General features: G+C 47.7%; 2 protein-coding genes across 2 annotated transcripts; both read left to right on the plus strand.

Moving 5' to 3' along the window:
- The first annotated feature begins 32789 nt into the window (after positions 1-32789).
- Positions 32790-38623, plus strand: LOC109773177 (cryptochrome-1). The gene is made up of 5 exons (XM_020331876.4): positions 32790-33920; positions 34692-34913; positions 35501-36216; positions 36703-37344; positions 38338-38623. Exons 1-5 carry the CDS (start codon positions 33608-33610, stop codon positions 38404-38406), a joined length of 1962 nt encoding a protein of 653 aa, XP_020187465.1. The 5' UTR covers positions 32790-33607; the 3' UTR covers positions 38407-38623.
- A 376-nt stretch (positions 38624-38999) lies between these two features.
- LOC109773183 (pentatricopeptide repeat-containing protein At5g15300) lies at positions 39000-40986 on the plus strand. The gene has a single exon (XM_020331880.4). It carries the CDS (start codon positions 39047-39049, stop codon positions 40520-40522), a length of 1476 nt encoding a protein of 491 aa, XP_020187469.1. The 5' UTR covers positions 39000-39046; the 3' UTR covers positions 40523-40986.
- Positions 40987-72089: the final 31103 nt, after the last annotated feature.

The following is a 72089-nucleotide window of genomic DNA, read 5'->3' on the forward strand; positions in this document are numbered from 1 at the left end:
GTGCTTCCCCCCGAGGCTCTACGGACGGTGCTCGAGCTCTTGACGGGCGACCCGGCGCCAGCCAACCTGCCGGGGGAGGGTTGCCTCTTATACTGCTGCTCGAACAAGGTGGAGTTCGCGAGGCAGATGCCCCTTTTCGATGAATGGGGACTGCGCGTGGTCGGCCTTGAAGGGCCCCGCGAGAACCCCGTCCTCGTGGTTCATCTACCTGCCGTCACCTCGGCGCTCACCCTGGAAACGAGCGCGGGGGGGGCAAGCACCGTCGAACACCAGCGAGGTGGCTGCTGAAGAAGCGACGTTAGTTGTGGCTCCCGAGGTGAGAACTCCCGGGGCTCGGGCGAGCTGTCCTGAGGCGGCGGCCGGAGGGCCGACGTGGTCTGAGGCTCCTAGGGTGGAAGCCCCTGAGGCTCGGGCGAGCTGTCCTGAGGCGGAGGCTGAGGGGCCGACGCTCCCAAGGTCGTCCCCTCAGGGGCCCCGCCAACTACCCCAGGCGATGGCGGTCACGCCCAAGGCTTCGGCCAGCTTCGCCTGAACTTTGGAGCACTTCGCAAGAGGAAGGGGTCTCCAAGCTGAAGTGGTGACGCCTACCGGCCGTTGAAGCAGAGGAAGTACATAGTCATAGACGGATAAGTACCTCATCTTCGTGATTTCCTGAGTGCTGCATCCCCTCCTAACCACAACTCTTTAGGATCCCTTCGGCTGGAGCGGTGAAATCTCCTCAGAAGCGGCCTCCGCCCGTTCCGAGCTCACCACTGACCTTGAGCACTCCTTGCCGAACTGCTGCGCGCGGCACGAGGCCTATTGAAGCGGCGGACGTGCCGACCGGGGGTCTTGATCCTGCGTTCTTGCCGTCCCTCCTTCACGGTCCTATCTGGGGCGCAGGAGGCGTGCCTAGGGCTCCTCCATTGGTCATCACCCGCAGCTGGGCGACCCCAGCACTGGCATCGTCTTCAAGAGGCGAGGCCTCGCCCTGCAGCGCCTCCGCTGAGGCCCGGAAGGCGGCGGGGAAGGCGCCAGCTTCCAGCCCCCTGCTAGGAGCAGGCAGGCCATCTCAAGCTTCCCCGACGATTCCCGGCGCGAAGGATGGACTCGGCCACGCGCTTGAGCTCGCGCGCGGGTGTGGTGTTTTCCGCCATGAGCTTTTCCGGGAGGCGATGGATGCGCTGAGCCGGCTTGGAGAAGAGCTTGTTGATGTTGACGCTCACCTTGAGTCGGAAGACCTCCGGCTGGCGGACGAGTGGCATCAGCTGAAAGTGGCTATCAACCTCGGGCACCTTCAGCATGAGCGCGCCAAAGAGAAGGCCGAGGTGTCCCTTGCGACCTCACGAGAGGCTTGTGCCCGGGCCTTGGAGGAGGCCAGGGCCGCTGACCTTCGCCGCGAGGCTGCCGACGAGCGCGAGCGGGAAATCCAGGCCTTGAACACTACCCTCAAGCAGGGGATCGAGGCGTGCAGGGCCGTCTTGGCGTCGATGAGGGGAGCGCCTTCCGAAGAGAAGGAGATCCAGAAACGCGAAGAGGTGTTGATGTTGGAGGCCTCGGAGTGGAGCCTGGACCTCAAGCGGCTGGAGGTGAGGGAGCACCAAGTGACCGTGGCTGAGGACGCCGTCTCCGCGCGAGAAGCTAAGGTCTAGGAAGAGATTGGCCGGAGGGTGGCGAAGGCTCGTGCTGACCTCGCCGAAGAGCACCGGTCGGCGTTGTTGCTCCTGGAGGCTGAGGCTGAGGGAAGGACCGCCGCCCTTAGGACAAAATTGGATGAGGCGGAGCAGCGGGAAAGGGCCGCCAAAGCAGCCCACACCTCTGCTCTGGCTGACCTAGCCTCCGTCCGTGCTGACCTGCTCTCACTTCAGCAGCAGATCGACGATGCTACATCCCTTGCGAAGAAGAATGCCGATGAGGCGTGCCGTCGGCAGACGTTGTAGCACCAGCATGCCTCTATGCTCCAGGCCCTCAGGGCGAGGGCCAACTGAGCCTTGAGTTCCATCTGCGAGGAGAGCGCCCCTCATCCGCGCGAGGAAGACTATGCCACCTCCGCTTCTTTACCGAGATCGTGACGCGCCTGGAAGGCTGGGCCGCGAGGGCTCGCGAGCTCGTTGCGGAGAGGAGCCGGGGCCTCCTGGGGCGCGTGTTCTCGCGTGTCTTCAGTTACCTTCAGAGCCTTGACCCCCATTTTGACTTCGATGCCGCCATAGCCCCCGTGCCTTGGGTCGTCCGCAACAATCTGTCGAACTGGGTGAATGACCATGTGGACGCCTTGGTCGAGGAGTTTGCCCCCGAAGACGATGCAGCCGCGGTGGAGGTTGAAGAAGGCGGCATGGACAGCAATGATGAAGACGACGATAGCAACAGCTCAGGTGGCGAAGATGAAGACGATGGGACCAGCGTGGGAGGCAGCGCCTCCGGTTAATCCTGCATTTCCCTTGCTTTTGTAAGAGAGAACGACTCCGGCCGTGGTCTTGCGGAGTGTAAAAGCATTTTGAAAGGGGAGGCCCCTTGGAATGTATGAAATAGAATGTATGAACTGATGACGCGCCTCTTAAAGACGGGGCTTAGGACGCACCCTCGCACGCCCGCTAGGCTCCCGAGCGGGGCAGTTGTTACGCCTTACCTTGAATCCGCAAGTCCCGGCTAGTTCTGATATCCTAGTCATACCTTCCTCCCGAGGTCGGCCCCTAGGGGCTCACGAGGTTTTAAATCTCCCGAGGAGCCTGCTGGTCTACCCAAGAGCTCGCGAGGAGCGAATGCCGGACTACGGGTGTGCGCATGGTGGTCCTGCGGCGATTGTACTCTTGATCCTGGGGGGGTTTGTCGCCACCCGGGCTTGCCCGAGCGCGGTCGACGTGCGCATACCACGCCCAGCCCCCGCTCGCGAGGCGCTCGAAAGGGGAGGGGTAGCAGGCATGAGCCTCGAAATAAAGCACGCAACCAAAACGCAAGAGATCAACACGAACAAGAGAAGACTCCCCCCACGCTTGACAACAAAAAAGACTTCAACTTCAGTCCAAAAAGGCGGCGAATCGAGTTACAGAAAAAGGGATGAAAGCAAATGGCCGCGTCCGGCACCTAGCTAGTCTTCTTGTCTTCCCACTAGCGCGGAGCTAAGTGCTTTCACCGGATGTGAGCATAGTCATTGGGGGATGATATGTCTCCAATGTATCTATAATTTATGAAGTATTCATGCCAATATTTTATCATTCTTGGATGTTTTACAATCATTTTATAGCAGCTTTATATTTTTTTTGGACTAACCTATTGACCCAGTGCCCAGTGCCAGTTGCTGTTTTTTGCTTGTTTTTACATCGCAGGAAATCAATATCAAACGGAGTCCAAACACCGCGAAACTTTTGGAGATTTTTTATGGACCAGAACACCCAAGAAGGGCCCGAGCTACACCTGGGGGGTTCCCCGAGGGGGGCACAACCCACCAGGGCGCGCCAGGGGCCCCTGGCGCGCCCAGGTGGGTTGTGCCCACCTCGGTGGCCTCCCGCACCCCCTCTTTGCACTATAAATTCCTAAATATTCTGAAACCCTTCGGGGTTACCCTAGATCAGAAGTTCCGCCGAGGCAAGGTCTTTGTATCCACGAGAACCAGTCTAGACCCCGTTCCGGCACCCTGCCGGAGGGGGGAATCATCTCCGGTGGCCATCTTCATCATCCCGGCGGCCACCACGATGAGGAGGGAGTAGTCCACCCTCGAGGTTGATGGTTTGTACCAGTAGCTATGTGTTTAATCTCTCTCTCTCGTGATCTATATCATGGGCTTTGTTAATATAGTCGGATCATAGTGTCAACCTCAGTTCTGGTTCTTTATCTTGGAATACTCTCCGTTGTCCTGGAAGCAATGCTTGAAAGAAAGCGTAAGGAAGCGTCAAATCAGTTGTTAGCGTGGGTTTCTCAGCCTTTGCTTCTTTAGGAAAGCAAGGCTGAAACCCACTCAATCTGTGCTGCGTAAATAGCACGGGCACACATACGCGTGCGGGATTAGACCGCACGCACCACTCGCGCTCGGTTTTCTTGAAACTTGGCTTTGGCTGCATTTGGTTCGAGAACCATCTAATGGGACGAAGTTCCTTTATAGGGAGCTCACTTCCTTGCTTGGTTGGTTGGTTGAACTTGCTTTTTAGGTGCGATTCCTATTCAAGGACTGGTCCAATTCTCTTCATTCACCATATTTAAGGGGATGCTTGGGGGCCCATGACATCCTTCCTAAACAGGAGCTATTGATCCAACACCTGAGCTCACTTCGCTACTCAGCAAGGGTGAAAGAATGACAAAGAGACTGACATCACAGAGGATGGGAAGGACCTAATCGCCTGCCTCTTTCTTGGTCCACCCCCCTGGTGGATGTTTCTCCCCTCTATACTCGTGTTGTGATGAATTGAGTCTTTACCCTTTGAAATTTTGTCTTGTCGGATTGAATATTCAGAGATGAGAACACATGATACATGTCTTGCAGTATGAATACTTGAGGTGACAATTGGGGTATCATATTGATTCACTTGATATGTGTTATGGCATTCAACTCGCGGATTCCCGTAGTAATATTGGGGTAATCTATGCATAGGAGTTGATGCACATTTTTATTATCTTTTCTCCGATAGAAATTTTGGGGTCTCCTTGTAGTTCTTTGTGTGGATTGAGTATTATGAATATGAATATGCTTTGGTGTTATTCTAGTACAAACTCTAGGATAGATTGAACGGAAAAAATAGATTTGCGTTATCTTAGTACGAACTCTTGAATAGATCCAGCGGAAAGAATAGCTTTGAGGTGGTCTCGTACCCTACAAACAATTTCTATCTTTTGTTCTCCGCTAATAGGAACTCGGGAGTGATTCTTTTTTGCACTTTGAGGGATAATCATATGATCCAACTATGTTAGCACTGTTGACAGGTTGCATTAGCGAAAGTACAGACCCTAGGCCTCATTTTTTAGCATTGCAATACCGTTTTTGTGCCCGTTTACTATTTGCTACCTTGCTGTTTTTATTTATCCATCCATATTACACTTTTATCACTATCTATTCGCTGAACTAGTGCACCTATACAATTTGCCATTGTATTGGGTGTGTTGGGGACACAAGAGATTTCTTGTATTTGGTTGCAGGGTCGCTTGAGAGAGACCATCATCATCCTACACCTCCCACGGACTGATAAACCTTAGGTCATCCACTTGAGGGAAATTGCTACTGTCCTACAAAACTCTGCGCTTGGAGGCCCAACACGTGTCTACAAGAATAAAGTTTCATAGTAGACATCAAGCTCTTTTCTGGCGCTGTTGTCGGGGAGGTGAGTGCTTAAAGGTATATCTTTAGATCTTGCAATTGAATCTTTTAGTTTCTTGTTTTATCACTAGTTTGGTTTATAAAAGAAAACTACATAAAAATGGAATTTAGGTTGCATCATATTATTGATCATCTTTATAATATCTTTCTTGAAAATGATGGTTCAGAAAATTGTGCTCAATTGTTAGAAGAAGAAGTCAATAAAATGTTTGGCACAAAATATTTGAATGATCAGCATGATTGCAATGTTGTTAGTGTGAATTCTTTGAATATCCAAAATGCTAATGATGATTGCACAAGTCATGACAAAAATGTTTCTTATAAGCATGTCACTTTTTGTGGAGTGAATTGGGAGTGCCTTTGCACACCAGAAAGGGAAGATAGATTTTGTAAGAAGCATAAATATTTAGAAACAAAAAAGTTGCAAGAGAGGCTGGATGATTGTGCTGAAAGATTTAACTTTTTTTGCCATCCTTGTGAACTTTACAATGAACATGGTCATTTAAATCTCCAATGCAAATTGTTTCATGATCAAATCGTGTCCAAAAATTGTGATAACTTGATTACCCTTGAGCATCATAAAGAGCTTAGTCTTCTTTTGGGGTATGAAGAAATGAAACGTATAACTAAGGGTATTCCAAAATTTAATCTCAAGAGATTTCTTGATTTTGATCTAGAGGAAATTTATATGTTTTGTGTGATAAATTGCATTGAGAATCCTTATATTGCCAACTATATAAAGTCAAGAAAACAAATAGAATATGAAGAGAGTACTAATGAAAGGGAAAGTATTTCCCAATACCCTCCTAGTGTTTATTATGATGAATCAGGTAACGAGGAGGAGCTTCCTATCCAACCAATCTCATCAATAAGAAGCTTGAAAAGATTAATTAAACCCACACATGATGTGGTGAAGAAGAAGAAAAGAAGAAAGAAGAGAGGTAAAAAGGTATCTCTCCCAAATAATGTTGCTCTTATTATTGTTGTGCCCCATGAAAATGAATCAAAAATTATTGTGGAAGATGATGAACTTGATGATGATATTGCTTCTATGTCTTATGGCACAATGTCCGAGAGCACTATTGATGATGACTTTGCTATGCCTATTGCTTGTTGTGATGATTATGATTGGGTAGATAATGATACTTCTTATAATCTTGGAAATCTTTTTGGCACCAACATGGGAAATTATGATGATAGCAATTGTTATACCGTTGGTGCTATTCATACTATTAATGATGAGAGTGACTATGCTTATGATATGCAAAGCCACAAGCTTCGGGATGCTATATTTAATGAGAATGACATGTTTGAGAATTTATTTGCTGCAATTAATGTTTGTCCCAAGCTTGGGGAGGCTATGTTTAATGAAGATGATCTTTTTAGCCCCCTTACTTTGAATGATCAAATTTGCTATGATGATTCCATGCCTCCTACTTATGATGATTATTGTGATGATACTTATGTTATAAAAAGTAGTGATAATTATTGTCATGATTTTGATTATCCCTTTTCTGAACATTACTCTTTTAATGTGGGAAAAATTTATAGTATTCGAGCTTCCTATGATACTCCCACTATTATGAATGAGAATAGAATTACTTATATGGAGAGTAATAAATTTTCTATGCTTGTGGATCATGAAAAGAATGTTTTATGTGATGGTTATGTTGATGAATCTATTCATGATGCTACTGAAAATAATTATGAGAGAGGAACTTATGCTTCATGATGCTCTTGTTATGTTTCAATTCTTATCTTTTATGCGAGCATCATTGAAATCATCATGCCTAGCTTAAAAGGCATTAAAGAAAAGCGCTTGTTGGGAGACAACCCAACACTTTTACCTACTGTTTTTGTGTGTTCATATGATTAAGCTACTGTATTAATCATATTTTATTTCTTTTGTTTCAATAAAGTGCCAAGTAAAGCCTTGGGGATCATGTTGGGTGATAGTTGATTTGACCCTGCTGAAAAACAGAAACTTTTGCGCTCACGGAAATAATTCTTATTTTTAATAGAAGAGTGATTTTGAGTTGATTCTTTTTTCAGAAGATTAATATACAAATTTCTCACGTGGTCTATTTTTTCAGAATTTTTGGAGTAGCAGAAGTATGGTTTTAGTGCAGATTACTACATACTGTTCTGTTTTTGACAGATTCTGTTTTCAATGCATAGTTTGCTTGTTTCCTAGTTTCTATGGCTTATATTGCTCAATATAAATTGTGGAAATGATATGCTACAGTAGGAATTGTGTGAGAACAATTATGAATCTTGTCCTTGACAGTACCAAAGTGAAATGGTTTGCTCTTTATCATACTAACCTATCTCACGAAGTTCCGTTAAGTTTTTGTGTGATTGAAGTTTTCAAGTTTTGGGTGAGATGTCGATATGAGGAGAATAAGGAGTGACAAGACCCCAAGCTTGGGGATGTCCAAGGCACCCCAAGTTAATATTCAAGGAAGATCCAAGCAACTAAGCTTGGGGATGCCCCGGAAGGCATCCCCTCTTTCGTCTCCAACATTATCGGTAACCTCACTTGAAGGTATGTTTTCATTCGTCACATGATATGTGTTTTGCTTGGAGAGTCAATTTATTTTGTTAGGATTTGCTTGATGTTATTTAGAATAATGTTTTGCATCTTTCATTTCACTAAAAATACCAAGGATAGCCTTTACCATGCTTATTTTACAAGTACACATATTGCTCTTTGAAAACAGAAAGTTTACCGCTGTTGCAAAAATTCCCTAGAAAAGTCAGAATGTGATAAAATGTTGAAACTTTTTGCAAAATAAGCTTTGATAAATTTTCTACTGTGTGGTAAATTTTCATAATTTTTGGAGTTAGGGAAGTATGATGAATCTTGCATTCTTTACAAACTGTACTGGTTTGGCAGATTGCTGTTATGTTTGCATTGTTTGCATATGTTTGCTTGTTTAATGATTCTATTTGAGGATAGGAGTATTAAATATGTAGAGGCATTTAGTATGCAATGTTTAATAATAATTTTTGTGATTTGCTACAGTAGAGTATGATAAGGTTTTTGCATTGGTTTATACTAACTTATCTCACGAGTTCTTGTTGAGTTTTGTGTGGATGAAGCTTTTAAAATTTAGGGAAACCGTGATATAAAAGGAATTAAGGAGACACAAAAGCTCAAGCTTGGCGATGCCCAAGGCACCCCAAGATAATATTTCAAGAAGTCTCAAGCATCTAAGTTTGGGGATGCCCCGGTAGGCATCCCACCTTTCTTCTTCAACAATTATCGGTTAGTATCGGTTGAGCCTAAGTTTTTGCTTCTTCACATGAGTTGTGCTATCCTTGAAATGTCATTTTGTTTTGTTTTGCTTGCTGTTTTAATAAAAAAACTTAGATGTGAAAGTTTTTAAATAAAATAGAGTCCTCAAATAGTTGCCAGGGAGGCTAGGTAAGCGGCATTCACATCTCGTCAACGAAGCATTTTTCTATGGAATTGCTCTAGTGCTTCACTTATATATTTTTGAGCACGGTGTGCTTTAGTATTTTTGAAGAAATTCTCTCTTGCTTCACTTAAATTAATTTGAGAGAAAGAAATATTATGCTTATGATCTTCACTTATATCTTTTTGGAGTAGCTTGTCATTTACTCTTGTGCTTCACTTATATCCTATGTGTAAATTGTTGAATGAGTTGAATATCATGAAGTTAAAATTATATGTTCATATCATGCCTAGTAGTAGCTTCACATTGAGTTTAGAAAGTGAAATCTTTTGACGCTTGACAATCACAATATTGGTCATACAAGCAGTTCATGAATGATTAGTAGAAGGAAGAGAACTTTCACATGCAAATAGACTATCTTGGAAATATTTTGTGATTGTGAGCCCCCATCAAAATATTATATGCCAAAATTGTTGATGTTGGACAAGGAAGACAACATAATGATTTCTGTTTGTTCATATTCACATAGAAGTTATATTGTCATATATCCTTCAACATGTGGTGCTTGCCCCCCATCTTTGCTAGCCAAAAATTCTGCACCAAGTAGAGATACTACTTGTGCATCCAAAAACCTTAAACCCAAATCTTATTTTCAAGAGTCCACCATACCTACCTATATGCTGTATTTCCGTGCCGTTCTAAGCAAATTTGTATGTGTCATCTCTAATTTTCAAAAATAAATTTCTCTTTTGTGTGCTCGTATCGCTCGCGAGGCGGTGAGGGGTGGCCAATATTTTCCATGCTAGATGTGTTATTCTCACGATGAGTGTTTATTCACTTGTCATTGCAAGAGAGTAAGCAAAGGTTTTAGGGATGCCTAGTCCCGAAATGACAAATGAATTTACTTTATGTTGTCAAATAATAAATTCCTTGGAAAGTGTTGGTATGGAGGGCACCCGTGGATACGGCTAGCCATGGAAAGTGAAAGTATGGTGGAAAAAGGAATAAACTTTATTTTCTATTTGGGAACCGCCTATGATATATCTAGCATGGAAAGTGTTGGGCGCTCTAAGTCGTTTTCGTTGGTGAGAAAAGTATACCTCTCAAAAATTTTTTATCTCTCAATTTTTGCTTTGAGCTCTGGCACCTCTACAAATCCCTACTTCCCTCTGCGAAGGGCCTATCTTTTACTTTTATGTATTTACTTTCATGCAAGAGTCAAAGTTATTCTCTCTATTCCTTTTTATTTTTCTCTTTTGGCAAGCATCATGTGGTGAGGAAAGATCTAGGCACATATGTCCAGTTGAATATGGGCAGCATGAGTTATTATTGTTGACATCACCCTTAAGGTGGATACGTTGGGAGGCAAAACAATAAGCCCCTATCTTTCTATGTGTCCGGTTGAAACATTTTGCTCATGTGTATGCGGTGAGTGTTAACAATCATAGAAGACTATATGATGGTTGAGTATGTGGAGCTCTTACTTAGACTCCGTTGAATAAGTTGAATTGGAATTGCTTGGTGACTAAGAACTTAGGTTGTTGAGTTTCAAGAGAGTTCATTGTTTGAACCTTAACATGTGAATTGGTTGCCACTATAACATAAGAAAGTTTATGAGAAAGAATTGCTGTTATGATGCTAGGAAATGTGCACTTTGCTAGTATTCACACTTCATAAATTATTTCTTTTATCATTTACCGACTCGAGGACGAGTAGCAATTAAGCTTGGGGATGCTGATACGTCTCCAACGTATCTATAATTTATGAAGTATTCATGCCAATATTTTATCATTCTTGGATGTTTTACAATCATTTTATAGCAGCTTTATATCATTTTTTGGGACTAACCTATTGACCCACTGCCCAGTGCCAGTTGTTGTTTTTTGCTTGTTTTTTACATCGCATGAAATCAATATCAAACGGAGTCCAAATACCGCGAAACTTTTTGGAGATTTTTTATGGACCAGAACACCCAAGATGGGCCTGAGCTGCACCTGGGGGGTGCCCTGGCGCTCCCAGGTGGGTTGTGCCCACCTCGGTGGCCTCCCGCACCCCCACTTTGCACTATAAATTCCCAAATATTCCGAAACCCTTCGGGGTTACCCTAGACCAGAAGTTCCGCCGCCGCAAGGTCTCTGTATGCACGAGAACCAATCTAGACCCCGTTCCGGCACCCTGCCGAAGGGGGGAATCATCACCGGTGGCCATCTTCATCGTCCCGGCGGCCACCACGATGAGGAGGGAGTAGTCCACCCTCGAGGTTGAGGGTTTGTACCAGTAGTTATGTGTTTAATCTCTCTCTCTCTCTCATGATCTATATCATGGGCTTTGTTAATATAGTCGGATCATATGATGTTTCTCCCCTCTATACTCTTGTTGTGATGAATTGAGTCTTTACCCTTTGAAGTTTTGTCTTGTCGGATTGGATATTCAGAGATGAGAACACATGATACTGAAGGAAATATGCCCTAGAGGCAATAATAAAGTTATTATTTATTTCCTTATATCATGATAAATGTTTATTATTCATGCTAGAATTGTATTAACCAGAAACATAATACTTGTGTGAATACATAGACAAACAAAGTGTCACTAGTATGCCTCTACTTGACTAGCTCGTTGATCAAAGATGGTTATGTTTCCTAGCCATTGACATGAGTTGTCATTTGATTAACGGGATCACATCATTAGGAGAATGATGTGATTGACTTGACCCATTCCGTAGCTTAGCACTCGATCGTTTAGTATGTTGCTATTGCTTTCTTCATGACTTATACATGTTCCTATGACTATGAGATTATGCAACTCCCGTTTACCGGAGGAACACTTTGTGTGCTACCAAAAGTCACAACGTAACTGGGTGATTATAAAGGTGCTCTACAGGTGTCTCCGAAGGTACTTGTTGGGTTGGCGTATTTCGAGATTAGGATTTGTCACTCCGATTGTCGGAGAGGTATCTCTGGGCCCTCTCGGTAATACACATCACTTAAGCCTTGCAAGCATTGCAACTAATGAGTTTGTTGCGAGATGATGTATTACAGAACGAGTAAAGAGACTTGCCGGTAACTAGATTGAACTAGGTATTGAGATACCGACGATCGAATCTCGGGCAAGTAACATACCGATGACAAAGGGAACAACGTATGTTGTTATGCGGTCTGACCGATAAAGATCTTCGTAGAATATGTGGGAGCCAATATGAGCATCCAGGTTCCGCTATTGGTTATTGACCGGAGACGTGTCTCGGTCATGTCTACATAGTTCTCGAACCCGTAGGGTCCGCACGCTTAACGTTTCGATGACAGTTATATTATGAGTTTATATGTTTTGATGTACCGAAGGTTGTTCAGAGTCCCGGATGTAATCACGGACATGACGAGGAGTCTCGAAATGGTCGAGACATGAAGATTGATATATTGGAAGCCGATGTTTGGATATCGGAAGTGTTCCGGGTGAAATCGGGATTTTACCGGAGTACCGGGAGGTTACCGGAACCCCCCGGCAACATAATGGGCCTTAGTGGGCCTAGGTGGAAGAGAGGAGAGGCGGCTAGGGCTGGGCCGCGCGCCCCTCCCCCCTAGTCCGAATAGTACAAGGAGAAGGGGGGGCGCCCCCCTTCCTTCTTCTCCCTCTCCTCTTTCCCCCCTCCCAAGTCCTAATCCACCTAGGAAAAGGGGGGAGTCCTACTCCCGGTGGGAGTAGGACTCCTCCTGGCGCGCCCCAAGGCTGGCCGCACCTCCCCCCTTTGATCCTTTATATACGGGGGCAGGGGGGCACCCCATAGACACAACAATTGATCATTGATCTCTTAGCCGTGTGCGGTGCCCCCCTCCACCATATTACACCTCGATAATATCGTAGCGGTGCTTAGGCGAAGCCCTGCGTCGGTAGAACATCATCATCGTCACCACACCGTCGTGCTGACGAAACTCTCCCTCAACACTCGGCTGGATCGGAGTTCGAGGGACGTCATCGAGCTGAACGTGTGCTGAACTCGGAGGTGCCGTGCGTTCGGTACTTGATCGGTCGGATCGTGAAGACGTACGACTACATCAACCGCGTTGTGTTAACGCTTCCGCTTTCGGTCTACGAGGGTACGTGGACAACACTCTCCCCTCTCGTTGCTATGCATCACCATGATCTTGCGTGTGCGTAGGATTTTTTTTGAAATTACTACGTTCCCCAACAGTGGTATCAGAGCCTGGTTTTATGCGTTGATGTTATATGCACGAGTAGAACACAAATGAGTTGTGGGCGATATAAGTCATACTGCTTACCAGCATGTCATACTTTGGTTCGGCGGTATTGTTGGATGAAGCGGCCCGGACCGACATTACGCGTACGCTTACGCGAGACTGGTTCTTCCGACGTGCTTTGCACTGAGGTGGCTGGCGGGTGTCAGTTTCTCCAACTTTAGTTGAACCGAGTGTGGCTACGCCCGGTCCTTGCGAAGGTTAAAACAGCACCAACTTGACAAACTATCGTTGTGGTTTTGATGCGTAGGTAAGAACGGTTCTTGCTAAGCCTAGTAGCAGCCACGTAAAACTTGCAACAACAAAGTAGAGGGCGTCTAACTTGTTTTTGCAGGGCATGTTGTGATGTGATATGATCAAGACATGATGCTAAATTTTATTGTATGAGATGATCATGCTTTGTAACCGAGTTATCGGCAACTGGCAGGAGCCATATGGTTGTCGCTTTATTGTATGCAATGCAATCGCCATGTAATTGTTTTATTTTATCACTAAGCGGTAGCGATAGTGGTAGAAGCAATAGTTGGCGAGACGACAACGATGCTACGATGGAGATCAAGGTGTCGCGCCGGTGACGATGGGGATCATGACGGTGCTTCGGAGATGGAGATCACAAGCACAAGATGATGATGGCCATATCATATCACTTATATTGATTGCATGTGATGTTTATCTTTTATGCATCTTATCTTGCTTTGATTGACGGTAGCATTATAAGATGATCTCTCACTAAATTTCAAGATAAAAGTGTTCTCCCTGAGTGTGCACTGTTGCCAAAGTTCGTCGTGCCCAGACACCACGTGATGATCGGGTGTGATAAGCTCTACGTCCATCTACAACGGGTGCAAGCCAGTTTTGCACACGCAGAATACTCAGGTTAAACTTGACGAGCCTAGCATATGCAGATATGGCCTCGGAACACTGAGACCGAAAGGTCGAGCGTGAATCATATAATAGATATGATCAACATAGTGATGTTCACCATTGAAAACTACTCCATTTCACGTGATGATCGGTTATGGTTTAGTTGATTTGGATCACGTGATCACTTAGATGATTAGAGGGATGTCTATCTAAGTGGGAGTTCTTAAGTAATATGATTAATTGAACTTAAATTTATCATGAACTTAGTACCTGATAGTATCTTGCTTGTCTATGTTGATTGTAGATAGATGGCCCGTGCTGTTGTTCCGTTGAATTTTAATGCGTTCCTTGAGAAAGGAAAGTTGAAAGATGATGGTAGCAATTACACGGACTGGGTTCGTAACTTGAGGATTATCCTCATTGCCGCACAGAAGAATTACGTCCTGGAAGCACCGCTGGGTGCCAGGCCTGCTGCAGGAGCAACACCAGATGTTATGAACGTCTGGCAGAGCAAAGTTGATGACTACTCGATAGTTCAGTGTGCCATGCTTTACGGCTTAGAACCGGGTCTTCAACGACGTTTTGAACGTCATGGAGCATATGAGATGTTCCAGGAGTTGAAGTTAATATTTCAAGCAAATGCCCGGATTGAGAGATATGAAGTCTCCAATAAGTTCTACAGCTGCAAGATGGAAGAGAATAGTTCTGTCGGTGAGCATATACTCAAAATGTCTGGGTATAACAATCATTTGATTCAACTGGGAGTTAATCTTCCGGATGATAGCGTCATTGACAGAATTCTTCAATCACTGCCACCAAGCTACAAGAGCTTCATGATGAACTATAACATGCAAGGGATGGATAAGACGATTCCCGAGCTCTTCGCAATGCTAAAAGCTGCGGAGGTAGAAATAAAAAAGGAGCATCAAGTGTTGATGGTCAATAAGACCACTAGTTTCATGAAAAAGTGCAAAGGGAAGAAGAAGGGGAACTTAAAAAAGAACAGCAAGCAAGTTACTGTTCAGGAGAAGAAACCCAAGTCTGGACCTAAGCCTGAGACTGAGTGCTTCTACTGCAAGCACACTGGTCACTAGAAGCGGAACTGCCCCAAGTATTTGGCGGATAAGAAGGATGGCAAGGTGAACAAAGGTATATGTGATATACATGTTATTGATGTGTACCTTACTAGAGCTCGCAGTAGCACCTGGGTATTTGATACTGGTTCTGTTGCTAATATTCGCAACTCGAAATAGGGACTGCGGATTAAGCGAACACTGGCCAAGGACGAGGTGACAATGCGCGTGGGAAACAGTTCCAAAGTCGATGTGATCGCCGTCGGCACGCTACCTCTACATCTACCTTCGGGATTAGTATTAGACCTAAATAATTGTTATATGGTGCCAGCGTTGAGCATGAACATTATATCTGGATCTTGTTTGATGCGAGACGGTTATTCATTTAAATCAGAGAATAATGGTTGTTCTATTTATATGAGTAATATCTTTTATGGTCATGCACCCTTGAAGAGTGGTCTATTTTTAATGAATCTCGGTAGTAGTGATACACATATTCATAATGTCGAAGCCAAAACATGCAGAGTTGATAATGATAGTGCAACTTATTTGTGGCACTGCCGTTTAGGTCATATCGGTGTAAAGCGCATGAAGAAACTCCATACTGATGGACTTTTGGAATCACTTGATTATGAATCACTTGGTACTTGCGAACCGTGCCTCATGGGCAAGATGACTAAAACGCCGTTCTCTGGAACTATGGAGAGAGTAACAGATTTGTTGGAAATCATACATACAGATGTATGTGGTCCGATGAATATTGAGGCTCATGGCGGATATCGTTATTTTCTCACCTTCACAAACGATTTGAGCAGATATGGGTATATCTACTTAATGAAACATAAGTCTGAAACATTTGAAAAGTTCAAAGAATTTCAGAGTGAAGTTGAAAATCATCATAACAAGAAAATAAAGTTTCTACGATCAGATCGTGGAGGAGAATATTTGAGTTACGAGTTTGGTCTACATTTGAAACAATGCGGAATAGTTTCACAACTCACGCCACCCGGAACACCACAACGTAACGGTGTGTCCGAACGTCGTAATCGTACTTTACTAGATATGGTGCGATCTATGATGTCTCTTACTGATTTACCGCTATCGTTTTGGGGTTATGCTTTAGAGACGGCTGCATTCACGTTAAATAGGGCACCATCAAAATCCGTTGAGACGACGCCTTATGAACTGTGGTTTGGCAAGAAACCAAAGTTGTCGTTTCTTAAAGTTTGGGGCTGCGATGCTTATGTGAAGAAGCTTCAACCTGATAAGCTCGAACCTAAATCAGAGAAATGTGTCTTCATAGGATAACCAAAGGAGACTGTTGGGTACACCTTCTATCACAGATCCGAAGGCAAAGACATTCGTTGCTAAGAATGGATCCTTTCTAGAGAAGGAATTTCTCTCGAAAGAAGTGAGTGGGAGGAAAGTAGAACTTGATGAGGTAACAGTACCTGCTCCCTTATTGGAAAATAGTTCATCAAAGAAACAGGTTCCTGTGATGCCTACACCAATTAGTGAGGAAGTTAATGATGATGATCATGGAACTTCAGATCAAGTTGTTACTGAACCTCGTAGGTCAACCAGAGTAAGATCCACACCAGAGTGATACGGTAATCCTGTTCTGGAGGTTATGTTACTAGACCATGACGAACCTACGAACTATGAAGAAGCGATGGTGAGCCCAGATTCCGCAAAATGGCTTGAGGCCATGAAATCCGAGATGGGATCCATGTATGAGAACAAAGTATGGACTTTGGTTGACTAGCCCGATGATTGGCAAGCCATTGAAAATAAATGGATCTTCAAGAAGAAGACTGACGCTGACGGTAATGTTACTGTCTATAAAGCTCGACTTGTTGCGAAAGGTTTTCGACAAGTTCAAGGGATTGACTACGATGAGACCTTCTCACCCGTAGCGATGCTTAAGTCTGTCCGAATCATGTTAGCAATTGCCGCATTTTATGATTATGAAATTTGGCAAATGGATGTCAAAACTGCATTCCTGAATGGATTTCTTGAAGAAGAGTTGTATATGATGCAACCGGAAGGTTTTGTCGATCCAAAGGGAGCTAACAAAGTGTGCAAGCTCCAGCGATCCATTTATGGACTGGTGCAAGCCTCTCGGAGTTGGAATAAACGCTTTGATAGTGTGATCAAAGCATTTGGTTTTGTACAAACTTTTGGAGAAGCCCGTATTTACAAGAAAGTGAGTGGGAGCTCTGTAGCATTTCTGATATTATATGTGGATGACATATTGCTGATTGGAAATGATATAGAATTTCTGCATAGCATAAAGGGATACTTGAATAAGAGTTTTTCAATGAAAGACCTCGGTGAAGCTGCGTATATATTGGGCATCAAGATCTATAGAGATAGATCAAGACGCTTAATTGGACTTTCACAAAGCACATACCTTGACAAAGTTTTTGAAGAAGTTCAAAATGGATCAAGCAAAGAAAGGGTTCTTGCCTGTGTTACAAGGTGTGAAGTTGAGTAAGACTCAATGCCCGACCACTGCAGAAGATAGAGAGAAGATGAAAGATGTTCCCTATGCTTCAGCCATAGGCTCTATCATGTATGCAATGCTGTGTACCAGACCTGATGTATGCCTTGCTATAAGTCTAGCAGGAAGGTACCAAAGTAATCCAGGAGTGGATCACTGGACAGCGGTCAAGAACATCCTGAAATACCTGAAAAGTACTAAGGATATGTTTCTCGTTTATGGAGGTGACAAAGAGCTCATCGTAAATGGTTACGTCGATGCAAGCTTTGACACTGATCCGAACGATTCTAAATCGCAAACCGGATACGTGTTTACATTGAACGGTGGAGCTGTCAGTTGGTGCAGTTCTAAACAAAGCGTCGTGGCGGGATCTACGTGTGAAGCGGAGGACATAGCTGCTTCGGAAGCAGCAAATGAAGGAGTCTGGATGAAGGAGTTCATATCCGATCTAGGTGTCATACCTAGTGCATCGGGTCCAATGAAAATCTTTTGTGACAATACTGGTGCAATTGCCTTAGCAAAGGAATCCAGATTTCACAAGAGAACCAAGCACATCAAAAGACGCTTCAATTCCATCCGGGATTTAGTCCAGGTGAGAGACACAAAAATTTGCAAGATACATATGGATCTGAATGTTGCAGACCCGTTGACTAAGCCTCTTCCACGAGCAAAACATGATCAGCACCAAGGCTCCATGGGTGTAAGAATCATTACTGAGTAATCTAGATTATTGACTCTAGTGCAAGTGGGAGACTGAAGGAAATATGCCCTAGAGGCAATAATAAAGTTATTATTTATTTCCTTATATCATGATAAATGTTTATTATTCATGCTAGAATTGTATTAACCGGAAACATAATACTTGTGTGAATACATAGACAAACAAAGTGTCACTAGTATGCCTCTACTTGACTAGCTCGTTGATCAAAGATGGTTATGTTTCCTAGCCATTGACATGAGTTGTCATTTGATTAACGGGATCACATCATTAGGAGAATGATGTGATTGACTTGACCCATTCCGTTAGCTTAGCACTCGATCATTTAGTATGTTGATATTGCTTTCTTCATGACTTATACATGTTCCTATGACTATGAGATTATGCAACTCCCGTTTACCGGAGGAACACTTTGTGTGCTACCAAACATCACAACGTAACTGGGTGATTATAAAGGTGCTCTACAGGTGTCTCCGAAGGTACTTGTTGGGTTGGCGTATTTCGAGATTAGGATTTGTCACTCCGATTGTCGGAGAGGTATCTCTGGGCCCTCTCGGTAATACACATCACTTAAGCCTTGCAAGCATTGCAACTAATGAGTTTGTTGCGAGATGATGTATTATAGAACGAGTAAAGAGACTTGCCGGTAACGAGATTGAACTAGGTATTGAGATACCGACGATCGAATCTCGGGCAAGTAACATACCGATGACAAAGGGAACAACGTATGTTGTTATGCGGTCTGACCGATAAAGATCTTCGTAGAATATGTGGGAGCCAATATGAGCATCCAGGTTCCGCTATTGGTTATTGACCGGAGACGTGTCTCGGTCATGTCTACATAGTTCTCGAACCAGTAGGGTCCGCACGCTTAACGTTTCGATGACAGTTATATTATGAGTTTATATGTTTTGATGTACCGAAGGTTGTTCGGAGTCCCGGATGTGATCACGGACATGACAAGGAGTCTCGAAATGGTCGAGACATGAAGATTGATATATTGGAAGCCTATGTTTGGGTATCGGAAGTGTTCCGGGTGAAATCGGGATTTTACCGGAGTACCGGGAGGTTACCGGAACCCCCCGGCAACATAATGGGCCTTAGTGGGCCTAGGTGGAAGAGAGGAGAGGCGGCTAGGGCTGGGCCGCGCGCCCCTCCCCCTAGTCCGAATAGGACAAGGAGAAGGGGGCGGCGCCCCCCTTCCTTCTTCTCCCTCTCCTCTTTCCCCCCTCCCAAGTCCTAATCCAACTAGGAAAAGGGGGGAGTCCTACTCCCGGTGGGAGTAGGACTCCTCCTGGCGCGCCCCAAGGCTGGCCGCACCTCCCCCTTTGATCCTTTATATACGGGCGCAGGGGGCACCCCATAGACACAACAATTGATCATTGATCTCTTAGCCGTGTGCGGTGCCCCCTCCACCATATTACACCTCGATAATATCGTAGCGGTGCTTAGGCGAAGCCCTGCATCGGTAGAACATCATCATCGTCACCACGCCGTCGTGCTGACGAAACTCTCCCTCAACACTCGGCTGGATCGGAGTTTGAGGGACGTCATCGAGCTGAACGTGTGCTGAACTCGGAGGTGCCGTGCGTTCGGTACTTGATCGGTCGGATCGTGAAGACGTACGACTACATCAACCGCGTTGTGTTAACGCTTCCGCTTTCGGTCTACGAGGGTACGTGGACAACACGCTCCCCTCTCGTTGCTATGCATCACCATGATCTTGCGTGTGCGTAGGAATTTTTTTGAAATTACTACGTTCCCCAACAGATACATGTGTTGCGGTATGAGTACTTGAGGTGACAATTGGGGTATCATATTGATTCACTTGATATGTGTTATGGCATTCAACTCGCGGATTTCGGCGGTAATATTGGGGTAATCTATGCATAGGAGTTGATGCACATTTTTATTATCTTTTCTCTGATAGAAACTTTGGGGTCTCCTTGTAGTTCTTTTTGTGGATTGAGTATTATGAATATGAATATGCTTTGGTGTTATTCTAGTACGAACTCTAGGATAGATTAAACGGAAAAAATAGCTTTGCGTTATTTTAGTACGAACTCTTGAATAGATCCAGCGGAGAGAATAGCTTTGAGGTGGTCTCGTACCCTACAAACAATTTCTATCTTTTGTTCTCCGCTAATAGGAACTCGGGAGTGATTCTTTGTTGCACTTTGAGGGATAATCATATGATCCAACTATGTTAGCATTGTTGAGAGGTTGCACTAGCGAAAGTACGGACCCTAGGCCTCATTTTTAAGCATTGCAATACCGTTTTTGTGCCCGTTTACTATTTGCTACCTTGCTGTTTTTATTTATCCATCCATATTACACTTTTATCACTATCTATTCGCCGAACTAGTGCACCTATACAATTTGCCATTGTATTGGGTGTGTTGGGGACACAAGAGATTTCTTGTATTTGGTTGCAGGGTCGCTTGAGAGAGACCATCTTCATCCTACACCTCCCACGGATTGATAAACCTTAGGTCGTCCACTTGAGGAAAAATTGCTACTGTCCTACAAAACTCTGCGCTTGGAGGCCCAACACGTGTGTACAAGAATAAAGTTGCGTAGTAGACATCAGGGGACAGTGTCGATGGCCAGCACGGAGCATGGTGCTTCCACTAGAACGTGGGCGGGAGCCCCCGAGGCCCGAGGGCGGCACTCCGCAGACTCCGGGGCATGTACAACCCCACTCATTATTACGTGAGAGTGTCACAAGCGGAGACCTTCACAGGCGCGAGCCTTGATTCATATCGCCAGACAAGGGCCCCGCCCCGCGCCACGCCTGACCACCGTTGGGGTGTCCCGAAACCAGGACGAGACCAAGGGGCAAGGGGAACGCTAGCGGCGCCCTCGGCGACCACGGGCCCACTGCCGGGGGGAAGGGCTCACCGGCGCCTGATACGTCTCCAACGTATCTATAATTTTTTTATTGTTCCATGCTGCTTTATTATCAATCTTGGATGTTTTATAATCATTTTATAGTCATTTTATATCATTTTTGGTACTAACCTATTGACATAGTGCCAAGTGCCAGTTGTTGTTTTTTGCATGTTTTTTACATCGCAGGAAATCAATATCAGACTCAGTCCAAATGCCACGAAACTTCACGGAGATTTTTTATGGACCAGAAGGAACATGTTGGGCCCTGGTTGTGCCTGGGGGAGTCCCGAGGAGGGGACAATCCACCAGGGCGCGCTAGGAGGCCCAGGCGCACCCTTGTGGGTTGTGCCCACCTCGGGTCCCCCCGGACCGCCTCTTTGCTCTGTAAATACCCCAATATTCCAAAAACCCTAGGGGAGTCGACAAAATATCCATCCAGCCACCGTAGAGTCCAGAACCACCAGATCCAATCTAGACACCATCTCGGATGGGGTTCTCCACCTCCATTGGTGCCTCTCCGATGATGCGTGAGTAGTTCTTTGTAGACCTTCGGGTCCGTAGTTAGTAGCTAGATGGCTTCCTCTCCCTCGCTGAATTCTCAATACAATGGTCTCTTGGAGATCCATATGATGTAACAATTTTTGCGGTGTGTTTGTTGGGATCTGATGAACTTTGAGTTTATGATCAGTTATATCTTTTTATATCCATGAAAGTTATTTGAGTTTCTTTGATCTCTTATATGCATGATCTCTTATAGCCTCGTATTTCTTCTCCGATATTTGGGTTTTGTTTTGCCAACTTGATCTATTTATCTTGCAATGGGAAGAGGTGCTTTGTAGTGGGTTCGATCTTACGCTGCTTGATCCCAGTGACAGAAAGTGAAATGACACGTATGTATCGTTGCTACTAAGGATAAAACGATGGGGTCTATCTCTACATAGATAGATCTTGTCTACATCATGCCATCGTTATTATTGCATTACTCCGTTTCTCCATGAACTTAATACACTAGATGCATGCTGGATAGCGGTCGATGTGTGGAGTAATAGTAGTAGATGCAGGCAGTAGTCGGTCTGCTAATCTTGGACGTGATGCATATATAATGATCATTGCCTAGATATCGTCATGATTATTTGAAGTTCTATCAATTGCCCAACAGTAATTTGTTTACCCACCGTTTGCTATTTTTCTCAAGAGAAGCCACTAGTGAAACCTACAGCCCCCGGGTCTTCTTTCTCATATTTGTCTTTGCGATCTACTTTTCCTTTGCATTTTAGATCTATTAAACCAAAAATACAAAAATACCTTGCTGAATTTTATTTCTATTTATTTTACTTGGCGTTCGATCTATCAATCTACTACAATTTATCTCACATCCTTTTGCCTATCTTGAGGCGCCGTACCCCGGAAGGGATTGACAACCCCTTTAACACGTTGGGTTACGAGGATTTGTTATCTGTGTGCAGGGGTTGTTTACATTGTGTTGCTTGGTTCTCCTACTGGTTCGATAACCTTTGTTTCATATCTGAGGGAAATACCTACCGCCGATGTGCTGCATCATCCCTTCCACTTTGGGGAAATACCGACGTGGCTTCAAGTGACATCAAAAGGAATTTCTGGCGCCGTTGCCGGGGAGGATCTTCAACATATACCAGCTTCCTAATCACAATTCTCATCTCCTCGCAATTTACATTATTTGCCATTTGCCTCTCGTTTTCCTCTCGCCCACTTCACAAAAATTTGCCGTTTTATTCGCCCTCTTTTTCGTTCGGTCTTTTTTCTCGTTCGATCTCTTGTTTGCTATCTTTGCTTGTGTTGCCATGTGTCTTCTATTTGCTTGCATCTTCGCTTGCTAAAAATTTATTGATATGGATCCTCATCCACTTGTTAATCTTTTTAAGAGATCCAATTATCATGAACCAAATTGCTAGTGATTTGAGTGCACTAGATTATCTCTATGAAGTTTTGCTTGAGATTCGTGAATCTGAAAATTGTGATGAAGAAATTTGTAAAGGGATTCATGACAGCTCCTTGAATGAAAAGCATGATTGCAATGATGTTATTATAAATTCTATTAATGTCAATTGTGTTAGTGATATGCAAAACCCCAAGCTTGGGGATGCTTGTTTTGCTATGTCCACTACTTGTTGCAATGATCATGATTGGGGTGATTCTTCTTATGATCTTGAAAATTTATTTAAGCCTCATGATGAATATGTTTGCAATAATATTGAAAGTGGCTTGGAGAGGCCACGACTTTATTTGATGATAACCCCACTATTTTGGAAGAGTGTCAACTTTGCATGCATGTGGATCATGTAGAGAAAATTTTATATGATAGCTATATTGTTGAATTTGAGTATTATCCGACATGTTATTATTATGAGAGAAGAAAATATGGTTGTGGAAATATTCATGTTACTAAATTACCTCTCGCTTTGTTGAGATTTTTAATGTTTGATTCCTCTCCTTTGCATAAGCTAGATATTTGTTGTCTTGATAATTTGTTTGCCTATAAAATGCCTATGCATTGGAAGAGAGTTAGACTTAAATGCGTTTGTGAAATGTTTTATGATGCTCTCTTTGTATTCCAATTATTATCTTTCATGTGAGCATCATTGAAATCTTATGCCTAGCTAAGGGCGTAAAACTATAGCGCTTGTTGGGAACCCAATGAATAGAATTTATTTTTGCTTTTTGCTTTCTGTTCTTGTGTGTTTGCACAATTATGCTACTGGTATGATTGTGTTTTTTATGTTTCAATTAGTGTTTGTGCCAAGTAAAGCCTTTGGGATCTTCTTGGGTGATAGTTGTTTGATCTTGCTGAAAAACAGAAACTTTTGGGCTCACGAAAACAATAGTTAAAAATTACCAGAGCGTGATAAAATGCCAATTCTTTTTGCAGAAGATTAATATACAAATTACCCTGGTCGTCCTAATTTTTCAGAATTTTTGGAGTTACAGAAGTATTTGAAATAGTCAGATTGCTACACACTATTCTGTTTTGACAGATTCTATTTTCTTTGTGTTGTGTGCCTATTTTGATGGCTCTATGGTTTTCTTTGATGAGTTTTTGCCATATAAAAGTTGGAATACAGTAGATATAATACAAAAACAAAATATGATTTAGTTTGATACAGTACTTATAGTAGTGGTTTGCTTTCTTATACTAACGGATCTCACGAAGGTTTTGTTGAGTTTTGTGTGATTGAAGTTTTCAAATTTTGGGTTATATTACGATGGATGAAGGAAGGATAGAAGAGCCTAAGCTTGGGGGTGCCCCGGCATCTCAAGCTATTATCCAAGAATGAGCAACCAACTAAGCTTGGGGATGCCCCCGAGTGGCATCCCCTCTTTCTTCTAATGACTATCGGTATTTTACTCGAAGCTATATTTTTATTCGTCACATGATATGTGTTTTGCTTGGAGCGTCTTGTATGACATGAGTCTTTGCTTGTTTTATTTTGTGTTTTAAGTCATTAATCCTTGCTGGACACACCTATTTGAGAGAGCCAAAATTATTTCATGACTTGTTAGAATTGCTCTCTATGCTTCACTTAAATCTTTTATGAGCTATGACTTGCTCTAGTGCTTCACTTATATCTTTTTGGGCACGGTGTGCTTAGTAATTTTGAAGAAATGCTCTCTTGCTTCACTTAGATTTATTTGAGAGTTAGTAAATTTTTTGAAGAAATTCTCTCTTGCTTCACTTAAATTATTTTGAGAGAAAGAAATTTCTTTATGCTCATGATCTTCACTTATATTTGTTTGAGCTTATGAAAAGCAACACATGAAAATTAGTCCCAAAGTGATAGATACCAAGAAGGATAAGTAAAAAATCATGAAGATCATTGGACAAAATAAACTTGATTCTTAGTAATAGTTTTGAGATATGATGATGTGATATGTGAGTTGTGTTGATGAGTAATTATGCTTTAGTAAGAATATTGGTGTTAAGGTTTGTGATTCCCTACGCAAGTACGGAAGTCAATAGTCATGCAATGAAATTATATCCTACTTGTGGTGCATTATTCGGTGTTAATTATGCTTAATGCTTGCTTATGAGATTATCGTTTCTTGGTTGGTCGCTTCTCAATCTTTTTGCTAGCCTTCATTTTGCACCAAGTATGATCTCTACTTGTGCATCCAAAATCCTTTAAACCAGTTTTGCCACATGAGTCCACTATATCTACCTATATGCGGTATTCTTTTGCCGTTCTAAGCAAATTTGCATGTGCCATCTCTAATTTTCAAAATAAACTTCGCTTTTGTGTGTTTGTTTCGCTCGCGGAGCGGTGACGGGTGGCTAATATTTTCCATGTTGGATGTGTTATTCTCACGATGAGTGTTTATTCACTTGTCATTGCACGAGATTAAGGCAAAGGTTTTAGGGATGCCCAGTCCCAAAATGCAAACATGAATTTACTTTATGTTGTCAAATAATAAATTCCTTGGAAAGTGTTGGTATGGAAGGAAATCGTGGATACGTCTAGCCATGGAAAGTGAAAGTATGGTGAAAAAAGGAATAAACTTTATTTTCTGTTTGGGAACCGCCTATGATATATCTAGCATGGAAAGTGTTGGGAACTCTAAGTCGTGTTCGTTGGTGGGATGGATACACCTCCCAAAATGTTTTTATCTCTATTTTTCGCTTTGATCTCTGACACCTCTACAAATCCCTACTTCACTCTGCGAAGGGCCTTTCTTTTACTTTATGCAATTTTTATTTTTGAATTTGAGTCTCCATCTTCTCTTACAAAAGCACCAACTAAGAGGCAATACGATCATACTTGAGTATTGGGTGTAGCTAATATGCGAGTGTGTTTCACGAATGGATCACTGTTTGAGCATGATGGGCTAGGGATAACTTATTTTAGCGTTGATATTTTGAAAGACATGGTTGCTTGTTGATGTGCTTGAGTATCTAAATTATTATGTCAAAACTAGACTATTGCTTTGAATCACATAAAAGTCCAAATGTCCATGCTATAAAGAAAAGAATATGATATGACATGATAAAGAGCACTCCACATCAAAAATTCTGTTTTTATCACTGACCTACTCGAGGACGAGCAGGAGTTAAGCTTGGGGATGCTGATACGTCTCCAACGTATCTATACTTTTTTATTGTTCCATGCTGTTTTATTATCAATCTTGGATGTTTTTAATCATTTTATATTCATTTTTTGGTACTAACCTATTGACATAGTGCCAAGTGCCAGTTGCTGTTTTTTTGCATGTTTTTTACATCGCAGGAAATCAATATCAGACGGGGTCCAAATGCCACGAAACTTCATAGAGATTTTTTATGGACCAGAAGGAACATGTTGGGCCCTGGCTGTGCCTGGGGGAGTCCCGAGGAGGGGACAACCCACCAGGGCGCGCCAGGAGGCCCAGGTGCGCCCTGGTGGGTTGCGCCCACCTCGGGTGCCCCCGGACCGCCTCTTTGCTCTATAAATACGCCAATATTCCAGAAACCCTAGGGGAGTCGACGAAATATCCATCCAGCCGCCGCAGAGTCCAGAACCACCAGATCCAATCTAGACACCATCTCGGATGGGGTTCACCACCTCCATTGGTGCCTCTCCGATGATGCGTGAGTAGTTCTTTGTAGACCTTCGAGTCCGTAGTTAGTAGCTAGATGGCTTCCTCTCTCTCGCTGAATTCTCAATACAATGGTCTCTTGGAGATCCATATGATGTAACTCTTTTTGCGGTGTGTTTGTTGGCATCTGATGAACTTTGAGTTTATGATCAGTTATATCTTTCTATATCCATGAAAGTTATTTGAGTTTCTTTGATCTCTTATAGCCTCGTATTTCTTCTCCGATATTTGGGTTTTGTTTGGCCAACTTGATATATGTATCTTGCAATGGGAAGAGGTGCTTTGTAGTGGGTTCGATCTTATGGTGCTTGATCCCAGTGACAGAAAGGGAAACGACACGTATGTATCGTTGCTACTAAGGATAAAACGATGGAGTATATCTCTACATAGATAGATCTTGTCTACATCATGTCATCGTTCTTATTGCATTACTCCGTTTCTCCATGAACTTAATACACTAGATGCATGCTGGATAGCGGTCGATGTGTGGAGTAATAGTAGTAGATGCAGGCAGGAGTCGGTCTGCTAATCTTGGACGTGATGCTTATATAATGATCATTGCCTAGATATCGTCATGATTATTTGAAGTTCTATCAATTACCCAACAGTAATTTGTTTACCCACCATTTGCTATTTTTCTCGAGAGAAGCCACTAGTGAAACCTATGGCCCCCGGGTCTTCTTTCTCATATTTGCCTTTGCGATCTACTTTTCCTTTGCATTTATTTTCAGATCTATTAAACCAAAAATACCTTGCTGCGTTTTATTTCTATTTATTTTATTTGGCGTTCGATCTATCAATCTACTACAATCTGTCTCATGTCCTTTTGCCTATCTTGAGGCGCCGTACCCCGGAAGGGATTGACAACCCCTTTAACACATCGGGTTGCGAGGATTTGTTATCTGTGTGCAGGGGATGTTTACGTTGTGTTGCTTGGTTCTCCTACTGGTTCGATAACCTTGGTTTCATATCTGAGGGAAATACCTACCGCCGTGTGCTGCATCATCCCTTCCTCTTTAGGGAAATACCGACGTAGCTTCAAGCGACATCAGCGCCTCCCCTGGCAGAGGACCTACCTCCATGCGGCACCTTGCTTCGTGCGGCGCGGGGGAGGCCCTGGCTCCGGGCCCCTCCCGCGCAGCCCCCAGTGCACCACTCCCGCCGGGGGCGGAGCCACCGCCCTGGGGTCTTCGACTGCTGTCGTGGTCTGGTTCACCTGCAGCCCATGGTTAGCGTAAGCTTGCTCCCGAGATATTGGTTGTACCCCGCCGTCGTCGTCGCTGAAGGGGTCGGCGAAGCCTTCGGGCGACTCATGGAAGACCCCCGCCTTGGGCGTTCCGCCCGCCCATCCTGGCTCGGGGAACGAGTTGGGGCCTTCCCCCGGCATGTACTCCAGGTTCACCATGCGGGGCACGTAGGCGTCCGCGGTTGCCCCGCTGGAGCCATCACCTGGGTGCCCCGCGCCTTGAGCCACTAGCCGCGGCGCCTGGCCCTGGTGGCCGTTGGGTGGCATCCCAGCGCGGCCTCGCGGTGGACTGCCAGTGCTTGTCCCTCCCGATGGCGGCGCTGTCGTGGTAGGACGGGCTACGCCGTGGTCTATGTTGGTGTTGTCAGGCCCCCAGCGCTTCAGGGGCCGCGCGAGCTCACTGGGGCCTCGCGCGCGCTTCTGCCACGACCTGAGGCGTGGGCGAGGAGCAGAAAGGCGTTGTACCTCTGCAGGCAGCGTCCAGTAGTTCGGCGACGCGCTCCAGCAGCGTGTCGCGGCCGCTCTCCGCCAACCTGCATCGCAGCAGCTCCCACGCCACGATGAGTGCGGCTCACATGTTCGCCTGCTCCCGTCGGGTGTGCGGTGCCGCTGCCGCAGCGTAGCCTGAAGATCGCGTGGTGGTGCGCGTGCGCCGCGGCGCGAGGGTGGAGGGCGCTGGTCCACGCCGCCCGAGTCCGGCGGTGTTGGGCAGTGCGCGGGCCGCCTGGAGTGCGGAGTTGAGGTCTTCTTGAGCAGACGACGCCGCCCGGGCGGGCCAGGCAGCCCAGTGGTCGGCATAAGTCCTCGAATCGTCAGCCATCGGAACCGCAGGGTGACAGCGGGTCGATCGATGGAAGAGAGGCTTCGGCGCACCCCTACCTGGCGCGCCAAATGTCGGATTCGGGGTTCCGCAGACCCTTGAGAGGTTCGAACTCTGGGGTGCGCATGAAGAACTCTCTCTTCCCAGCCTGCCTAGTCAATGATTCCACGTCCTAGCTCGACGAACCCAAGGAACAAGAGACGCAGGGATTTATCCTGGTTCGGGCCACCTTGCGGTGTAATGCCCTACTCCAGTTTTGTGGTGGATTGCCTCGAGGGGCTGAGGATGAACTAGTACAGTGGACGAACAGCCTCAGGAGGTGAGGTGTTCTTCAGCTCTATGAGCTGGTGAGGTGGTTTCGGTGGAATCGATCCTCCCAAGATGGTGGTGGCTAAGTCCTATTTATAGTGGCCTTGGTCCTCTTCCCAAGTGTAGGCGGGAAGGGATCCCACAACGGCTAAATTTGAAGGGAGACAACTAGTACAAGCTATCCTGACAAAAGTAGTCTTTGCTTGCCAAAGACTCTGGTGGTGACGCTGTTGTGGGCTCTGTGATGACCTTCGCCCTGCCGTCCTGGCGGTCTTGGTCTTGTTGCACTGATAGGGAAACCTTTGCTTGATTCCTCGGGACTCCGCGCCTGCGCTTGCATCCTTATCACCAAAGAGGAAACTGGTAGGCTGGTGCCCGCCTGGCTTTGGTCGTCATGGCTCACGTCATATGAACCTCGCAAGGTGCTCCTTGCCTAGGTATCTCCGCTCCTCGGGAGCCAGCCTAGTGAGGCCGCCCCCAGGGAGGTCTTGGTGTCATCCGCCTCGCGAGGGTTGGCCCCTCGCAAGGGTCTTGAGCTATTGCTGCTGAAGCCGAGCTGTACCGGGCCGTTGATGGAGCCACGCCACGGGCCGTAGGCAGGCAAGTCTGGGTACCCCCGTTCCCAGGACGCCGACAACATCCGCGGTGTCCGTGCTTGTTCAATGCCAGAGACGCGTTACTGGACGGGACGGGACGGATATCTACCATGCTCGTTCAATGCCCTGTATGTCCGTATGCTTCCATTAAGCAGGCTCGCCGGCTGAGAAACCCACTTTGACGCCGCGCATTGACGCACCCGGACGCTTGGCCTCACCGGAATCCTCTATTTAAAGGCGGCCACACCTAGCTAACTCCACACCACAACACAAGCTGCTCCCCATCCCCCTCCCTTGCACCGCATCCGCCATGAGTGCAGGCGGTGAAGCTCTATGGGAGACCTTTTCCACGGAGATGAAGCACGAGGTGGCTGCCCTTGCGGCCGCTAGGCAGAGCCGCCGTGTCAGGCGGATCGGGGCTGGCTTGCCGGCCAGCTCGCCCGAGGTCTCTGACAACGAGGACGACCCTACAATGGAGACAGGTTCCAACGACACTACCCTGGCGCTGGCGCCTGTGCACGCTGGCTTCACCATGGAGCAGGCGCAAGCGCAGGCACACTACGACGCCCCCATGGCGAAGGTGCAGCCTGCGCTGGCACCTATGTCAGCGTTCCAGCAGGCGCAAGAGGAACAACGGTACAACCTGTTCCTCCTGGAGCAACACTGGCCAGAAGAGGGCTAGATCTACTACGAGAGCACGCGCGAGGAGGCTATGGCAAACCCCAACTTCATCGTGGAGCTGTGTGCCATCTACGATGCCGTCCGCGCTCAAGCTGCTACTCGCCAGGAAGCGGCCGCTGCGGGGGCGTAACTCCAAGCGATCGCGGAGGAGAACAACACCAGGTGCGCCTCCTACGCGTCGCCGACGAACTATCCGGCGGCTCGGTGGGACGACGACAATGCACGCGATACCATTTCCATCGTGGACTTCACGTCCACCTGCGAGGGACAGGTCACGGACTCCTCCGAGGATGAGTAGGGCGTAGGAGGCGGCAGGGCCTTGTGTCCCATGTGAGCCGGTTCGTCTCACGTGCTCTACTCTTCCTCGCCGGAGACCGCACCTTCACTTCACGGGTCTTATCATCGGTGCTCATGGAGATGGCGGGGAGGAGGCGGTCCCAGCAAGGAAACAACAAGGGCTTGGACGCCAACGACCGTCGTAGTTTTTTTTCTTCATAAATGTTTGACATGTAATAAAAACCCCTCATGTTTGCATGAATGATATTGGTTTATGTAAATTGTATCTGAACTTGAATGAAATCATGCCACGTTTGCATAAATTTTGTTCGGTTAATTCGAATGCGGGTTGAAATGTATGTTGGCAGGGTTGGATGTCAGCCCCTCGCATTCGTATCCGCGGAAGAAAATTTGCGGGTCATAAAGTATCAATCCGTTTAGTGATCATTTCTTCTACGGAAGTCCTTAGCCAATTGAGTGGTGTCATTTTCATTTGTTCTAGTACAAAAGTTGGGTCCCGCCCTTGGAAAGGGCCAAAGGGACCTTTTTTACGCTAACCAGTAAGGGCATGGCCAATGCATAGCTTCAAGGTGATGCCTCGCATTCCATGTAGGATCGAATGTCAGAAAAAGTAGGTTCGAATGGGGAAATGGGATCTTCTGCAGGAGGCGGGTGCTTGGAGAGAAAAAAATATGGTCCGATGTAAAAAGCTAAAAAGGTTGAAGCGAAAAGTAGAAATGCAAGTGTACTAGAGTCTTTACTTTCTCCTTAACGACACCCACAAGTGGTAGCTTGCACTAAAGAAAAAAAATAGTGCCTCAACTACTTTTTCTCATGAGTCTGGCCATATAGTGGGGTAACATAACTGATATCATGCACTTGGGACACGCAAACATGCTTATGTGGCAGACAATTAAAGAAGAGGGAGAAGGTTATAATAACATAGGTAGATATAGTATCATAATAAATGTTATAATACTATGTGTCATGCATGACAATAAATGAGACCACTTATGATACTAGGTACATATGTATGTAGACATATTTTAAAGTGTAGATCCACTCATTTTGCTCCATATATAGTCACTTGTTGGAATCTCTAGAGAGACTTATATTTGAAAACGGAGGAAGTGGTATCATACACTAGTATCATATGCATGATACTACTTCCTCCATTCCACAATGTAGTGCGCCCGCGTTTTTCGAGATCCAAGTTTGATAAAAAATTTAACAAACGAGACCGACTGCGACGGGGCAAAAGTTATACCACTGAATTCACATCTTGATACAAACTCAGTGGTATTTTATCCCGCCGCAATTGGTCTTGTTAGCTAAATTTATGGCCAAAATTAGATCTCGAAAAGCGTGAATGCACTACATCATGGAATGAAGGGAGTAGTACGACCAGCGTGAGGCATATGTATAGCGATAGCTTTTTTTTTTAACTAACGTGGCTGATAGCTTTGGGAAAAGGCAACCGAAAGCACGATCGAAATCTTTTCATCCGGACACGTCGTCATACATTTTGCGTCGGCTGTCGCTACGCGTGGTAGTACCGTGCATTTGCATGAACACCGTGCAACCCCTCCTGGTCCCCATGCAAATTTTCGCCGAGTCACTTTCCATGCCTATTTTGCCGTACGCCTCTTTAATCACGACGTACGTCCGGTGCCGGTAGCGGTACTAATCACGTCACGATACTCCCGCCCGCTAATTAATCCCGAGCGATGAATACGGTAAGTAAGTAAGCCGTGACCGTTTGAAAGCGGAAGAGGAAGACAACATTGGCAATCTGCTTGCTCGTGCGATCGAATACGTATTCGCTTTGATAACCTGCCATGCACGTCGGCACGGTAGATACTACTTCTTCTACTCTCTCCGTAGAAAAATACAAGAGTATTTAGATCACTACTCTAATGATTTAAACACTCTTATAGAGGAAGTACTATTTAGCTTCGAAAAGTCGTCTAGCGAGAGTATTTTGTTATGTGTAGTGTAGATAACTCAGAAGCACGCCCGCATATCCTTACCACTCTCTGGAAACACCGCTCTTGTCACGGTGCGAGACAAGCCGGTCAGGTCACGGGAACAGGAGCGAAACTCGAAACTTGTTCTGATCCGAGGGAAGCGCGATGACGAGCGCGTGCGATATTAACGGCGTCGACACAAAGAGAAGAGAAGAGAAGAGAAGGAATGAGCCGTGTCTTTGACTGTGAGAAAGAAACAAAGGAAAAGGAGAGGCATGAGCAGGTCCATTGAACGAACGACGCATGGTGCACACGAGGGGAGCGAGGCGGTGGCCAATGGCCGCGGGCCACGTCCATGTGGCCGGCAAGTGCTCCACATGCATGCACGCACGCCGCTGCCGGAGGAGAGAGAGGATCATCATCGCGTCGGGAGCCTGGTCCGATCCGATCCGATCCATCCAAATATGGCAGCTCGGCCGGTGAAAAGTCCAGCGCACCCCTCGAAATAGCAAAATCACGCCCATCGAGTGGCAACCAGGGATGGGTTCCCAGACCGGTCCCCGGCGCCACGGCCGCGTCTGCACGCACGCACCCCCACTAATCCTTTCTTTCTTTGGACGCTTGCGCCGCTAGCTCTTCCTCCCCATGGCCATGGGGACTGGGGGCGGGGAGTCGATAAAAACACGTACTGCCGCTGGTCCTTGCTAGGAGGGTGCGAAAGCGAAGCCCCACGCCCATGCCGCGCGCAGATTGTTGTCGAGCTCGCGGTCCTTCCTTCGCTCCTCGCCACAGCCCGCGATTCGGTTGGTGCCCCGTGCCCTCCCTCGCACTGACTAGCTCTTGGACTCTTGCGCCACCTGCTCCCCGTCCTCATCTCTCAGTCTTGTCGCCTCCCCGTCCATCCCTTGCTGCCATCAAGATCCAGCGTTTGTTTGCCCTCTGATCTCCCACTCGCTGCAACTTGCCAGCTACCTCACCGGCGGTTTATTGGTGCATACGTCCTGCTCGACGTAATGCTCGTGAGAGCCTTTTGCTACCGGTGAGCTAACTAGCCAGCAGCTTTTCTTGGGCCGGGTCATGGTGGATTGATTGAGCGTCCACGACGATGGGCCGGTCGGAGAGGACCGTTGTGTGGTTCAGGAGGGACCTCAGGATCGACGACAACCCGGCTTTGGCCGCCGCTGCCAGGGACGGCGCGGTGCTCCCTGTCTTCATATGGTGCCCGGCCGAGGAGGGGCGCTTCTACCCCGGCCGCTGCTCCCGGTGGTGGCTCAAGGAGTCGCTTGCGCACCTTGCCAGGTCGCTGGAGGCGCTCGGCTGCCCGCTCGTGCTGATCCGAGCTCAGAGCACTCTTGCCGCGCTTCTGCAGTGCGTTGATTCCATCGGCGCCACCAGAGTGGTCTATAATCATCTATACGGTATGTTTACTTGCCCATCTCATTTGATACTAGTATCTCACTACTGATTCCTCTTTTAACGCGGCATCGTTTTCAAATGAGACTTAGCAGTTATAACATCCTCGAAATTTTAGCCAGTCAAAACTATATGCAACTTTCGGTCCAAACCTTTGGAGACAACATTATAACACTTCATGTCACTTGTATTTTCACATCCTATGCTAACTGTTAAGTATTGATTTGACAAGGAAATATATTCATTATGTTTCCTCAACCTGTGCGATCAGTTTTCCTAATGCCGTAATGCTTAGGGTATCCTCCACGCAAATGATGAAACAATTCGGATTAATTGATAAAATACTTAGAAAATTGCAGTAACCAGAAACACATCATGATTTTTTATTTCCAAATTTAACTCTATAAAATTCAGTATAGCTGAGTTTTAAACATTTTCAATAAGCATATACTAATAAATAATCTGAATTTCTGAAATAGTAATTAGGCCAATGACTTCTTTAAAATACTATTCCTTGGGTAAATCTAACCCACCATGATGTGGCCTCACACGAAGTGATATATTTTCTGTCCAAGCCAGTACATGGATGCTATGAAACACAGAAGTAGTGTTTTCATCCTCAAAACCTATGCCTGTAAAGTTTGTATAAGGTGTACATGCTCTAGTTCGACTCGACAATTGCTCTATTCTGGTACCAGTTGATTTACTGCTGACTCTTTTTTGTCCTTTTAATTATGTTATTTTGATCTTATTTATTCTCACTTCCTATGCTATAGACCCTATTTCACTTGTGCGGGATGACAAAATCAAGAATGAGCTTTTGGGCCTTGGAATTTCTATGCAGAGTTTCAATGGTGATCTGCTATATGAGCCATGGGAAGTTTATGATGAGAATGGGCTTGCATTTACAACGTTCAATAAGTATTGGGAAAAGTGCATGAAATTGCCTATCGAGATATCACCATTTCTTGCCCCTTGGAGGTTGGTGCCTGTCTCAGGTTGGAGCCTGGCATCATCATTTTGAGTTCTTGAGCATTTGTCATTTGCCTCTACTTGTGGAACATTGTTGCTTGTTTTTGTCCATTTCATGTGATGCAGCTTCCTTACCTATGTTAAGGAATTAGTTTGCTACTGTATAATAGCATGTTGAAATTTAAAAATAATAATGTAGGTAAAGCTGTTTTATACTCCTTCAGTTCCATAATGTAGTGCGTATAGATTTTCTGAAAAGCCAAAATAAGCAAACTTTGACCTAGTTTACAGAGAAAACTATTTATATATACAATTCCAAACATATACATCATGAAATATAACTGATGATGTATCAAATGATATGCATTTGGCATTTTAAATGTACATATTTTTGTCTATAAACATGGCCAAAGTTTGTAGTGTTTGACTTCTGGAAAAATCTATATGCACTACATTATGGAATGGAGGGAGTACTAGAAAAGTAGAAAGCATTGCTTTGTCCACATATACAGCCATACAGGTTTAGTAATTGGCGATCCAATCTTATACTCAATTTCTAATCTGTCAAGCTATTGCTGCTTTAATACTTAACATTTTTCGGTTTCACATTCAGGTATAGAAAACATTTGCAGTAGTTCAATTGATAACCTAGGTCTTGAATCAAGTAAGGATGAGGAATCAAGCAATGCTTTGCTAAGCAGGGCTTGGTCTCCTGGCTGGCGCAATGCGGAGAAGACACTTGAGGATTTCGTGTCTCATGGTCTCCTAGATTATTCAAAAGACAGAATGAAGGTTACCGGAACTACAACATCGTTATTGTCACCATATCTTCATTATGGTGAGGTGAGTGTAAGGAAAATCTATCAACTTGTCAGGATGCAACAGATCAAGTGGGAAAATGAGGGGAAATCCGGAGCTGGGGAGAGTGTTAACTTGTTCCTGCTGTCAATTGGTCTCCGAGAATATTCACGTTATTTGTGTTTCAACTTTCCATTCACACATGAAAGGTCGCTGCTGGGGAACTTGAAACACTACCCCTGGCGAGCAGACGAGGACCGGTTCAAGTCCTGGAGACAGGGAATGACAGGATACCCGTTAGTAGATGCTGGCATGAGGGAGCTATGGGCTACTGGCTGGACACATAATCGTATAAGAGTAATAGTTTCAAGTTTTGCTGTGAAATTTCTACTAATTCCGTGGACTTGGGGGATGAAGTACTTTTGGGATGTGCTGTTGGATGCTGATATAGAAAGTGATATTCTTGGCTGGCAGTACATATCTGGGTGTTTGCCTGATGGACACGAGCTTGGTCGTCTTGATAATCCAGAGGTATGCAACTGTTAGATCAAAGCACTGTAGCACCATTTCATATTTGACATATCTGCTAATCTTAATTAAGAACACAAATGAAGATTGTAGCCTCCGTTTGTAATTGGATTTTAAAGGCACTTCTGTTCATGTGGTAGTTCATAAATGATTAGCTAATCATCTGACTCAAAAAGAGATAAGATGGTGAGCCAAGAATATTTTATCACACTTGACAGTTTCTTATAAACAACATAGGAGATACAAGCATGAAAGTTCATGGCTTTATGTTTTTGCGTTGTTATGATTTTTCATTCTTAAAGTTGATGTTTTATATTCTGCAGAACATACTGTTTGTGTTATGATTCCGTCTTGCAGCTGTCAACCTTATGGTATCCTTGTTGTAGAAGCATCTAGTTATATGTACCTGAGCACCACGTAATTTATCTATCTGTGTCTCACGAGAGATTTATCTATTTCTCATTTGTGCTTTCCTGCATGCAAAACTAGGTTCAAGGTCAAAAGTATGACCCAGATGGTGAATACGTAAGAACTTGGATTCCAGAGCTAGCTAGAATGCCAGGGGAATGGATCCATCATCCGTGGGATGCACCGAGCTCTATACTAGAAGTTGCTGGTGTTGAGCTAGGCTTTAACTATCCTATGCCCATAGTAGAACTTCACATGGCTCGGGAGTGCTTAGATGATGCCATCTCCACGATGTGGCAATTGGATACAGCCGAAAAACTTGCAGAATTAGATGGTGAGGTTGTTGAAGACAACTTGAGCCATATCAAGAGTTTTGATGTCCCAAAAGTTGTTTTGAAGGAACTATCTCCAAGTGCTCCTCGCTGTGATCAAAAAGTGCCCACTGATAATGGCAGGAATCTTGAGTTACAGCCTAAGGAACTGAAGGGCACAGATAAACAGACCATTTGTGTTAATGTGATCAAGGCCTCAAAGATGGAAGACTCAGGCTCCATGGCAAACTCTCCGATATCAAGGAAAAGATCCAGCAGCGGGAGTGTGTTTAATGTCCCATCTTATTCATCTTCAGTCGAAGTGCGCTCACAGAATCAGCATCCTGGTGGTTATTCAGTTGGGTCGTCAGGATATATCGTGCAGAACGCAGAGAGGAACTGTGTTGGCAAGGTAAGTTCAGTTATCATATTTGGAAGGCATGTCTTGCACAAGAAAATCATATGAATTTGCCGTCTTTTTTGGGTTTAAGCAAACAGCCAAACACCCCATGCCAACACCGTTATAACCTTAACAAATAGCAGTCGGTCTCTAAGGAACTAGGTTCAATTGGTTTTCTGAACACACACCATCACATACATGCAATGCTGTTTGGGGTCGTATGGAGAAAACAAAAACATACATGCCATGCAAGTTTCTATAATTTTTCTGCTCCTTTCAATGCATTGCAAGAGGCATGGTGAGACTCGTGCATAGGTGTAAAACTTCACAACCCAGGTTTGAATCCTCTTGGCAGGGGCATTATTTATTTTAAAGCTGGACACTTGATGTCTTTCGCCTAAAAAATCCTCTGGTTTGGATTTGAGTGTCTATTTTTGTTGCTTGATATGGTGCCAAGTTCATTTGTTTATTGGGCTGCATGGAGCACTTGCGGCTGCAGTCTTTGTGCCTTAATTCTGGATACAGCTTATGTTATTCTTACAAGATATAGGATTTTGCTGCAAGCGAGGAAAAATAGCTCACACAAAATCATCTAGGTGGTAGGCATGGGTAGTTAAAAAGGGTGCATCGCTGTTTGTATACCAATTCTGGACATGGACACATGGTCAATTAATAAGTGTGGTGGGGCATTTCATGTTCTATTTCTTAGTGAAAGAGAGTGAGTTTTTGTAGAGTGAATCTGGAAAAACATCTAGGACAGGAGTAGTAGATTGTAGATAGAGCTCAAGGAAAAGCCTTCATTGCAGAATGTTGACCAAAGCGTTTCCTCTTGCATTTGTTCTATGCATTTCTCAAGATATTTTCTTCTCATCCACCATAAGCACAAATTGTGATAACTCAGCCACATGTCCTATCCGGACTGTATCCATGCCATTTATTTTCTTCTTTATTTAGGAATGTGTCATTTTGATACTTGTTGACACCCAAACTATTGCATCTTTGCAGGCAGAAGATGATGACAGTGCCGATAGCTGTACAAACACCTCAAGAGCATCCAAGAGACCTGCCGCCTGACAAGGGTGATTGTGAAGACTGTAGGGCTGAACTATGGAGTGGACAAGGGCAACACTCATCTTCCTGCATCCCGTTCTCACCAGAAGAAATTTTTGTACATTTTGTTATCTGGTTATTTTTGTCAAATCTGTTATATGTAACCTATAATTAGTTGCAACACTTACACGAAACGGTTTTGTTCTTGGGGGAAAGAGTCGTTTACTTGCTTATTCTTTTCTGCGATGGGAGCAAAAGTTTCAGATTCTTCCTCGTTTTCTGCTTATTCTGTGGTGATTTGGATCGGATGATCGCATATTTTTGTGAAAACCTTGTCAGGAGCGTAGGTTCCTGCAATTGGATTGAGAAGAGAATTGGTCCAGTTGGGGAGGAAAGTCGGGCCCCAAAGCCTTACAAAACCCGGTACCGATGCAGATTTCGCAGGCTGGCTCAGTTGGTTTTGCAGAAGCTGTGCCAAAAATGTATGAACTCGAAACGGCTCAGGCCGTCGTGGCCGGAGGAAGATTTGCGTAGCCCGTTGTTGTAGCAGCTGCATGTGGAAGATCACGACCGCCCGCCTTCCATCGGACGATTCATAGCACTCGAGGAGCAGATCTCATTGCCCCATTCTCGCCGGTCCTACCTGTCAGTCCAGTGCTCTCCCATGGCGAACTCCCAGCCCTCCTCCTGGCTCGCCGCCGTGGCGGCCAATGCCGCCGCCAGACCAACCATCCTCCACCGCGCCCACGCCGCCCTCATCACCTCTGGGCACCTCTCCTCCTGCACCTTCGTTAACTCCCTCCTCCGCGCCGCTCGCATCCCCGCTGCCTGCGCCCTTCTCCTCCGCTTCCTCCTCCTCCACCGCCTCCCGCCCGACCACCTCTCCCTCTCCTTCTCCCTCCACTCCTGCACCCGCTCCCCCTGCCTCCCCGTCGCGAGCCTCCTCCACTCGTTCGCCGTCAGGCTTGGCCATGCCCGCGACGTCTACGTCCTCAACGCTGCCGTCTCTGCCTACTTCAGGGCCACCGACGTCGCCTCCGCCGAGCGGCTCTTCTCCTACACAAAGGATGTCGCCGACGTTGTCACCTGGACGACCATGGTCACCGGGCATGCCAACGCCGGCGACGTTGCGCGTGCGAGGTGGTTCTTCGACGCCATGCCTGAGAGGAACGTGGTTTCCTGGAATACGATGCTGGGCGCGTACGCGTCCGCCGGGATGCTGTCCAAGGCGCGGAAGGTGTTCGATATAATGCCCAGCCGGAATGCTGCCTCGTGGAGCTCGATGGTTACCGGGCTCGTGCAGTCCAATCAGTGTGAGGAGGCGTTGAGGGTGTTCAGTGAAATGATCGGAACAGGTGTCGTGCCGAATGAGGCTGCACTGGTGAGCGCTGTCTCAGCGTGCTCGCTGCTGCGGTCAATAGAGCACGGCATGTGGGTACATGCGTATGCCAAGCGGGAGCTGAATGGGATGAGCGTCATCCTCGCCACAGCGATTGTTGACATGTATGGTAAATGTGGGGGTATCCATAATGCCGTCAGGGTGTTTGCTGCAATGCCAGTGAAAAACATCTACTCATGGAACTCGATGATTACTGGGCTCGCCATGAACGGCAGGGAAATGCAGGCCTTGTCACTCTTCTGGAAGATGCAGATGGCTGGTGTTCGACCTAATGATATAACCTTCATCGGGTTGCTGGGCGCTTGTAGCCACTCAGGTCTTGTCGATGAGGGCCGCTGGTTGTTCAACAAGATGGTTAATGGCTTTGGAATCCAGCCACTCCAAGAGCACTACGGCCTAATGGTTGATTTACTCGGTCGGGCGGGTCATGTTAGGGAGGCAGTGGATTTTGTCAACAGCATGCCGGTGGAGCCGCATCCGGGCTTGTGGGGTGCGCTTGCTGGCGCCTGCAAGATCCATGGTGAGGTGGAGCTTGGTGAGGAGATTGCCAAGAAGCTCATTGAACTGGAGCCCCGTCATGGTAGCCGGTACATCCTCCTGTCAAACATATATGGTGCATCAAACAGATGGGATGACATGGCCACTGTGCGCAGGCTCCTTAAGGAGCGCAAGATCCCCAAGGGCACTGGCAATGCCATGGTTGGTAATGATGGTCAGTCTATGAAATCCATGCTAGGTTAGTATTCCTGTAGACAGTGACATGTCAGGAGCTTACTGACTGGGTGGCATGAGGTTGATTACCCTCCATCCACCTTGGAGACATCATTGTGCTGAAACAAACCTCCATAGGGGAGAAATGTTTGATTTATGTGTTAGTATATGCCTGATTTTTTATGCTGCACACTGAAATCAACATGGGGCAGAGCTGCAAAATCCTGTCAAGAAGCCAATTGTTCTTTGTATTTAAATACTGTCCTGAAGATGCAGAAGCTCAGAAAATATGCACCTAAGGACTACGGCATGCATATTTGTAATAGAATTATGATGGGAAGAGGCGGGAGCAGAAAAGCCATCATGAGGCTCAGGTTCATTGAATAATTTCTTGCAACCTTTCCGTATGCTTTTTTTTACTCTATGCTTGAATCAGATGTATGCAAACCACTCGAGTATTGTCGTGGATATATGATGTTTATGTTCTATCCTGCCATTACATGTGTTTATCAAAGTTTCTAACATTTTAACAGAATTGAAGTTCAGTTCAGCTTAGGGCCTCGTTGATTCATTAGGATTTTCATAGGGAATTTCCTAAGTTGGCTGTTTGATTTAGAGGATTGAATCCTATGGGTAAATTTTCCGAAGTATTCCTCAGGAAACTTTCCATTTACTCAAACCTCTTGGAAAGATTCATTTGTTTTTTGAGTGCAACGAAACAAACGTGTCCATGACATTGCAGTCTTGCAACTTCCCTATTTATGTGTTTTTGCGATCATGCGAATCAAAGAGAGGCTGACATGAGAGAAGCTATGCTTACTTTGGTTTTCCTTTTTATATACTTGAGTATCAAGTTAACTGTTTGTTTGCCTCTGTTTCGGGAGGGAGATATTTTCCCCCCACTAAGGTCCCAAGTAAAACATTGGGGAAGTTGAATCCCTGAGACAGACAAGGTTCCAACATAATGGGTGCATCATCCATGGGATGGACGAGGCTCTGTCCTCTAATGGCTGGAGTTTTATGTGGATTAACTATCCCACAATATTAGTATGAAAACCCTAATTAAAGAGAGGGCAACACGGATGGCTTGCGGTCCACGGCTCAGGTGCGACACGCGGCTCCGATGCGACTTCGTCCCTGATCTCGGGGCGTCCCTGCTGGAATTCCGGCCGGGCTTCCTTCTCCGGCGAGGGCGGCGGCTGGTCCTCCTCAACGCCGAGGAGGTGACGGTGGATGCACGTGGATGGCGCAACGACGAGGGGTTCATCACAGGTTAGGTGGTTCAGTTTCCGTGTCACCTAGCGAGGGTTGCGGCGGCAGCGGGTGGGGTTGGTCACGTCGCGAGGCCCGAGGCGAGTAATGGCGATCAGGGGGAGGGGAAGGAGTATTTTAGTCTTCCGACTGCCCCGACTCCTCACATTTCTCCCTCTCGCGCACCGCACTCTCCGCCCCCTTGTGTCCCGTCGCGTCGAGAGCTAGGATTACATGACGACCCGCGAGCAGCAGATGGCGGCGCTCGCCGACGGCGACGAGATGATGATGGGGAGGTTGAAGGAGATCGACAGGTGGTTTCTGTCGGATTAGGGTTCCGCAGACCCTTGAGAGGTTCGAACTCTGCGGTGCGTGCGAAGAACTCGTCCTCCCCAGTCTGCCTACTCACCGATCCCACGGCCTAGCTCGATGAACTAAATGTAGAGGGGACACAACAGTTTATCCTGGTTCGGGCCACCCTGTGGTGTAATACCCTACTCCAGCTTTGTGGTGGATTTGCCTTGAGGGGCTGTGGATGAACTAGTACAATGGTCGAACAACCTCGGGAGGTGAGGTGTTCTTGTGCTCGATGAGCTGATCAGGGTGGAATGGATCCCATCCCCTCTACAGTGGTGGCTAGGTCCTATTTATAGTGGGCTTGGTCCTCTTCCCAAATGTAGGCAGGAAGGGATCCCACAACGGCCAAATTCATAGGGAGACAACTAGTACAACTTATCCTGACAAAAGTAGTCTTCGCCTGCAAAAGCATCTGGTGGTGACGCCGCGGTAGGCTCCGCGATGACCTCCGTCCTGCCGTCCTGGCGGTCTTGGTCTTGTTGCATCGAAATGGAAACCTTTGCTTGATTCCTCGGGACTCCGCGCCTGCACTTGCCTCCTTAGCACCATAGAGGAAACTGGTACTCTGCACCTGCTGGCGCCCGCCTGGCCTTGGTCGTCATGGCTCACGTCATATGAACCTCGCGATGTGCAGCTTGCATAGATATCTCCGCTCCTCGGGAGCTAGCCTGGGGAGGCCGCCCCCCAGGGAGGTCTTGGTGTCGCCCCCCTCGCGAGGGTCTTGGGTTGTTGTTGCTGAAGCTGGGCCGTACCGGGCAGTCGGCGGAGCCACGCCGTGGGCCGCAAGCACGCAAGTCTAGGTACCCCCGTTCCCAGAACGCCGACAGTTGCCCCCGGGCCCAAGGCGCGCTCGAGCTTGGCTTCGAGGCGAAGCCAAAGGGCAAGCGCGGAGCGCCGCGGGCCCTAACCGCCTGTGGCCTTGGTTGACGCGTGGCGATGGATGGGACGTGGGCGCCTCCGCTTCCCCACGCTGCCTCGGCAACCGTTCGACTTGACGAGACCCTGCTGCATGCAGAGAAAATCGTCAACGCGTGCGATCGTGGAGGCCGGAGGTTGGCCTCCCTCCGGCTATAAATGAGGGGAGGGGCGGAGCCCCCCTTGCTCATCCCCATCTTCTCGCCATCTGCTCCTTCTTCTTTCTCTCTGCCTTGCCGTCCTGCTGCAGTTCTCATGGCGCCGACGAGGAAGTTCTCCGCCGCCGAGAAGGGGTAGGCCCCCAAGAGGGGACCCGGCTCGCCGCCGCCCAAGAGAAGGCGAGGCCGCCCTCGCAAGCACGTCGCGACCCCTGCAGTGGCTCCTTAGGGGCGCGGGCGCACTCCTTCGGGGGCCGGCGTCGCCTTGGGCGGCCGTTGCGGTGCTTCTTCTTGTGGCGGGAGCCGCCAAGGGCGAGGCAGCCCCTGCGACGAGGGGAGGCGTGCCATGGTTGCCCGGCCCCCTCAGCCGCGCTTCCACTCGGTGGAGGTGCTCCCGGAGTTCGTCGTGTGGTCGGAGAGGCCGTCCGGCACCTGGCTCCCGCTCCCCCGCTTCTTTGCGGGGGAGCTGCCAGTCTCGGGGCCTGACGGCCTCTGGCTGTAGGCCAGCGGCTGCTGCAGCAAGGCTTCGTGGGTTGGGGTCAAAGTTACCGCCGCCAGTAACGTGTCCCTGGCCCGCGGCTGGCAGGCGTTCGCCCGCGCGTGCGGCCTGAGCAGGAGGTGCACCCTCCACTTCAAGTTCGATGGCCTCGCGACCCTTTACGTGAGGGTGTTTGGGAAGGACAACCGTCGTGTAGGGTGCTGCCCTGAAGACGGCGGCGGCGATGATGAGCATGGCCTTGACGACAGCCGCGAGGACGCCGAGGGTGAGCTTGCCCTTGGTGACGGCCGCGCTTCCTTCAGTAGCGGCGGCTCCTCCTCAGGCGAGAGCACGAGCAGCGGCGGTTACGATCAGTCGCCACGTCGCCGGGCCCGCATCGGGGAAGGTGGCGGGGCGTCTCGTCGCCGTGCTTCGGTGAAGCGTGAGGAAGGCTCCGACTGAGCCCACGAGCCACCGGAGCCAGGCCTCGGGAGCTGCTGCGGTCGCACGGGCCGCTTTTGTTTAACCTTTCCTTTCTCCTACATTTTGAAAAAGGTAGAAGACCCTGCTTGGGCGTGTAATGAACCATGGTACTTATGCCACTATGCTATGTTTATTGTTCTGTTGTTATGATGTGATGTTCATGTTCTGAGTAGGTGCGGTAGTGATAACTTAGCTTGGTACACTCGCGGTAGTTTCCCACCTCGTGAGGGCGCGCCCTTCAGTATCTGGTGAGGCCCCCTTGCGGCCGACTCAGGAGCCGTCGGCCTCAGGAGACATCATGAAGCTGCAAAATTGTTAGAAAGCTTGTCGGGTGTTTTGTTCTTCCTTGCGTGAGCCCTCAGGCATGGGCTAGTCGTGGCTTAGTGCACTGCATCGCGGTACCCAGGTGGCACGGACTTAAGAGGGTGCGCAAATCACAAGCTCGTTCGAGGGCGCCTCGCGAAGATCAAGGAGGCCGAAGCTCTGGAGTGACAGGGCTTTGGCAAGGTGTGTTTGCGGCGTGCGCGAGCCCAACGCACACACACACACACACCTGCCCAGCCCCCGCGCGAGGCGCACGAGGAAGAGCGACAGGCAACTGCCGTTCTCCCTGATCCAAGACAAAAAGGCGAGCAGAGCAAAAGGAGAAAAACCCAACTTGGCAATCGAGAAATGCTAGAACTCAAAATTCTATTAAAAGGTTGCAAACCAGCTATAGAAAGCAAGCAAATGAACAGCCGCGTCCGGCACCTAGTCTAGTCTTCTCACCAGCCGGAGCTAAGTGCTGCCACTAGGACGTGGGAGGGAGCCCCCGAGGCCCGAGGGCGGCACTCCGGAGACTCCGGGGCGTGTACAGCCCCACTCATTATTACATGAGAGTGTCACAAGCGGAGACCTTCACAGGCGCTGGGCCTTGCTTCATGGGTAGAACTTCCGGAGGTGCTGGATGTTCCAAGCGTTCTGGATGGGGATCCCGTCCTGCGTCTCAGGCGCGCAACGTCAGGCCTGGAGACGCGGGCAATCCTAAACGGGCCCTCCCACATGGGAGAGAGCTTATGCAGCCCCTCCCCCGAGAGCACCCGCCTCAGGACAGGATCACCCACCTCGAGCGTCCTGGAGTGGATGTTGTGACAGTGGTACCGCCGCAACGCCTGCTGGTACCTTGCCGCCCGGAGCGAGGCTTGACGGCGGCGTTCCTCCCCCAGCACGAGGTCCATCCCCCGCGTGGCGTCCTGGCGTGCCTCGTCAAATGCCAAGACCCACGCGGAGCGATGCTTGACCTTGTGTGGGAGAACCGCTTCGGCTCCGTAGATGAGGAAGAATGGAGTTTCACCGGGTGGCTTGGTCGCGGTGGCGCGGATGGACCACAGCATGGACTGGAGCTCGTCCAGCCAGCCCAAGCCGCATGCCTCGAGCTTCTTCTTGAAAGTTCTTGCCTTGAGGCCCCTCAGGACCTCCGCGTTTGCGCGCTCGTCTTGGCCGTTGCTCCTGGGGTGTGCCACTGAGGCGTAGCATATCTGCGTTCCAAGGTTAGCACAATATGTTTTGAAGAGGTTGCTAGTGAACTGCGAGCCGTTGTCGGTGATGATACGATTTGGGACCCCGAACCGGCTCACGAGGCCCTTGATGAACTTGACTGCCGAGCCGGCTGGGATGGTGCGGACAGCCTCCACCTCCGCCCACTTGGTGAACTTGTCGATGGCGACGTAGAGGTAGCGGTAGCCCCCGGGCGCTCTAGGGAATGGGCCCAAGATGTCCAGCCCCCAGACCGCGAACGACCACGAGAGCGGGATGGTCTGGAGACCCTGAGCAGGCTGGTGTATTTGCTTGGCGTGGTACTGGCAAGCTTCGCAGGATCTCACTTGCTCGGTGGCATCGTTGAGTGCCGTGGGCCAATAGAATCCGCTGCGGAACGCCTTTCCCACGAGGGTGCGCGATGACGAGTGATGCCCGCAGTCCTCACTGTGTATGTCGGTCAACAGCTCACACCCCTGCTCCCTGGAGATGCATCGCAAAGAAACATCATTTGGCCGTTTCCGGTAGAGCTCACCGTCCTGAATGCAGTTGGCAGTGGCTTGCCGAGCCACGCGTTCCGCGTCTTCTTCCTTCTGAGCAGAGTTCCCTGAAGCAGGTATGCCTTGAACTCTTCGGTCCAACACCCCTCCTGAGGCTCGAGCGCGAGGAGCAAACGCGCTCCTGAGGTCGGGCCACAGGCGGGGGCCCTTGATGGTGAGGCGCTTCACTCCCAAGGCTGCCGCAGCCTTGAGACCGGCGATCAAGCCTTCGTACTCCGCGATGTTGTTGGAAACCTTCTCGCCCTGCTGGAAGCAGAGCCGCACGGCGTAGTAGAGCTTGTCCTGGGTGGGCGAGATGAGCACGGTTCCAGCCCCCGCGCCCTGGCGCGCGAAGGCGCCGTCGAAGTACATGACCCAGCCGTCTGGTGCCTCGCTTCCTGGTGAGAGGGGTCGGTCCTCGCCTGCTTTGGGGCTGGGGACGTCGGTCCATTCTGCCACAAAGTCGGCGAGCGCCGCACCCTTGATGACCCTGGTGGTGCTGAACTCCAACTGGAACGCCTGCAATTCAATGTTCCATTCGGCGACTCTCCCCGCTGCATTGGGGCTCTGGAGCACCCTCTCCAGTGGATAAGCCGAGACGACTTTGATGGGGTGGCCTTGGAAGTAGTGGCGCAGCTTGCAGGAGGCGACGAGAAGTGCGAGCAAGAGCTTTTGCGGCATGGGGTAGCGCGCCCGCGCGTCGCGCAGTACCGTGCTGAAGAAGTACACTTGGTGCTCGACGAGAGCGGAAGTGCTGGTGAGGTCTTGTACCTCCTGAGGCTGGGGGGCCTCAGGAGCTTGGCCATTGGTTGGGGCAGCCAGGTCCCCAGGAGCACCGTCTTGGGGGCCTGGTCATCTGTTGGGGCCACCAAGGCCTCAGGGGCGCCGTCCTGAAGCTGCGCCATCTTGGGCGGGTGCGCGGCGTCGCGTGGCTGGCCCTTGGCTTGGTGCTCCTCTCGGACGGCCACCAGCTCTGCGCTGGCAGAGTGAGGCGTGGTGGCCAGGTAAAGCACCAGGGGCTCAAGAGGACGCGGCGCCACCATTACCGGCGGGCTGGTGAGGTATCTCTTGAGGTCTTGAAACGCCGCGTCAGCCTCCGGAGTCCACTCGAACGGCCCCTTCTTCTTCATCAGCTTGAAGAACGGGAGGGCGCGCTCCCCCAGCTTGGAGATGAAGCGCCCCAGCGAGGTCACACAACCTGCCAGCTTTTGCATTTCCTTATGAGTCTGTGGCGGGCCCATCCTTTCTATTGCCTTGACCTTCTCTGGGTTTGCCTCGACTCCCCTGTGCGACACCAGAAAGCCCAACAGCTTGCCGGAGGGGACGCCAAAACACACATTTATCCAAGTTGAGCCGCAGGTCCACCTTGCGGAGACTGGCGAACGTTTCTTCCAGGTCCTCAATGAGGGTCCTTGCCTCCTGAGACTTCACCACTATGTCTTTGACGTATGCCTCGGCGTTCCTCTCGAGCTGCTGGCCCAGAGCCATGTGCATCAGCCGCTGGAAGGTTGCTCCGGCATTGCGCAGCCCGAAGGGCATGCAGGTGTAGCAATACACCCCGCATGGGGTCAGGAAGGCCGTCTTCTCAACATCTTGCACCGCCATCTTGATTTGGTGATACCCTGAGAATGCGTCCAGGAAGCACAGCAGGTCGCACTCGGTGGTGGAGTCGACGATCTGGTCTATGCGCGGAAGTAGAAAGGGGTCTTCAGGGCAAGCCTTGTTAAGGTAGGTGAAATCGACGCACATGCGTTCCTTTCCGCCTTTCTTGGGGACGATGACCGGGTTCGCCAACCATTCTGGGTACCGCACCTCCCGAATGACACCAGCATCTTGCAGCTTGCGGGTCTCTTGGACGATGAATGACTGCTTCTCCGTGGACTGCCGCTGCGCCCTCTGCTTCACTGGGCGTGCGTTGGGGCACACCCTCAGGTGGTGCTCGATTACCACCCTTGGGACTCCAATCAGATCCTTGGGCTCCCATGCGAACACCTCCTTGTTCGCACGTAAGAAATCGACCAACGCCCTTTCTTGATCTGGAGCGAGGTTTGCACCTATGGTGAAGGTGGCTCCTGATGCCCCATCCTTGTCAACCGACACCTGCTTCGTCTCGGCCCGATCTTGAGAGAACAACTGCTTCTTCTTTGCCGGCGCAGCCCTCGGGACCTCAGGAGCCCTTTCATCAGCTGGGCGCGCCGCCGCCGCGGCCCCGGAGGCGAGCTTGAGGGCCGTCAGGGCCTCCTTGGTGTCTCCGGCCATGGTGAGGACGCCGCAGCTCTCCGACATCTTCATGAGGTTGTAGGTGGGGTGAGTCGCTGCCATGAACTTGGCCAGGGCCGGGTACCCGAGGATGCGTTGTACGGGAGGCTGATGCGGGCGATGTCAGAGTCGATAAGCTCTGTGCGGTATTTGTCGTGGGTGCCAAAGGTGACTGGGAGGCGGATCTGCCCCAGGGGCTGGTGGAGCCGTCGACAACCCCGGAGAATGGCTTGGTGGGGCGGAGCCGGCCATGTGGCACGTGAAGCGGGCCGAAAGCTTCCACGAAGAGCACGTTGAGGCCGGCTCTGTCGTCGATGAGGGTCTTGGTTACCGCTACGTTGCAGATGGTGGGGGTGCAGAGCATCGGGATCGCGCTTGCGCCCGCGATGGTCGCGGGGTGGTCCCTCGAGTCGAAGGTGAGGTCGGCCTTGGGTGCTGCCCATCCCGGAGGAGCTCCCTGCTGCACGCGGGCGGCGCTTGTCGGTGTCAAAACCGGCCGATCTCGGGTTGGGGGTCCCGAATTGTGCGTCTGAGGATCGAAGGTAACAGGAGACAAAGGGGACGTGATGTTTACCCAGGTTCGGGCCCTCTTAATGGAGGTAAACCCTACTTCCTGCTTGATTGACTTTGATGAGTATAGGGGTTACAAGAGTTGATCTACCTCGAGATCGTAATGGCTAAACCCTAGATGTCTGGCCTATATGAATTCTGATAGCCCCTACGGACTAAACCCTCCGGCTTATATATACACCGGAGGGGTACAAAGGCGGTTTACAAGGGAAGGAAATAATACATCCGGACTCCAATCTTGCCCTCCACGCATCCAGGAGTCCTACCCGAACACGGGGAATAATCTTCCGTTCTATCTTCACGGCCCATCAGTCCGGCCCATGCTTGAATAGGCCGAACACCCGAGGACCCCCGAATCCAGGTCTCCCTCAGTAGCCCCCGAACTTGCCTTCAATGTCGACGTAGTATCCGGCTTATGTCTTCGGCTTTGCAAGGCGGGTTCTTCATTATACTTCGGACCAACGATAGTCTGGTTCTCACCTCCATGTTCTGTATTTATTATTTCCCCTGCCGTCGCTTCGATTTCCGCATGCCGGGCGAATACGAATGGTTCATGTCTTTTTGCAAATAAACCCCTCGCCATGCTCGCGCGGCTCCTATATAAGGAGATTAGATCCCCAAACACCATCTCACATCGCGCAAAGGAAAAGTCATCACGGTTAGCCACGAAAAAGCCCTCCATCATGGCCAGCGCCCCAGGATCCTCTTCGCGCCCCCATGGCCCTCAAGAGGGCAATTGGCAGAGTTGCTCAGTGCCTCATCTTCAGCTGAGTCGACTCCAGATGTAGGGCTATCTTCCCCTCGCGGATCTAGTCTCCGTTCGAGCAGGATTAGCCTCAATCGGCAACGACGTGATGGCTGAAAACTTCCCCAACCCCAATAAGGATGAGAGGGTGTGCTTCGTCCCATTCCTATTGCGGGGGCTAGGATTTCCAATCCATCCCTTTCTTAGGGGTCTATTGGAATTTTACGGCATCCAACTGCACAACCTTACACCAGGTTCGATTCTGCACATATCAGGTTTCGTTGCCCTCTGCGAGCTGTTTTTAGGCATCAAGGCCCATTTTGAACTATGGAGGAAGTTCTTTTGCCTCGTTCCCCGCCATCGAGGAGGCTCCATATTTGAAGTGGGTGGTGCTGAAGTATGGCGTATAGCCAGATCCGGATACCTCATAGGAACTCCCAAAGAAGTATACTCACAGTGGTCTTCGGAATGGTTCTATATGGATGACATCCCACTGTCGGACCCAGTTCGGTGCGGCCTTCCTGAATTTTCCAGTGTTGCTTTAAAGAAGCGTTTCAACTGGAGTCCCCGAAGTCCCAAGGAGGAGGACAGTGCGGAGATAAAAAGGTTGGTTAGCAAGGTCAGATTACTAGCCCATATCGAGCTCTCGATAATCGAGGTTATGGCCATTGCAATAAAGAGCTGCTTCCAGCCTCTTCAATCTAGAGTAACCCCCTTATGGTGTTACAACGGAGAAGATGATGCGTCCCACTATAGACGCAAGGGTCCGGATACCCCTGCCGAACAAGCCACAATTTTGCTCGATCTGTATAAGGGTGAAAAGAAGGTTTCCTCCGTTAAAATTGCCAGGAAGGCTATTCCATGTATAATCCAATTGAATGGGTAAGATTTTGATTGCCTGTGCTGCCTTATTGCTGTCACGGCATGCTAATCCAGTTCGTTCTTTATTAAAACAGTCATGGCGGAAGAAGACCGAGGACGTTCACTGTCCTGCCCCACAGCCAGAGGATCATAATCGCGATGGAGATCCTGGCTTTCACGAGGATCCGAATATCTACATAGAGTTCGATGATGGGGTATCTTATCAAGCGAGCCTTGACGCCTCGGAAGTGGCTATCACGGCCGACTACCCCCACCTCTATCCCTTCTGCATCGTAAGTGTTCGGAGGGCTCTTTTAAAAGGAAGACCCTACCTGTACCTTTGTCCATTATACTAATCCGGACTTTAATAGGATCGGCGCTCGGCGGACCGTACCTCCTCCAGGGCGGCCCCTACGCAGGGTAGTCGTTCAAAACGGAAAGGGGCCGGGAGTGCTGCAGAAACCTCGCAGTCTTCCGAGAGGTATGTCCGCTCAATACATGCCTGGGTACAAGTCCGGATTGTTTGAAGTCTCCTTTCATCCTTGATGTCAGGAGAAACATGCGGCGGACGGTGGGAAAACGTCCTGTTAGTCGAATGTCCACCAATCCGGTGCCGGACCCGCCAACTAGGACGAGAGCCGATGCAATGCCAGCTCCGCCGCCTCATGACGATTCAGACAACGTATCTGTCACAAATTCCGAAGTGGAGAGCGTGATGAATCACCGTCGATTGAAAGAGGCCATGCACGTTCCGGCCTTTTCCGAGCAAGAATTTACCGCACTCAGCTCGGTGGATGCATATATCCAAGCCGCTCGAGACGGACTTGCTGGAGTCACCCAGTTATTCTCAAAGGATATACAGGTAAAAGTTTAAGCAAATTTGATAGTCATATGCTAGTAGCCCCTGAGACTTGAAGCAGTGCGGCAAACCAATTTAAGGATTGATATGACCCGCAGGTTCTCAAAGAGAAGAATATGGTGCTATCCCAGGAGCTAGAGGTAAACCAGACGTAGCTGAGTGCCATCACCGCCGACCTGGCAGAGATGAAAAAGGCCGCACTGAGGGCTTCTGGGAAGAAAAAACACGAAGAGGAAAAAGACAAATAATCCGAAGAAATAGAGAGCTTAAAGGCTCAGTTATCAGCCGTGCAAAAAGAAAATGAGAAGCTGAAGGGCGGCATGTTCGGTATGTCTTCCTTGATTTTTGTTAAAATCACCCTAAGGGCTCATGTTTAGTCCATAATTCAGAATGTCATGACTCTGTTGCTACAGGTCTGTTAACTGGTCGACCGAAGGAAGACTTATTCGGGTTTCAAGGCGACGTGCTGAAGGAACTGTCCGTGGTACATGCTCGGGCCCGAAAAGCCATGAAGAGTATGGTCAAGGCATTGTGGCCAGCCGATACTCCTCCAGAGAGTATGGAGGGCTTGGCAAACCTGTTCAGAGGTGCCCGGTCGGTTTGAGCTATGGAAGACATCCGCCTGCCATGAAGGCGCACGAGAAGCCTGGGCCATGGTGAAAACTCGTTTCACCAAGCTAGACCCGAATCATATGTCCCGAGTGGGACCATAGGGACCACACGGGAAAGAAATTCCAGTGAATGTGGTTTATGACCAAGTAATGATCGCTGTGAAGTATTCGCAGGAAGACTGTAGGTTAGACAGTATTATAGATGGAATAGATAAGGAATAGGCAGTTGATGCGATGTATTAATGTACTTTATGATCAACATGTACCTTTATCCGAACATATGGAAAGTTTGTCAACGCAGGCTTTCGGCTTTAACCTCTGAACCAAAATGGTGGAGTGTTTCCGGATACTATTCGGAATGGAAGGAAGCATTCAGTATGTCCGGAAACGAGGCAACCTAGTCATAGTGCTCGAACAGACAAAATTTTCAGTTTGGGGTGTATGTTATATTACATATGTAAGAAACATCTTCCAAGGAGAACAGTTCCGTTAAGGGTTCCTTTCCTTGGGACGGCATGCTATAATTGTGTGTGCCTGCACTTTGGTCCGTACGACGAAAAAACCATCCCGCAGTGTTAGAGTGGTTACAATAATGTAACAATCTGTCGTTTGGTTGCCGACCAATTATTCTCTTAAGAACGCTAGCTTTGGGCTTCACCCGTCTGAGGTACATGTCCGGATGACCCTGTTGTAACAATCGCAGAGGTGCTCTCTTTACGCCCTAGCCGAACAATCGGGAACGTAGGGCATAAACATAGGAGCCAGGCAACCCAGCTTGGCAAAAACTTAAGTCATAGAGGTGCATATAATGGCAAAAAAGGGTGTATATGAACAAACAACGCATATATTGTGAGCTCCAAGCTCGGAATAATAATAAGCTTCGGTTAAAGAAGCCCCCAGTCATGGTGGGGTGTGTACATTTTAGGATGTGTAGCCCTCAAGTGTTAGGCTTATCCGAACACAACCTGAAAATTGTATAAAAAATGAGAAAACAAAAAACGGAATGAAGAGAAGAAAAAGGAACGAAAAAGAAGTATGGCCGAACTTATGCGTAGAATCTTCGGAGCCGAGCAGCGTTCCATGGATTCGGCTCTAGGCGGTTATCCGATGCATTGCGAAGGCAATAGGCTCCTCCTGTGAGAACTTCTTCTATAATGAATGGACCCTCCCATTTTGGTTTGAGTTTGTCCTTCTTTTTCTCTGGGAGGCGTAAAACAAGTTCACCGACATTATAAGTCTTGACCCGCACTTCTCTGCTTTGGTACCTCTGAGCCAATTGTTGATAGAATGCGGAATGGGCTTTTGCAATATCGCGCTCCTCCTCCAGGCCGTCTAGGTCGTCCTGCCGATCGAGCTCGGCTTCTTTCTCTTCATACATGTGTGAATCATGTATAATGTCGCAGGGCAAGACAACCTCTGCGCCGTACACCATGAAAAAAGGGTCTGTATCCGGTCATGCGATTGGGCGTGGTCCGTAGTCCCCAGAGTACGGAATCAAGTTCCTCGACCCAGTGTTTATCTGACTCCCATAGGGATCGCACTAGTCCGGGTTTAATGCCGCTCATTATCAGGCCATTAGCCCGTTCGACCTGACCGTTTGTTTGAGGGTGGTATACGGAGGCGTAATCGAGCTTGATGCCCAGTTTAGCACACCAATTTTTCACCTCATTGGCTGTGAAGTTAGAGCCATTGTCAGTAATGATGCTATGCAGGACACCCTAACGGTGTACCATGCCGGATATAAAGTCGATCACCGGCCCAGCTTCAGCCGTTTTTACTGGTTTGGCCTCTATCCACTTAGTGAATTTATCCACCATAACCAGCAGATATTTCTTCTTGTGGCTGCCTCCTTTAAGGGGTCCGACCATGTCGAGCCCCCAGACTGCAAAAGGCCATGTAATGGGGGTTCTTCGTAGGTCGGTGGGCGGCATATGACTTTGATTGGTGAAAAGCTGACAACCTACACAACGCTGTAAAAGGGCCTGTGCATCTGCTCGGGCCGTTGGCCAAAAGAAACCTGTACGGAAGGCCTTGCTTGCGAGAGCCCGAGCTGCGGCGTGATGGCCACCGAGACCAGCATGTATTTCGGCCAAGTGTTGTCGTCCCTCCTCTTTGGAGATACATCTCTGAAGAACTCCAGTAGTACTTTTCTTGTAGAGTTCGCCCTCATGAACTTTGTAGGCTTTAGAGCGTCGAACTATGCGACGAGCCTCATTCTGGTCATCAGGTAGTTCCTTCCTATTAAGGTAGGCCAGTAAAGGTTCGGTCCATGGTGCAATGACCACCATGATTACATGGGCAGAAGGTGTCATTTCGGTGCTCGAGCCCCCGATGATATCAGAATCGTGTTCGGCATCTGGGGATATGATCGGCTTCGGACTAGTATTTCCGCTCTCGCCATGCCATACCACGGATGGCTTGAAGAGCCTTTCCACAAAGGTGTTAGGCAGGACGGGGTCGTGTTTAGCACCCATTCGAGCAAGGATGTCCGCTGCCTGATTACTGTCTCGAGCAACGTGATGGAACTCGAGTCCCTCAAACCGAGCTGATATTTTGAGTACGACATTTCTGTATGCCGCCATCTTTTGATTCTTTGCATCAAATTCTCCATTTATTTGGGATATTGCGAGGTTCGAATCTCCACGCACCTCTAGGCGATGTATGCCCATAGAAACAGCCATTCGGTGACCATGCAGTAGTGCCTCATATTCGGCCGCGTTGTTGGAGTCCGTATACATGATTTGTAATAAGTAGTGGACTGTGTCTCTAGTAGGGGATGTTAAGATGACACCAGCCCCCAATCCGGCTAACATTTTAGAGCCGTCGAAGTACATTACCCAGTTGGAGTACGTGATGTACTCTTTAGGGAGTTCGGCTTCCATCCATTCGGGACAAAGTCGGCCAACACCTGGGATTTAATAGCTCGGTGTGGCTTGTATGTTATTTGAAATGGTAAGAGCTCAATAGCCCATTTGGCTATGCGGCCGGTGGCGTCCTGATTATTTATGATGTCATTGAGTGATACTTCAGATGCCACCGTGATAGAACACTCTTGGAAGTAGTGCCGTAGCTTCCGGGATGCCATGAAGACCGCGTATGCTATCTTTTGATAGTGTGGGTATCGAGATTTGCATGCTGTAAGGACCGTCGATACATAGTACACTGGTTTCTGGAGTGGGAATTTGTGTCCCTCCTCTCGCTCGATGACGAGTACGGCGCTCACCACTTGGTGAGTCACAGATATGTAGAGTAACATAGGTTCGCCAACGCTTGGTGCGGCAAGGATTGGGTTGCTTGCTAACTAAGTTCTTATTTCTTCCAATCCGGCTGTAGCCGCATCCGTCCATTCAAAGTGGTCAGTGCGTCGGAGCAGTCGATAAAGCGGCAGCGCCTTTTCTCCTAATCTGGAGATAAAGCGCGGCTCAAGGCTGCCACGCACCCAGCTAGTTTCTGGACCTGCTTTAGGTTCGTTGGCGCTGCCAATTGTGATAGGGCTCGGACTTTGGCTGGGTTCGCTTCGATTCCTCTATTGGAAACAATGAACCCGAGTAGTTTTCCGGCTGGAACGCCGAAAACACATTTTTCCGGATTGAGCTGTATGTCATATGTTCGGAGGTTGTCGAATGTGAGGCGGAGATCGTCCACCAATGATTCGACATGTTTAGTCTTGATGACTACATCATCTATGTATGCCTCCACCGTCTTGCCAATTTGCTTTTCCATACATGTTTGAATCATGCGTTGGTAAGTGGCGCCAGCGTTTTTGAGTCCGAAAGGCATAGTGTTGAAGCAGAAAGGCCCATACGGGGTGATGAATGCCGTTGCGGCCTGGTCGGACTCCTTCATCTTAATTTGATGGTATCCGGAGTATGCATAGAGGAAACACAGTGAGTCATGTCCTGCGGTCACGTCAATGATTTGGTCAATGCGGGGCAGCGGGAAGGGGTCCTTAGGGAAAGCCTTATTGAGGTCTTTGAAATCGACATAGAGGCACCAGGATTTATCCTTCTTCGGCACCATAACCAGGTTCGCTAGCCAATCTGGGTGTTTGATCTCTCTGATGAACCCGACTTCAAGTAGTTTGGCTAGCTCCTCCCCCATGGCTTGTCGTTTGGGTTCGGAAAATCACCGTAGCGTTTGCTTGACTGGTTTAAACCCCTTTATTATGTTGAGGCTGTGCTCGGCCAGTCTTCGTGGGATTCCTGGCATATCTGAAGGGTGCCAGGCAAAGATGTCCCGATTCTCGCGCAAGAATGCTCGTAAGGCGGCGTCGAATGTCGGATCCAGCTGTGCTCCAATGGAGGCTGTCTTGTTAGGATCTGTCGGGTGTACTTGAAATTTGACTATTTCATCTGTGGGCTTGAAAGAAGTGGACTTGGGCCTCTTGTCAAGGATCACATCGTCTTTGTCCACTATGGAGCGCAGAGTGGTTAGCTCCTCGGCCGCGAGGGCTTCAGATAGTGCCTCGAGGGCCAAGGATGCAATTTTGTTTTCGGTGCAGAGTGCTATATCCGGGTCACTGGTGATAGTGATGACTCTGTGGGGCCCTGGCATTTTGAGCTTCATGTACCCGTAATGGGGTATGGCTTGAAAGCGTGTGAAGGCGTCTCGCCCCAACAGGGCGTGATATCCGCTATTGAAAGGTGCCACGTGGAAAAGCAACTCTTCGGACCTGTAGTTCTCCGGCGTGCCGAATACTACATCAAGTTTAGTTTTCCCCAAGCATCGTGCTTCTCGACTGGGGATAATACCTCGAAGGGTGGTACTGCTTTGCTCGATGCGACTCTTGTCCATTTGCATTTTATTGAGCGTGTCTTCGTAGATGAGGTTTAGTCCGCTGCCGCCGTCCATGAGCACTTTGGTGAGTCGAAAGCCATCCACAATTGGGTTTAAGACCAAGGCGGCTGGTGCTCGGACTGATCGGGCCCTTGGTTCGTCGGCGGCGGTAAAAGTTATTGCCGTATCGTTCCAAGGATTTATTGCGGCTATGTGGTTAACTTCGGCGAGGTTGCGGAGTGCCCTTTTACGCCGATTATTTGAAGAAAAGGTCTCGAAGACCGTAAAGACATTGAGATCGACATCTTCCGAAGAGTGCTTCTCTTCGGTAGTGTTAGTGAGGATGGCCTCACCGCTCTTAGCCACCTGCCGAAGTACCCAACATGCCTGAAGGCTATGCGTTGGTTCGGTATTCGGCATCGTGTGTATCTGACAGGGCTTGTCGAGCAACTCGTCAAGGACAGTTCTATGTCCCATGAAGGGCTTGATTTTCTTGTCGATAGGATGATGATCGGGTGCCCTGTAAGGGTGCACCCTTTTTGTCCGTCCGGTGGGCTGCTTAAAGGCAGGAGGTTCCCACCGGGCTGTCTAGGCTTTTCAGGCGCTTTCCATTGCGTAGTACTTTTGTACTAGGTATGCCAAATCCGCAAAGTGCAGTATGCGGCGGCGGCTAAGGGCATTGAGGATTCCCTTGTCCGTACAGTTGCGGCAAAAAACTGAAACCGCGTCGTCGTCGCAGCAATCTTTAATCTTGTTTTTAACAAGGAGGAACTTGGCCCGGAAGTGATGGACCATTTCCTGAGGTTGCTGCTGTACATACATTAGGTCACATACATCTGGAGTACCTGAATTGCTTAGGGAATAAAAATTGTTTTTGGTGGGTGGGCGGGCTGAAATCCGAACCCTGACCCACTATTGGATCCAGAGTTTGAAGAATCTCTGAGGTCACCAGTTCAGGATCGGTAAGGTCCTGAAGACTTCCGGACTTAATGCCCGATCCTGTGTTCGGAGGACACGAGGTCTCTTCTCGAGGATAGGTATCCGGCTCGCAGGGCTCGGAAATCTGAACATAGCTGGTGTTTAATTTAGGGGGAGAGGCGTTCTCAGCTTGTTCCTCAACGACCACTACCAGATGGGTGACCGGCGGGGACTTGATTTCCCTCTGATCGGGTTTAAGCCCAATCCGATCATAGTTTGTTGCGATCCCCAGGGCGGCGATGTGATCTAGCAGCTCGTTCAAGGACGAGACATCCGCTGGATCCATCTTTTCGGAGTGTTCGAGGCTGACATGGGGATGATGTTTGGCGATTGTGGGGGCCACCGTTGGCTTGATGGCTGAGCGAGTGCCCATGGTAAAACCGCCGAGCTGGAGGACCTGCCCTGGAGTTAAGGCCCTTCCAGAAGTAATATCGTCATTAATGACAAGGCAAGCCATCGATCCTTTTGTCGATAACACAAAGGAACTCTCAATGAAAGCACTAATGTCGGTGTCAAAACCGTCCGATCTCGGGTAGGGGGTCCCGAACTGTGCATCTGAGGATCGAAGGTAATAGGAGACAAAGGGGACGCGATGTTTACACAGGTTCAGGCCTTCTTAATGGAGGTAAAATCCTACTTCCTGCTTGATTGACTTTGATGAGTATAGGGGTTACAAGAGTTGATCTACCTCGAGATTGTAATGGCTAAACCCTAGATGTCTAGCCTATATGAATTCTGATAGCCCCTACGGACTAAACCCTCCGGCTTATATATACACCGAAGGGGTACAAAGGCGGTTTACAAGGGAAGGAAATAATACATCCGGACTCCAATATTTCCCTCCACGCATCCAGGAGTCCTACCCGAACACGGGGAATAATCTTTCGTTCTATCTTCACGGCCCATCAGTTCGGCCCATGCTTGAATAGGCCGAACACCTCAGGACCCCCGAATCCAGGTCTCCTTCAGCGCCCACCTAGCGAAAGAACTGTGTACCGATCCGACCTCAGACGGTCAAGTCTCTGTGCTTAAGTGTCATCCCTGGATCGGTATGCTGACACACACAGTACTCGAGGATTTATAACAGGGGTAAATCACATGTATAAAGTAACATAAATACTATTACCTCAATCCATATAGCGGAAGTAACAACAAAGTTGTGGAGTTCCCAACAACGCCAACGACAAAGTTGAGTGTAGACATCGTAACCCTAACGTATCACTTACTCGTCGTAAGATTCCTGCAACATAAGACGTTGCAGCCATGTAGGTCAGTACATTGAATGTACTAGCAAATTCACACCACAGGTCAATGATGAACAATATGTATCACTACATGCATATTTGGCTGGTGGAGGCTCTAAGTTTAATTTTTGCATAAAGCCAATTTTTCCCTACAACAAAGGAATATATTTTTTCTACCAAGTTGATGCCATTATTGAGAAGGTAACCCCAACTCAATCCCAAAATAAAATTAACAACCCAACAAATTAATTAGGTAAAGTGATGAGATCAAACCAATAATTCAAGTACCAGATACTCAAGATGTCCATAACCAGGGACACGGCTAACCATGATTAGTTTGTACACTCTGCAGAGGTTTGCGCACTTTTCCCCACAAGACTCAATCTCCTCCATTGTATTTCTCGCACTACATGATGTTTGAGAAACGGATGATCGAGACACAGTCTTTCCGAAGAGGTCCCCTTAACCGATAGATAGGCCGGTACACCTACAATCCCCTACATCTGCTAGCCCATCATGGAAAGGTTTCGCACAACATACTCAACTATGCCAGAGCCCATAATGGCTTGTGGCTGCACACGGAAGTTTCTAGCATGAATAATCTTATGATCCCTTTGAGCCTGGGTGGCAAACCATAGGATGATCGCACGGTAACCCCGGGATCTCCTAGGACAACACTGGATTCCCCAGGTGCCCGGGCAAGCCACTGGTATCCCCAGGGTGCCCCAACCAATCCACCCAGACGTGTATTAAAGTATCCACCTTAAGTTTCCCTTAGTAATATTGCTCTCGCAACTTTCATGAATCTCACATACCAATCCACGTCTACGAGCATAGCAAAGTAGTATAGGCATAACGTAATAAACCCAGGGTTTGATAGAAGACAATAGGTTCCTACCTCATCAACTACTTCCCAATACCCACATGTTATAAGATCCTAACCATGCAGTGTTTGAGGATTGAAAATAATTCATAAAACTGGGTAATAAAGGGATATGATCAAAGTATGAACTTGCCTTGTACTGTTGATGAAGATCCTTCGCACTCATAATTCCTGATACTTCTACTCGTCACACTCCATTCAATCTATTGTGAGCAAGCAATTACATACATAAGCACTCATGCAAAAGAATCGAAGAAAAGATCTCGGAAAACTTCAAAAACAAGCAATTAACTCTTGCAACAGAAAGCAATTTCTAACAATACCAAAATTAAGTGAATTTGGCCTTATCAGAAAGTTTAGGTCAAGAGCTTCGATTTGCAAAAAGAATCATCTCAAACGAAGTTATAAAATTCAAGTTACGATCAAACGAAGTTCAAATACAAATCTGTTTGAATCCGAATTTTAAATTTTCCAAAATCCTGTTCAAGTTATTTATCTGAACAGAGGGGATTGAGATGAAGATTTTGGTGTTGGTTTCACTGCATTTGGATAAACGAGCAAAATGTAAAGAGGGTTTGAAGATCGGGGACTAACCTGTAAGAAAAATATTCACCGATAGGTCCCTGGCCGAAAAAAATAAAAAGAGAAAAATCTACGGAACGAACATTGACAGAACTAAACGAACGAACATGTTCTCTAACAAAGAGAAACAGGTGAACGTTCGCTAACTAGCGAACCCTAAAAAAATAAAACCAATCTAAATGAATAACCGAAAAAAACCGGGGCTGGTTTTCACGGTTTTTACTGGTTCGACGGAAAACCGGCGGCGGATCCGGACGGTGGCGGTTGCGGCGGCTCCGGCGAATGGGCGAGGTAGCGGTGGCAGCGGGGCGAGGCGGCGGCGCGGGGCGGCGGCTCGGCTGCGGCGGCGGCGGTGCGGGGCGGCGGCAACAGCGGCGGCTGCGAACGGCGGCGCAGGGCGGCGGCTTGGCTGCGGCGGCAGGGCTGCGGGTTTGGTGGAGGGGGAGGGGGCGGTGGCGGCGGCATTTAAAGGAGGGGCAAGCGGGGCGGCGGCAAGGCGGACTCCCAGCCGGAGTCCGGCTCGGTCACGCGGCGGCGCGCGCGCGAGGAAGGCAGCGGCGCTCGGCTGGGTCGTGGCCCGGCTCGGCTGGGCCGGCCCAGGAAACTTGTTTTTAAAATAAATTTCACCGCGAACAAAAATCCAAATAACATATAAAAAAATCTAAAAATTCCATAAACAATTTTCACCGTGCAAACCTAATATTTAATACAAGATGAACATTTTTCTGGACTAAAATGCAATTTTTGAAAATGCATGTTTTTCTCATTCAAATAAAATAGCAAATAAAATATCAATAAAAATAATTTGATTTTAAAATTTCTTCTCCAATATTTCTCCTCTGTTGAAGAAGTCATATTATCTTCTCTCATTTATTTTTGTTATTGGAAATATTTGTAGAGAAAATATAAAAATCAAATTGTCGTCTTTTCAAATTTGAACTAAATTCAAATATGAAAATTTGTGAAACCTTCAACTCTCTCCTTGGGTCCTTGAGTTTCTTAAGATTTCTAGGATCACAACCAAAATGCAAATAAAATATGATATGCATATGATGATCTATGTATAACATCTAAATTGAAAATTGGGATGTTACAAACTGCTTGACATGGCGATCCGAGGGGGGCGCCTGCGAACCACCTAGGAGGGCTTCGACGGCCTGAGGCGCCGGTGCCACAAAGCATGCGCTGAGGATGCCTCGCAGCTCCTCCCAGGAGGCCACAAAAGATCCTGGCAGGTTGAGAAGCCAGGCGCGCGGCGCGCCCGCAAGGGCCATGGGAAGCCCGTTTGCCATGACCTTGTCGTCACCGCTGGCCGCCCAGACAGCCTCCTCGTACGCCTGGAGGAAGCCTGCCGGGTCCGCCGCACCGTCGTATCGGGGTGGCAGGTCCGGCCTGAACTTGGGTGGCCACTGCACCCGCCGCAGGGCAGGGGTAAAGGCTCGGAGGCCCTTGGCTTCTCCGAAAGCGCGCGCCGACCTGGTTGATGGAGGAGCGTCCGCCATGAGGGCCAAACGGCGGAGCGTAGCGGATGGGCGGCAGATCTTTGACGCACCCCAAATGTCGGATTCAGGGTTCCGCAGACCCTTGAGAGGTTCGAACTCTGGGGTGCGTGCGAAGAACTCGTCATCCCCAGTCTGCCTACTCACCAATCCCACGGCCTAGCTCGATGAACTAAATGTAGAGGGGACACAGCAGTTTATCCTGGTTCGGGCCACCCTGTGGTGTAATACCCTACTCCAGCTTTGTGGTGGATTTGCCTCGAGGGGCTGTGGATGAACTAGTACAATGGTCGAACAGCCTCGGGAGGTGAGGTGTTCTTGTGCTCGATGAGCTGGTGAGCTGGTCAGGGTGGAATGGATCCCATCCCCTCTACAGTGGTGGCTAGGTCCTATTTATAGTGGCCTTGGTCCTCTTCCCAAATGTAGGCGGGAAGGGATCCCACAACGGCCAAATTCATAGGGAGACAACTAGTACAAGTTATCCTGACAAAAGTAGTCTTCGTCTGCAAAAGCATCTGGTGGTGACGCCGCGGTGGGCTCCGCGATGACCTCCGTCCTGCCGTCCTAGCGGTCTCGGTCTTGTTGCACCGAAATGGAAACCTTTGTTTGATTCCTCGGGACTCCGCGCCTGTGCTTGCCTCCTTAGCACCAAAGAGGTAACTGGTACTCTGCACCCGCTGGCGCCCGCCTGGCCTTGGTCGTCATGGCTCACATCATATGAACCTCGCGAGGTGCAGCTTGCATAGATATCTCCGCTCCTCGGGAGCTAGCCTGGGGAGGCCGCCCCCCAGGGAGGTCTTGGTGTCGCCCGCCTCGCGAGGCTTGGCCCCTCGCAAGGGTCTTGGGTTGTTGTTGCTGAAGCTGGGCCGTACCGGGCCGTCAACGGAGTCACGCCATGGGCCGCAGGCAGGCAAGTCTGGGTACCCCTGTTCCCTGAACGCTGACAGTTTCCAAAGGCGAAGGCGCTCAACGACGCAGTGGAGATAGTTCGGGAGCTGCTGAACAAGGAGGAGATCTTGCGGTGCTTCCCCAACTACAACAGGCAACCGGCGATGAGGGTTCTTGAAAGTGCAACTAATCCCCGGGTGGTTTTAGTAATTCGTAACAACATATAGCTCATTGAACTAATATCCATTCAAGTTGAATATTTCAGAAAGTTCATTGATTGGCATGGCATGGACTAGAGATGTGGACCCCTCAAAATGCTAAGGACAAATATTGGCAAAAGCTCAAGACTCTACATTTCTATTTTAGTGATCCAAGATCACATTGAGTCCATAGGAAAAGCCAATACTATTAAAAGGGGATGAGGTGTTGCTTAATGGTCTACTTGTTCAAAATGCTTACTGATACGCTCCAAAGCCCTCAACCACTTTCTCAAATCCAAATATGTCCCAAACCTAAAGTCAAACTTGGCCCTGCCGATTTGATCTATCCGGCGCCACCGAGTTCCTTTGACATAGCCATAGCCAGAAACCCTAATCAGTTCGGTCTTACCGATAGGAATTTCGGTCTCACCGAGATGGGATTGCAAACTCTCTGTTTCCCTTCGTAACGTTTCAGTCTTACCGAAATGAGCAATCGGTCCCACCGAGTTCGCATTGCAAACTCTATGTTTCTCTTCGTAACGTTTCGGTCTTACCGAAATGAGCGATCGGTCCCACCGAGTTTGCCTGACCAACTCTCCGTTTGCTCATTGCTAAAATAGGTCTCACCGAGTTCATGCAATCGGTCACACCGAGATAAGGTTTTGCCCTAACCCTAGCGCATCGGTCCCACCGATTTGATCATGTCGGTCCCACCAAGAATCCTAACGTTCACACTTGGAACTGAATCGGTCTCGCCGAGTTCACTTATTCGGTCTCACCAAGTTGGGTCAAATATGTGTAACGGTTAGATTTTGTGTGGAGGCTATATATATCTCTCCACCCCTTCTCTATTCAGAGAGAGCCATTAGAACGTGCCTGCACTTCCACTACTCATTTTCTGAGAGAAAACCACCTACTCATGTGTTGAGACCAAGACATTCCAATCCAACCACAACAATCTTGATCTCTAGCCTTCCCCAAGTTGCTTTCCACTCAAATCATCTTTCCACCATAGCAAAATCTATGAGAGAGAGAGAGTTGAGTGTTGGGGAGACTATCATTTGAAGCACAAGAGCAAGGAGTTCATCATCAACACACCATCTATTACCTATTGGGGAGTGGTCTCTCCTTGATTGGTTAGGTGTCACTTGGGAGCCTCCGACAAGATTGTGGAGTTGAACCAAGAAGTTTGTAAGGGCAAGGAGATAGCCTACTTCATGAAGATCTACCCAAGTGAGGCAAGTCCTTCGTGGGCGATGGCCATGGTGGGATAGACAAGGTTGCTTCTTCATGGACCCTTCGTGGGTGGAGCCCTCCGTGGACTCGCGCAACCGTTACCCTTCATGGGTTGAAGTCTCCATCAACGTGGACATACGATAGCACCACCTATCGGAACCGCGCCAAAAATCTCTGTGTCTACATTGTGTTTGCCTTCTCCAAACCCTTCCCTTTACCTTCATAGCAATGTTTTACTTTCCGCTGCTATACTCTTAGAATTGCATGTGTAGGTTGAGTGCTTGACTTGTGCTAAGTTGCTAAAATCTGCCAAGACTTAAAATTGGGAAAAGGCTAGATTTTTATTTGGTCAAGTAGCCTAATCCCCCTCCCCCTCTAGACCTACTTTAGATCCTACAAGTGGTATCAGAGCTTTGGTCTCCATTTGCCCATATTTCCATAGCGTTGGTGATCGTAGCTTTGGTTTCTCAACCTAGGAGAGTATGGCGTCTAGCGAGGGAAACACCACCTTAGAGGTCTTTACTTTGATGGTACTAATTTTGCTAGTTGGAAGCATAAGATGAAAATGCATATTCTTGGACATAACCCCGTTGTTGGGCTATTGTATGTATTGGTTTGCAAGGTGAATTCTTCGAAGATGGAAGAGAACCAAATTGTGAAGCAACCGCGGAAGAATTGAACATGTTGCAATACAATGCTCAAGCTCGCGATATCCTCTTCAACGGATTGTGCCCCAAAGAATTCAACAAAATCAGCCACCTTGAGAATGCAAAGGAAATTTGGGATACTTTGGTTCATATGCACGAAGGTACCGAGTCCGTCAAGGAAGCCAAATTGGATGTTCTTCAAAGTCAACTTGAGAAGTTCAAAATGAAGGATGGTGAAGGAGTCGCTGAAATGTACTCTAGGCTTGCTCTCATAAAAAATGAGATTGTCGGCTTAGGAAGCGAAGAGATGACTAATAGATTCATCATCAAGAAGATCCTAAGAGCCTTGGATGGAAAATATGATACCGTGTGCACTTTGATCCAAATGATGCCCAATTACAAAGATCTCAAGCCAACGGAAGTCATTAGAAGAATTGTTGCTCATGAGATGTCACTCAAGGATAAGGAAGCGCTTCACAACAAGTCCAGTGGTGCTTAAAAAGCTACAGGTGATGCTCCTACAACATCAAGTGAGAAACAAGTCTTCAATGAAGAATTGAGCCTAATGGTGCAGAACTTCAACGAGTTCTACAAGAGTAGAAGCAAAGAGAGAAGTTCCAAGTCAAGGTCCTACAATGACAAAAGATCTTCTAGTCGTGATCGCAATTTCTACAATTGTGGAAGACCCGGACACTACTCTAGTGAGTGTACGGCTCCCTACAAAAGAAGAGAAGACTCACCTAAAAGGAGAAGTAAAAGAGAGGAATCACCACCAAGAGAGAGAAGGAGTAGAGATGATCGTTATGAACGAAGACCCTCTTGAAGAAGCAAAGATTTGGAAAGGAAGGACAAGTCATCAAAGAGCTACACAAGACGAAGACATCAAGCTCATATTGGTGAATGGGTATCCGGTTCCGACTCCGACAACTACTCCGAGAAAAGCTATCACCCCGACTCCGAATATACTCAAGATGAAGGTGTTGCCGGTCTTGCACTTGTGTCATCCAACTCCTACGACATATTCGATTCACCAAATGAAGGGATTGGAAGATGCTTCATGGCTAAAGGCCCCAAGGTATCACACCCCGACTATGTTGATTTCAATAGTGATGAAGATGATTTGCTAGGTGATGATGATTTACTTGTTGACAACTCTAGTGATGAAAACTATGATGAAACTGCTATTAATCATGCTAATCAAGATGAAACGAATGACAATGATAAGAAGGAGATTGAGAGTCTAACTAAAGAACTAAACACTCTTAAGTTAGCTCATGAAACTATCTTAGAGGATAATCGAGAGCTTTTAAAGATTCATGAGAAGCTACGCTTTGAAAATCTCAATCTGGAGCAAGAGCATGGGTTCTTAAAAGCAATCAATGATGATCTTCGTAAGAAAAGTTCTTCTTACATTGCCAAGCATTTACTCTTGTCTACTTACACGCCACAAGTAAAATCTAGAAATAAGAACAAGAAAGATTCTTCTTCTAGTAGTAACAATAATCATGTTAAATCCAATATTGTTGCTTCTAGTAGTTCTCTTGATTCCACTAATGATTCTCTTAGCCAAGTTACACTTGAGCAAGAAAATAGCTTATTGAAGGGAATTACAGAGAAAGGTGTTTACAAGAGCCTTACCGGAAGTAAGAAATTTGAGGAAATTGTACGCAAGCAAGGAAGGCACCGGAAAACTCAAGGTGTTGGTTTTGAACGCAAGTTAAATGCCAATGGAGTTGAGTGGGAAGAAGATCAACACCCCAAGGCGAAGTTTTTCCTCAACAAGAGAAGTATGATCCCACTTCTTTGGAGGGAACTCAAGCTCAAGATGATCTTCCACCACAAGACCACAAGCTAAAAGGCAAGGTCAAGCTTCAAGAAGAGATTGATGCATTTGAAGAAGCTCCAAATTAAGGCCTTGGTCAAGTGGATTCCCAAGACTACATCAAGTTCTACTTCATCAAGTATGAATACAACTCCAAGGATTCCCATCAAGATGATGTGGATCCCAAAGAAGAAGAACTAGAGAGTTCTTGAGGGTGACTCCGCCAACATACTTCACTCATATTCATTTTGGCAAGGACAAATGCAATCAACTTTCACATCTTGCACTAGTTCAAGGAGTCACAAACCCTCTTGTTGGTAAGACAAGGGACAAGGTAACTTAATGCTCTCATGGACATCATCATATGTGAATTTGACTCTATGTCTATGGATATTATTGTGTGTTCCTTGTGGGACTAACCCATGTAGGTATTGAAAGTGCAACTCACTCCAATGGAATGTTCCAAATGATCTACATCAACATTGAGCATCTACATCTTCAACACCTACATGAAGTCATCATCGACAAAACCCAAGGTTAGTTCATCCCTCTTAGGGGTGATATCACATCTAGGGGTAGCTTTGCTCTAAGAATTGAGCTAAAGCAACTCTAATGGTGTGAACACAACAATGCTTTATGTAAAAGTGGTAACCCCACTTGTGCTTAAACGATGAGTATGACCTACGATCAAATGTTCTCATTTGACTCCTCAGTCAATATACTCATATATAGATGACCTAGTCATCGCCAATTGCTTAATAGATGCTAGAGTGTTTGTGCATGCTTTGCCACATATTTCTTTTGCTATCTTATTGTGTGAGCATGTTGGTTGCATATTTTTCCCATTCGAGGACATCCATTTGTTGCTTTGGTTGTTTGGCTTTTCTTTTTGCCAAATGGATGGACAAGAATGCCTAAGTACTCCCTCTAGCTATCTATGATTTTCTCGTCTCAAACTCTATTCATGCTACATCACAAAGTCTGATCAAGTCGAATTCGGACCCTCCGGGTGAGGAGCACTCGGAGCCACCGATCCGTCAAGGGCTTAAACTTCCAAAACCTATTAATGGCTTTCGGTTTGACTGGTTCATTCCTTTCGGTCTCACCAAAATCATTGAGTTGATCTAGGTTTTCACCTCGGTGCAACCGATTAGAACTGTTCAGTCTCACCGAGTTGCAGAAACCGCTTGCGATTTTGCATCTCGGTGCCACCGAGTCGTTCCACTCGGTCACACCGACAGTGACTGGGTATATATATCTGCGGGTTGAATTTTGGAAATTACTTCAAATCTCCAACCACGCCTGCCTAGCTCTGCCGCCCCTCCTGGTCTCCGGATCATCTCCATTGTTGCCAGCGCCCTCCTGACGCTGGTCTCCGCCGCCGTCAGCGGGAATCTTCACCACCGTTGTCCCCGTAGCGAGTTCGTCACGAAGTTAGGGTACAAACTCGATCCCTTTGTGGAATCCTTAACTCCGATTCTTGCACAAAGGATAATGCCATGTTTCTAGCTACGATTGAGATCACTCTATCCAACCAAAACTTCCTCTAGATTAGTTTTGATGCAAAAACTTAGGGTTAGGTTTCCACCGAACTCATCTCGGACCGACTGATTTGAAGTATTCGGTCTCACCAATTTGGCCCAGGCCATTGCACATGTACTACTCGGTCTGACCGAAGTGCACAAATCGGTGTGACCGAGTTTACTTTCTCTGTGAAATCCTAGCATCTCGGAGTCACTGAACTGTGTCTAGGTCTGACCGGATTCACATGTTTAGACTCTGAAGTTGCTTCGGTGTCACCGAGTTTGTCATATCGGTAGCTCCAAAATGCTTTCTGCAGAAAACTAAAATTAAGTTTTTGAGTCAACTTTTTGCCAAAATAGCTATGTTTGTGATGCTCATCTACTCTACCTATACCTATCTATTCACAGGGCCAGTGTCCGCCATGTCAGACAAGAATGACAGCCAGAACAGGTCAGAGGAGTATGCAAATCACAGTGAGGGTACTAGTCCCTCCAATAGCAGCTACGATGAGGGTAGCAGAAGCACACCAAGCAATCTGCCTAAGGCTGCTACTAGGCAAAGGAAGAAGAGAAACTCTGAATCTGAAGATGAAGACATTATGGATGATGAGGAGGTCACCTCAAAGAAGAAAGTGATCAAGAAAGAGCAAGCTGCTGCTGCTGCCATCAAGCCTGGCATGCAGAATAAGGCTCCTGCAAGGAGGAAGCCCATGTCCAAAGTTAGAACCTCCACTCAAAAACCATGAAGTTCACTTTGGAACAATAAGATGATGATGAGGCTGCTGGCAAGAAGAAGAAGAGGGCAAGAACCACAATAGCAAAAGTGCTTGGAAGACCTACCATGGTGGAAAATGCAGAAGAAGAGGAGGAGGAGGAAGAAGAAGCTGCTGCACCTCCACCAAAATCTCATAAACTCATGGGAGATGCTATCAAGTCTGGGGCTGCTTCATCTAAGCCCAAGACAGCACCCAAGCCATTTGCACAAGCTCAAGCTCCAAAGTCAACAACACCCAAGAGATCCACAAGAAACATCCCAGCTGCAGAGAAGAACAAGGCCCCAGTGCCTTAAGTTAAAGAGGATGAGGAGCAGCAAGTGCTCAGGAAGCTTAAACCAAAAATTCTAGATCATGATGACAATCATCCTGTTGTTGTGAATATGAAAGAGAGAAAGGATGTAGGTCTCAGACTATGGAGAGAAATAGACCCATATGATGTGAGGAGAAAGACTGCTGTGGACTACATATTTCACACCAAGGAGTAGCAAGACTTCTATGAGACAGTTCTTTTGGACAAGAAGCCCATAGTCAGTGACATGAGGTGGGTTGACTGGAAATTCATTGATGACAATGAAGATTACTTCCCAGGAGTTTATGAGAGTTTTAGGATGAACGGAGTTGACAAGTTTGTTGGTCAGAAGCTGACAAAATGGAATGATGAGATGGTCATGCAATTTTATTCAACTGCCCACTTCTATCCAGATGGCAAGATAGTCTGGATGACTTCTGGCACAAGGTACCAATCATCCATTGCAAAATGGGCCAAGTTGATAAATGCCCCTGGAGAAGCTGAAGATGACACAAATGTTTATGCCAAGCCTAGGAAAGATCATAACTCCATGGCTCATATGTACAAGGAAATTCCTGATGATGCCTTGGAGACACACAAGTTTGGGTCAATCTACTATCTGCTGGCACGTCTGACCACAATAAACACCATATTGAGGCACACTCAGCTGCCCAAATCAGGAGATCATAGGATGATCTGTGGTCATTCAATCAACCTACTACGTATGTTTGATGTGCCAGAGAAGTTCAAGGTGATGACCTTGATTGTTGAAACTATCAAGAGGAATGCTGCTGACCAGAAGAGGTCATGTGGATATGCCCCCCACATTCAGATGCTCATCAACTCCAAGATGGGGACAGGAACATATCTACTAGACAAAGAGCACCTTCCCCTCAGGCTAGACTTTGAGGACAATGTTGTTGTCATGGATGCATCCCATCCAAATTCTGTAGAGGCTCAGGAGAAGCGAGAGAAAGCAAAGGCAGCAAAGGCTTCCCAGATACCAGATGTCTCAGCTGTAAATATCAAGACCAAGCAGGATCAGCTCAGCTATCCTCTTGAGGCAACGGTGAGAATAGAGAAAGGACTAGCCACCCTGACTCGAAATCAAGAGAGCCTTGAGAGGATCTTTGAGACAAAGCTTCATGACTTACATGTGAAGGTCACTGAGATTTAGACCTCAGTAGAGAAGATACAGGAAGACCTTGAGGACAGGAGTGACAGGCCAACTACCGATGCATTTCAAAGAGTGCCAAGAGCACATAGGTACAGCTGTGCTAGTTGACAAAGACTCCAGAGCTACTGCCTCAGCACCTGCTGCAACTGCCACTGTTGTACCTCCAGTTGCAACTCCTCGAGCTCCTCAGACATCAGCATAAGCTTTTGCAGACGGTCTCCTCTCCACGCCATCTACGCACACCGGAGCCACCAGCCAGAAGACCACTTCAGGAGCTCCCGGAGATCGTGCTTAGAGTGCCGCATAACGCTATGCATTTTCAAGCTTTTTGGTAACTTGTTGCCAAAGGGGGAGAAAGTGTATAGATCATAGGCTTCGAGAGAGAGAGTGTGTTTTGCCTTTTGTTTGCCTCTCTTGCTACTTGTTCATTTGATCGTTTGCTTGCTACAATATTTGTGCTTGTGTGAGACACTCTTATGATCATGTGTTTGATCATATCATGCTTTAATGTGTGCTTGAATGATGATATCTTGATACTTGTGTATGATCAATCATGTTTTCCTTGGTGATGAGTGCATATTCTTTATATTCTATCATTTTGAGTGCTCCACCAAGATGTATGTGACATGGAAGAGTAACCCATGATCCTAATCGATTGTGCATTTGCATTCAAAAGCAAATTTTAAATAACGCACAAATTTAGGGGGAGCTCTTGCTTATCACATACTTCTCAAAGCGACGATGTATTTCATTCATATTATCATTTATCATTTGTCGAAGCTTTGATGTATATGTTGTCATCAATTACCAAAAAGGGGGAGATTGAAAGTGCAACTAATCCCCAGGTGGTTTTGGTAATTCATAACAACATATAGCTCATTCAACTATTATCCATTCAAGCTGAATATTTTAGAAAGTTCAATGATTGGCATGGCATGGACTAGAGATGTGGACCCCTCAAAATGCTAAGGACAAATATTGGCAAAATCTCAAGACTCTACATTTCTATTTTAGTGATCCAAGATCACATTGAGTCCATAGGAAAAGCCAATACTATTAAAAGGGGATGGGGTATTGCTTAATGGTCTACTTGTTCAAAATGCTTAGTGATATGCTCCAAAACCCTCAACCACTTTCTGAAATCCAAATATGTCCCAAACCTAAAGTCAAACTCGGCCCTACCGATTTGATCGATCCGGCGCCACCGAGTTCCTTTGACACAGCCATAGCCAGAAACCCTAATCAGTTCGGTCTCACCGAGTTCATGCAATCAGTCACACCGAGATAAGGTTTTGCCCTAACCCTAGCGCATCGGTCCCACAGAGTTGATCGTGTCGGTCCCACCGAGAATCCTAACGTTCACATTTTGAACTGAATCGGTCTCACCGGGTTCACTTATTCAGTCTGACCGAGTTGGGTCAAATGTGTGTAACGGTTAGATTTTTTGTGGAGGCTATATATACCTCTCCACCCCCT

This window comes from Aegilops tauschii, chromosome 6, assembly GCF_002575655.3.
Source record: "Aegilops tauschii subsp. strangulata cultivar AL8/78 chromosome 6, Aet v6.0, whole genome shotgun sequence".
Taxonomy (NCBI): domain Eukaryota; kingdom Viridiplantae; phylum Streptophyta; class Magnoliopsida; order Poales; family Poaceae; genus Aegilops; species Aegilops tauschii.

Bases quoted from the DNA above. Each gene is read 5' to 3' on its own strand.
- LOC109773183 (XM_020331880.4), top strand. From the start codon at position 39,047: ATGGCGAACTCCCAGCCCTCCTCCTGGCTCGCCGCCGTGGCGGCCAAT.
- LOC109773177 (XM_020331876.4), top strand. From the start codon at position 33,608: ATGGGCCGGTCGGAGAGGACCGTTGTGTGGTTCAGGAGGGACCTCAGG. The intron at 34,914-35,500 runs GTTGGAGCCTGG...TTTCACATTCAG, and splicing joins GAGGTTGGTGCCTGTCTCAG to GTATAGAAAACATTTGCAGT. The intron at 36,217-36,702 runs GTATGCAACTGT...ATGCAAAACTAG, and splicing joins GTCGTCTTGATAATCCAGAG to GTTCAAGGTCAAAAGTATGA.